General features: G+C 41.4%; 1 long non-coding RNA gene across 3 annotated transcripts; it reads right to left on the reverse strand.

The window, feature by feature from the left end:
* Window positions 1-14,480: 14,480 nt before the first annotated feature.
* Window positions 14,481-52,138, reverse strand: LOC149469726 (uncharacterized). 3 transcript variants are annotated; one of them, XR_016311516.1, is made up of 4 exons: window positions 52,030-52,138; window positions 27,607-27,705; window positions 19,696-19,777; window positions 14,481-14,772 (listed from the first exon to the last, which is right to left on the reverse strand). It is a non-coding gene; the product is annotated as an uncharacterized LOC149469726 (long non-coding RNA). The 3 variants fall into 3 exon arrangements; XR_016311517.1 differs by lacking the exon at window positions 52,030-52,138 and adding an exon at window positions 29,057-29,127; XR_016311518.1 differs by lacking the exon at window positions 19,696-19,777.
* Between the last annotated feature and the right edge of the window lie 19,951 nt (window positions 52,139-72,089).

Raw genomic sequence — 72,089 nt, forward strand, 5'->3', positions numbered from 1 at the left:
GCAACAATAGTAAACCATGGGAATGCATACTGACAGTCACAAGATCACCAGTAGGAATTTGTTTTAGTGTTACAAACATGAAAAGAAAAATGAAGATAAATAATAAAAAAACGGGGGGGGGGGGAGAAAGAGGGCGGAAGAAGTAAGGTTGGGAGGAGAGTTGGGCATCCCGTAGGGAGAGGCCCCTCCTCCTCGGGCCCTGCCTGTTGGGGCAGAGAAAGTATAGAGAATTCCCACCAATTAAAAACGTAGTTCTCCAGTCACACGTTACTTGAAAAGCACTTTAAGAGGAAAAATAGGGATAGAGGGCCCCCCGAGTTCAACCGTGCTTGAAGAATAGATGGAAGTGGTGGACAAAACCAGGAAGATAGGGGAAAAAGAAAGAGCAAAAGTAGGAGAATAGAATGAGAAGAAATAACTAGAAAAGCAGAGAAAAGAAATCCAGATCTCCACTCAGTCCTTACCTCCAGTTACCACCAGAGTACCTCCTATTCAGGAGTGTGAAGATATTGAATTCAAGGGTTCCAGACCCTTTCAACCCGGACAGCAGTGTCACGAAGCGTGCTGTCCAATTTTTCATTAATCATGATCCAGGTAAGTGAACACTTCATAACTGCCAACTCAACCACACATTTCTTCCAGACAGTGGCAATTGCAATTTTAGCCGCTAGAAAAATAAAGTAAATTAGAGCCTGCGTATGTCGGGGTATCCCCTCCACAGGGTCATTAAATAGAGCTGTTTTGGGGTCCCTGACAACATTTACCATGGTCACAGAGTATATTAAGTTATGTGCTCTGATCCAGAATCTCCAAACCTTACTACATGAGCACCATGTGTGAAACATGGAGCCCACTTGCTCACAACCTCTAAAACAAAGGACTGAAGTGTCTGAGTACTACTTGGAAAACTTTTTAAAAAAAATTAAAATATAAAAAAAACAAGATAAAAAAAAACAAAACCAGCTTTTGTTGCAATGTTCACTTAATCTAGAGATTACCCCTGCAGTACTTTTCATCTGCCACTAGATGTCCTCAGTATGATGACCAGCATCTTTCAAGCCACTTCATCTGCTCCCAGGTTGTCCTGGACCCAGGTGAAATTCAGGTACTTACACTGCTTATATTAAAAAAAAATACACTTGATGTATTAACCGCTTCCTGTCCACTCTATAGTAGAAGTACTGCTACAGGGCGGCAGGGGTGCACAAAATCACGCATATATATGTGATTTTGCACTTCTGGGTAGGGGGCACGCGCCCTACCCACGCCACCATTTGCGGCCTTGGCTGTCAATCACCAGGTCCCAGCTGGTGATTACTCACCGGATTGCTGAGCATCTCCGACGGGGGGAGAAGTGTTTGTAAACAATACAGTTCTCTCCCCTGTCAGCTCCTGCACACTGCTTTACATGGCTGTGCATAGCACAGCCATGCAAAGCAGTGTGCTTACAGTGATGCACACACATAGCACATAATGTAAAATGGTACACAGCACACAGTTAACCCTTTGATCGCCACACATGTTAACCCCTTCCTGCCCAGTGCCATTAGTACAGTGTCAGTGCTTTTTATCAGCACGGATCACTGTATTGGTGTCACTGGGGATATCAGTGACACCAAGTCAGTTCCCCCCAGTGTCAGAATGCCTGCTGCGGTCCTGCAGTCCTGCTATAAGTCGCTGATCACCGCCTAGTTACTAGTAAAGAAAAATGTAAAATCCCAGTATATATACCGCCATTTGCAAACGCTATAACTTTCACGTAATCCAATTAATTTACATGTATTAGGATTTTTTTTTAGCAAAGACATAGAGCAGAATACATTTTGACCTAAATTTATGACAAAATTTTATTTTTGTAATAATTTTTACTGGGCATGTTTAACAGCAAAAAGTCAAAAATATTGTTTTTTTTCAAAATTGTTGGACTTTTTTTTTTATAGCGCAAAAAATAAAAACTGCACAGGCAATCAAATACCATCAAAAGAAAGCTCTATTCGTGGGGAAGAAAAGGACATAAATTTAATTTGGGTGCAGCATTGCATGACTGCACAATTGTCAGTTAAAATAATGCAGCGTCGTATTGAAAAAAAAAGGCCTGGTCAGGAAGGGGGGTAAATCCTCTGGAGGGCAAGTGGTTAATGATTATAGCACTGCATTCACTTTTATTTTCTATATTTCCCTAAAGTTCAGCTTTAAGGTAACTTTGTTGCCAGCAAAAAAAAAAAATGAAAGGAGCAGCCTGCAGAAGAACCAGCACTGTGAATAGTGATGGTCATTTTTGTCCCTTTGCAGAGCTACCAACATTAGCGAGTGTATCAGATGCCTGCATCCCTTGCTGCAATCTGTATAAAGGACCTTTTTGCATGTTGGTTCCCTACATTTAGAAAGGTTCCTGAAGCAGAATGCATAAAAGAATAGGATACATCAAGAGATCCCAATACCAGATGAACTGGGTCCAGGGCATCCAGGAGTGGACAGTTCCCAAAAGGAAGAATGACACAAAAGTCGATTTAAATACATACATTCATAATTGAATGGATTGTTACTTTAAAGAGAACCAGTCATAAAGGACATTTGTAATAATCAGAATCTTGACTCTTGATTGGTATAACAGTGCAGATTTACCTCTCAGATTTTGATAATTTCCTGTGTTACCTGTAAGAGGAAAGAAATGACCTGATTCGCTCATCCATTCTAGACAGAAATCTCTCCCTTGCCAGCGGTCCTATTCAGGCACCTGCAATATTTACAGCTGTCTGAATACCGCAACATTGATGCATCTGATTGGATGCAGTCTCTGTACAGCCGACAGTTTTCCAGGCAGCTCCATCTATGATGGTGCTAACAGGGCCACCCACAGCTCACATTTTGACCAATTCAGCAAAAATCAGCTGAAATTAGAGTTGTGTATGGCCAGCTTGAGTATCAGTCTGTAAGGCCCTCATAGAGATTGTTCCATCTTCTGGCTGAACTTGCTGCTGATAATATAAACTCTTATAACAAAGGGGCTGTCAGAATAACATGCAAGAAAACTAAAGGCTTTGTTCATTCACTTTGCTACCATCTTTGAGCAGTTTCTTTTGTCAGTACTTTGTTCAGCCATGAGATTCTCTGTAGAAACTTCACAAGCTGACACTTCTGCACTGACAGGGAAAAAGCTAATTATAATAAATAAATTATTGAAAATCAATGCAGTATTGTGAACATTTAAGAGTGCATTTCAGATTATGGCAAATGTCCATTCTTGGCTGGATCTGTGTATATTTACATGATTGTGATAAGCATCTTTAAATTACAGATATATCATCTCAATATGATGCACTATGGACCCCTCCACCATTTGATACCCTATAAATAGGATATAACTCCAAATGATAACAAAATAATGGTATAGTACTAGCAGTGCTAGAAAACACCTCCCCCTAGTCACCAATATTACTAATGTAACTTCCCTCTCCACTAAACATCCAACTCAACAAAGTGCATTAATCAGTAAGGTGCATGAATCCAACAATAAGGATCTCTGTACAACTTCCCTCTCTGCAAACCATCCAACTTAATAAAGTGCATTAATCAATAAATTGCATAAATCCAACAATAAAACTATAAAAGTATTTGTGCAACAAAGTGCTGTGCAAAAGTATCTCATGCCAATAAAAAGTGCTCCAGTAAAGTGAAAAGTAGTTTCCAATTATTTCCTTTGATCAATCATGCTCCCCTCCTGTATACCACTCCTTGACCCCTTATAGATTATAAGTGGGTCACTAGCGCTTTAAGATATATCTCTAGTCCAGAAGCTCCTCCAGAGACAGTGGTAGCGGAACAATAGTACCATAGTAACATTGTACTACTTTGGGGAAGTGATCAGGTTTTTTTTTTGGTTTCTTTTTTTACACAATTTGATTGCTTATAGCAAAGAATTTCTTTGCTATAAGCAAGCATTTAACTTAATGAAATCGATTCATTCAGATTTTTTTTTGTTGTGATTGGCCAAGGCTAATCACATGACACAGATGGGCTGTGATTGGCCCAGCCTATGCATGTGATCACTGTGACCATTCACAGCTAGACACACTTGTATACAATGAATGGCATGAAAAGAAGCCATCCATTGTATACAACTGTCATGTGTCCTGCTGTGATTGGTCACAGCAGGTCACATGGTACTGGCAAGGTACAAGTTACACAGCCGGTGACGAATTTCGCCACAGAGCGGCCCTGCGGGCACGCGCAATGCGTGATCCGGGAAGGACATCATATGATGCCCTACTGAAGGGACGAGAGGCTCGCCCAGCTGTCATATTACTATAGGCCAGACTAGCTGCTATGTTTTTGAGCATGTTTTTTTTTTTTCGTTCTCATTATGATCTACTTAACCTAGCACCTATCTAGGAGGCTTCTACATGAGTATTCATTGTCTGCGATCTGCGTAACTGGGGGTGCATTTCTTTTGCCCACATACCTTGTGCTAAAAGGTGTCCCTCTTTTCCATCTCAGGAAGTTGGAAGTTACTGTATGTTACACAGTGATTTTTGGCAATGTCATACAGGTACACAATCACTTTTGGCAGGAAAGGTTTGTCAGTAGCCAGATAAGTGGGAGGAAACTGGGAAACCTGCAAGAAATCGTGGCACATGTGGAGAACTCTATGCAACCTATGTCTCAGGTGGACGTTGAAGTCACGGCTCCATCACTGCATAGCAGGCGCACTAATCACTAAGCCACCATGCTTGTGTCTACCTGATAACTGTTTATGTTGTTGACTACTGATGTGACCTTTCTTTGTACTTAAAGCTAAAAAGAGATAAGTGTTTTGCAATTCAAAATGTATTTCCTATCTTGCCCAGAACAGGCTCATTCTGCCTGCATGAGATTAAGATAAAATTAAGCCTGTAAATGGTAGCCTATATTCTAGGTAAGCTTTTACAATGTACAGACACTTTGTACTAAGGCAACAGAAAGTCAAGCTGGAAAATATATACGTAGAAGTTTAAAAGTATCAGTATACAGAGAGACCACAATGGTCAAAAAAGTCTAAGATACTTTACTACTAAACAGATATCCCTAAAGCCTAATACATGGAATGAGAAAATCAGATGAAAATAACCGAATTCAGAGCAATCGTTCAATAATGTATTCTTTAGTACACAGAATCCGACAGCCGATCATGACAGTTCAGACAAACATTTCCAAAGGAACATGATTAAAAAATGTTTTCATTAGATAACACAACAAATGATTTTTTGATTTCTGTGTAATTAGCGTAGTATGGGTACATAGAAAAATGGAGTGACCAAGACTGCACATGATCCAAAACAAAAGAACGACTCGGAAGAAGAAAAGGACAACGAAAACAAATGTCATCTAAAACAAAAAATTTTCTCAAACACAGAAAAAAAAAATCATAGTTTGCATATTATTTGACTTAATAAAAATTGATACCTCCTCAGGACTACGAATGTGTATCAGTCTAGGTGTGGCTAGAAGAGGGGTCAAACATACATTACATCACTGACGATTCCAAGCTGATGTGTAGGTATTTATGAAGGGAAGTAGAGTTCTGTTGTATGAGAATTTTCTTACCTATGATATGATTAGCATGAAAAAAATGGACTCGCGCTCATCTGATTTTCTCATCGTATACTAGTCAAAAGCTAGTAACTTGTGATACGGAAGACCACAGCTCACTACAAAACCATCACGGCTTATTTACCAAAATGGATTGTTTTTTTAAATACCCTGTTTTTGAAAATATGAACAAGGAAAAGCAAAATATCATTAGAAGATGGCAGGGATCTCCCAAAATGAGATCTTATTGTGATGGTAACCAATGTTCCAACTCAACCATTGTGATGGACAAGAAGTTCTAGGGGCAACAGAATTTGCTTCACAGCTTAGTAAATGTGGTTAAATTTCACTTTGCAAAGAACACCCAATCATGTGCAAGGGAAATGAGAAAACAGCATTTTGTTTGATGATGGAAGTCAGAAAAGCTTCACATCATTCACAAGACTTTTGGGTAAATTCACTTGCAAAGTGCAACTTTCCTTGCAAAGTGAACAGTCTATTTGCTTTTATTCCATAAAAGTTTATTTAGAAGTGACAACATGTTACAGGAAAATATAAAGAAATGCACACGCAGCATCAATCAGGTCATAGACACAGCTTAAACCAAAATACAGGAAGAAACAACATGGTAGAGTGCGACACTATGGATAACATAAGCATGGCAAATTACGGCAGAGATATGCCTGTAGTACTCAAGATTCAAAAATGTACAATATAGAAGGTGATAACAGCTTACTTCCACCAAGTGAATATTGGCGTACTGGCCTAAGCATGGAGGAAATGAACCTTCAGAGCCTAAACCAAAAGCAGTACACTATCATGAGGCTAAGTGAGCATTGTAGTATAAGAGAAGACGTCGTGAGTACCATTGACTATCCTAGAGGAGAGAAGCTAACCATATACCAAGTAATCCTGGATAAAATGAAGATTAAGCCTGATCGAAGACTAAGAGGTTGTCGAGAAAGAAAAGAAAAAAGGGGAATAGAAAGAAAGAAAAGGATAAGAAAAGGAAAAGAATGGGAGTCATAGTAGAGAGAGAGAAGAGAAAGAGGGGGAGAGAAAAAAAAAAAAAAAAAAAAAAAAAAAGGGGGGGGGTGGGGGGGTAGAGTAAGGGGGGAGGGAGAAGGGGGAATAAGAGGCAAAAAAAAAAAAAAAAAAAAAAAAAGGGGGGGGAAGCAAGGGAAGCGAAGGGTCCGGGCTGCGACGGTCTATTTGCTTTTAATGAATCAACCCATCAAGTTCATTCTTGCGAAGATGCACTGTTATTAATACACTTTGTTGCAGCTACCTGTCATCAAATGTTACTGGAAAAGTATTGGCTTAGTGACACCAGCTGAAGGCAAAATGAAATCATTCTTCACATTGGTCAGTGTAGCCTTGCAGCACTCACAGTATTTATGTTGCCTAGAGCTGGCCATTAACAGTTACATTTTTGTTGTTGAGCCTGTGGGCTGAATGACAATAAATATTAAAGATTCTTCCATCCATGCTATACAGCTGGGATGGATGAATCTCCCTTTGTGGAAATTGTAATCAAAATACCACAGCTGCCTGGATGAAGCCACTGTTCGTCTGACAATTTTCCCCTCTGGCTACCTTTGGGGTAAATATTGGTTGGGGGTGGAGACAGGATGACCCATATAAGCACATTTCAGCTGATTTGCATAGTGTAAGGACAGCTTCTTGTACAGCTCAAGTGTTTCTTTGATTTACTTGACAGTTTACAATAAACAAGATATTCACTTACTAAACCCAGGACCCTACATTCACTATATCTGGTCTCCCACAGTACACACAATATGGAAGTGCAATTATTTTAATTTTTATTATTTAATTTTTTTGTAAATATAAGCTGCTAAATACCTTTTATCATCAGCAGTTAGAGCAGTCTTGTGACTTCTATCAGTGTCCAGCAGAGCACTGGTTAAAGCTTGTCGGAGGAGTTTTCATTATCCCCTGATTGTTGTATTAGGCTGCAGGACCCCTGACCCTCTGTGCGGACAGCGCTAATTGGCCCTGTGCTGATCACATGCACTCTGCCAAGAAAAAAAGAAAACCTAACTTGCAATACACGCCAAACTGAGCATGTGCAGCTTGCCTCCAAGGCTCTGTTCTATCAGGAGATGGATTAGGGACAGTAGAAGAAGGGGAGGATCAGAGAAGACAGGATCAAACATCCTTTTTACACAATGCAGAGGATTAACCCCTTAGATTCCACAGTAAGTACAGGTGAAACTCGAAAAATTTGAATATCGTGCAAAAGTTCATTTATTTCAGTAATGCAACTTAAAAGGTGAAACTAATATATGAGATAGACTCATTACATGCAAAGCAAGATAGTTCAAGCCGTGATTTGTCATAATTGTGATGATTATGGCTTACAGCTCATGAAAACCTCAAATCCACAATCTCAGAAAATTAGAATATTGTGAAAAGGTGCAATATTCTCGGCTCAAAGTGTCCCACTCTAATCAGCTAATTAAGCCATAACACCTGCAAAGGGTTCCTGAGCCTTTAAATGGTCTCTCAGTCTGGTTCAGTAGGAATCACAAACATGGGAAAGACTGCTGACCTGACAGTTGTGCAGAAAACCATCAGTGACACCCTCCATAAGGAGGGAAAGCCTCAAAAGGTAATTGCAAAAGAAGTTGGATGTTCCCAAAGTGCTGTATCAAAGCACATTAATAGAAAGTTATGGGGAAGGGAAAAGTGTGGAAGAAAAAGGTGCACAAGCAGAAGGGATGACTGCAGCCTGGAGAGGATTGTCAGGAAAAGGCCATTCAAAAGTGTTGGGGACTGTCACAAGGAGTGGACTGAGGCTGGAGTCAGTGCATCAAGAGCCACCACAGACAGACGGATCCTGGACATGGGCTTCAAATGTCGTATTCCTCTTGTCAAGCCGCTCCTGAACAACAAACAATGTCAGAAGCGTCTTACCTGGGCTAAAGAAAAACAGACCTGGTTTGTTGCTCAGTGGTCCAAAGTCCTCTTTTCTGATGAGAGCAACTTTTGCATCTCATTTGGAAACCAAGGACCCAGAGTATGAAGGAAGAATGGAGAGGCACACACTGCAAGATGCTTGAAGTCCAGTGTGAAGTTTCCACAGTCTGTGTTGATTTGGGGAGCCATGTCATCTGCTGGTGTTGGTCCACTGGGCTTCATTAAGTCCAGGGTCAACGTAGCCATCTACCAGGAGATTTTGGAGCACTTCATGCTTCCTTCCACAGACGAGCTTTATGGGGATGCTGACTTCATTTTCCAGCAGGACTTGGCACCTGCCCACACTGCCAAAAGCACCAAAACCTGGTTTAATGACCATGGGATTACTGTGCTTGATTGGCCAGCAAACTCGTCTGACCTGAACTCCATAGAGAATCTATGGGGCATTGCCAAGAGAAAGATGAGAGACATGAGACCAAACAATGCAGAAGACCTGAAGGCCGCTATTAAAGCATCCTGGTTTTCCATAACACCTCAGCAGTGCCACAGGCTGATAGCTTCCATGCCACGCCGCATTGAGGCAGTAATTGTTGCAAAAGGGGCCCAAACCAAATACTGAGTACATATGCATTCAGACGTCCGATATTGTTCTATGTACAATCCTTGTTTTATTGATTGCATGTAATATTCTCATTTTTTTAAATTGTGGATTTGGGGCTTTCATTAATTGTAAGCCATAATCATTATTATTATTATTATACAGTATTTATAAAGTGCCAATGGTTCGCTCAGCGCTGTACATTACAAAGGGGGACAGAACATGTGACAGAACAATACCAATACAATGCAAAACATGAGGGGATCAAGGGCCCTTCTCTTTCGAGCTTACAATCTAGGAATCACAATTATGACAAATCACGGCTTGAACTATCTTGCTTTGCATGTAATGAGTCTATCTCATATATTAGTTTCACCTTTTAAGTTGCATCACTGAAATAAATGAACTTTTGCACGATATTCTAATTTTTCGAGTTTCACCTGTATAACAAGCATTCTTTACTGCATATACAGACTGATTTTACTGTTGTGGGTTTAGTAACACTTTAATCAGCCATAGATGAATCGAATCTTGGCTGGTTCAGCAGGGAGTGGCGGAGATTTATTTAATCTATGGGCAGGCTGATTGTACCCAAGTCAATCCATCATGGTACAATCAGCCACTAGCAGTAATCATTGTGTTCTGCCAGCCAGGAAGATTTCCCACACCTTCCCTGCGGGCAGAGCACAATAGCTCCATGGGAGGCAGTCCCTCATCAACACTGAATGTGTTGATTGGGGAATCAAGCGATTTTGTTTCCTTCAACCCAGGGAGGAAAGAAAATTGATTCATCTATGGCTTGCCTTACACCAGCAGTGTGATTATCTACTAAGCGCTCTGTATATTTCTGGTTGTGACGGGCCACATGTGCACCTGGGAGCTGTTCTGTGGCTGTGGTTTGGACTGACTTGGGACGGTATTATCTGTTTGCTTCTTGGAAATATTCCCAGTAAAGAGTTGCTAATCATGTTGGGGGCTTTACAAATGAATAGAACAAATGAATAAAAACAGATATTGAAGGATTGGAATCCAGCTGCAGTGTTGTAGCCAGAAGCCGGACACAGAAGCAGGCCAACAACTAGATGCCATAGGCAGCATCCTCTCCAATCCTTCCACTGCTAATACATCAGTTCCATGCTTACTACGTGCCTTGCTATGGCAGGAGTCACTGATCTGCTCAGAACAATGGTGCAATCAACTGCTGCAATGAGATATTTGTACAGTTAAATGACTTCCAATATTCCAAGTTGATTTGAATTAGTACTGGATTAATTTTTGAACAATTAGTTGTATTTTACATGTATTAGCACGCCTGCCATTAATTACATTGTATGCTTCCTCATTCATTACTCAATTATTCTACAGAATCAGTCAAATAACACACTGTATTATACCACCGACGTAAAGGCTGACTCCATCAATACATCCGTTTTGAGTGGGGGTTGGTAACCAGTTTTGATTCATGTACTGGCTTCATTTAAAGTATCTTTAAGAAACCCTTTATAGGGGGCTATTCTTTGAAACCACTAAATCAGACAGATATAATAAATTATACTGGAATGGCGGACTGTGATTTTAAAGACTATTTATTGTGACTAAATAGACAGATACAGTATATTGTGACTAATTAGACAGGGTCACTTTAAATATGAAAAACTGCATATAAATATTTCAAATTTACTACCTAAAGAAGGAGCTTCAGAATTTGCTGGCCGTAGGTTTAATGCAGTGTTTTACTTTTGATTCTGTGCTGTTTGATCCCCTGCCATTCAGCTCATTGATCGATCGACTTTTGAACAACCAGGGTGCTCATACATGGATCAAAATTCAGCCAGTCCATGCTGAACCAGCCAAATTTCAATCCCCATATGGCCAACTTAAAAGGGACATACCCCCTCCTCTGTCTGCTCATATGATTCCTGTGTGGAATTAAGAAGAGTAAACCTGAGCAGGTTCTGTTGGGATTTCTTATTAGAAACCCCCCCATGCTCTGCAAAACAACTTATGGAAGCAAAATGTACTAAATGTTTATTTATTTGTAAAATAAAGATTTTTAAGCAAGTAATGAGAAAATGACTATTTACAACTTCTGATAATAGTTTTAAAGGGAATCTATAGACTTTCTAAAAATTTTATTTATAAACTATTTGTACAGTACATGCCAGATCGTTAGTTATTTCAGGGCCTAAAGAATATGTAAACCCAACATTTCATATTCCTGATGTGCCTGAAGTTATAAAAATGTAACTTTAAACACATATATATATATCTATATATATATCTATATATATATATATATATATAGATATATGTGTATGTGTTTAAAGTTACATTTTTATAACTTCAGGCACATCAGGAATATGAAATGTTGGGTTTACATATTCTTTAGGCCCTGAAATAACTAACGATCTGGCATGTACTGTTACCTTTAACTCTTTCAATGTCAGACCCGTTTTTGCATGTTTTTGCACACATTTAAAAACTAATTTTAGGCCCGAAGATTACACAAAACCCCCAAACATTATCTGAAATCAGACACCCTAGAGAATAAAATAGCGGTGGATCCAATTTTTTATGTCATGTGATATTACCTGAAAGGTAAAAAAACACACAAAAATTAATTTGAGGGCAGACAAGCGCAAGAAATGACCCAAATGTTTGGAAACATGTCAAGCACAACATTGTGCTGAGTAAATAGATACTCAACATACCAAACCTTAAACTTGTGTGCACCTATGAAATGGTGACAAATGCCAATATCCTATATTTTCTATAGGTGACACTTCAAAAGCCCCCTATAGGTCATCAGTGTAGGGTTACAGAGGAGGTCTTGTGCTAAAATGAATGCTCTCACTCCGGCATGCGCAGCAATATGTAACATGTGCATCGCAAACAACGTTTTCATGAGTAGGTGCCCTGATGTGTGCATTTAAGTTTGTACGTGCATATATGTGGGGGTGAGGGGGACTCAACATTTTTCGGGGGGGGGGGAAGTAAGGTGCTTGGGTGTAACTTTTTTTACTTAACTTTTTTTTTCTTCAAGTAGGGGACACACATGTGATTTTTAGGTGATAGGTTTTTAGGTGATAGGTTCTCTTTATTGAGACATGCACCAATACTGGGGGCTGTGGAAGTGATTTGGCACAGTTGCCCAACTGCTTCCACCTGACAGGCAGGAGTCTGCCTGTTGGTTTTATACACAATCCCCGTGGCTGCAGCCACTGGATTGTGTATAAAACCCCCAGCTGTACGACGTATGGACCTGGTGGCAAAAGGGTTAAAGAGTATGTAAACCCAAAATTTCATATTCCTGATGTATACCTGCTGTACCATGTACTTGTATGAAAACATACCCTGTTCTCTTTGTACTGCCTCCTGTGTGAAATCCCTGAAGTTCCTGCCAGTCTCTCTGCTTTCCTATTATAACTGACCACACTAGGCATGATAGCACAGCATTGTCAGTTCTCTAACTATGCTGGGAATTCAGCCAGCTCTGTTCCAATAATCAGACTTGTCCTGACCTCCCTCCTCCCCCCCCCCGCACAGCCTTTCACTGGGAAGATCAGTGTTCTGCCCCCCCCAGCTGTTATGCAGCTGAGAACAGAGGGAATATGATCACTTATAATAAAGGGGGAAAAGGGTAATTATATATTTTTTTATATCTATACACACGTTTTGCCTTACATCTCTATTTTAAAATGAATAGGTTGTTTTACAAGTTGATGGTTCACATACACTTTAAGTTGGCTGTACACAAGTTTGAAAATGTTCTGTTATTTTGGAACATTCTTTCAGTTTTCTAATGGTTAGATGGCAAAAATCAATGTTTGTTTTTCGACTTTTGAAGGAGTAGGATGAAAACAATTCTTAAATAAATGAAATTCTAATAAACTGTGAAAGTGGTTTTCATCTAGGAAAAATCATACATATTATGACAAAATAATTTTTACTATGTCTGGGATTCCATTCAAATAGCTTATCTGGGCAAAAAGGGACTTTCAAAAATTAACTCAATGATGGCATAAAATAATGTTCTGATGAACAATTTAATGCAATTTCCCTATGAAAATTTGAACAAAAATCTAACCATTAATGGCCAGCTTTAGAGTTAGGAAGGACTAGTGATTTTATCACGACGTTGTCTAACAGGGCTATTAACTGCATGCTTGGGACCCAAAAAGTCAATAAAAAGAAAGTATGTAAAGTATGTAAATTCACATATGAAATATAATCATGATAACAAAGTTAAGTATGTGATACACACACTACATTACTGAGTAGGTCACAAAACACACAGTCTTAAATTCCCATATTCTGGGTTTATAAAGTGGAATTCAAGCCAAACACTAACTCTTCTTAAAAATGTTCCCTGCCCCCTCCTACCTATCCTGCCTATCCCTTAAAAAAGATCTGTATACTTACCTATTTTTAGTCCAGTCCAGTCCTATGATCCTGCAGCTCTGGCTTCCTGTGTCAGGGAGCGCTCTACAACTGCTGGGAATTCTGGCAGCCATGATATCCCCCATAGGCTCCCATAACCCAGCCATTGTCAGCACTAGTTAGTGTTAAGCTAGAACTTCACTTTGAGTCTAAAAATCAGGCAGATAAATGATACATAATAAAACCAGCTTTGTATTGATCAATATATTATCAAATGTATTTTTTAAATGCAATGAGTTTAATTACTTTAATTTGGCTTGGAATAATAGGAAAGAAGGAGCACACGATGTCCAAAAGAATGCACTTTTGCTGGTAGATTAAGAGGCATTTATTGAGAATAACATGTTTCGGGAGGAAAGACTCTCCTTTCTTCAGGACAGTTGCTGCACAAAGACAATTATATTTTTTCCAGGTTTCAGAAGAAAAACTGAGAGAGTGACCGCTGTCATTCCAGGGGCAGTAATCGGCTTGGTATCGTCCTCCTGAAGTCCCTGTACTGCAGAGCTCAAACTAGAAGAGGGAGAAGGTGATAGCTGGACAGAGAGATGAGCTTATCAGCTTGCTGCTTCTCCTTTCGTTATCCAATCACAGGGTGCTGCTGGGGCACAGGGTGGTGGTGGGGAGTATCCATAAACTATGACAAAGAAAAATTAGGTCTCGTTCCCTGCCACACAGCACTTTGCAGTGTGGCACCTTTGATATTGAGACTTGATGATGTTACTAAACAAGTCACAGCATCATAAAACAGGAAATAATCAGTGCGCATGACCGCATGATAACAAAAAGAGACCGCAGTTATAATGAGTTGAGCAGTTACAAAATGATTATGCCTTTGACAGTTATGCTGCAAATATACATTGTAGTTGTATGGATTCAAGGGCTGATGCTATACATAAACAGCAAAGACACTTACACCAGTGAAATGAAAACACACTTCCAGACCAAGTCATTTATTGATTGTCACATACACATGTGCAGCAAAATATGGAGAACAGATGTTCAAGTCATACTCTGTCTGTCCTGGGCTGTGCCACATGCTGCTTTCACAGCGTGACTCCTGCATAACTCCGCACAGCAGACAGGAAGAGGAGACAAGATGTTGGGAGAGGAAGTGGTCTTAGCTGGACAGTCAGAGATCTGAACCTTTACCTGTAGAAATCATAATAGACGGTCTTCACGCCCACATACTGGCACTTTACCTTCCGTTCCCTTGTCTTGTTTGTCTGCTGGAAGTAAAAAATAAACCCTATGTAAACTCCAAGTTGATCTGATCATAGTTTACGCAGGTTTTAGAATCCTCCCAACTGTAAAGTATTATTATTATACAGTGTTTATATGGCGCCAAAACGTTTGCTCAGCGCTGTACGTTATAGTGGGGGACAGAACATGAGACAATACAGTAACAATACAATACATGAGGGGTTCGAGGGTCCTGCTCCTTGGAGCTTACAATCTAGGAGGGAGGGGATAGTGGTACAGGAGGAAATGGCTGTGGGGGATGGAGTGGTAGGAGGAGTGGAGGAGATCGGCTGTTAGGTGAGAGAGGGGTAGGCTTCCCTGAAGAGATGGGTTTTCAGGGTGCGTCTAAAGGTGAGAAGGGTAGATGACAGTCTGATGGATTGGGGTAGTGAGCTCCAGAGGATAGGGGAAGACCTGGAGAAGTCCCGGAGTCGGGCATGGGAGGAGGAGTCCAGGGAACTGGAGAGTAGGAGGTCTTGTGAGGAGCGAAGAGTGTGGTGGTATTTAGATATCAGGTCGGTGAGTTAGTTTGGGGCAGTATTATGAATAGCTTTGTACATCAATGTTAGTAGTTTGAATTTTATGCGCTGGGCAATCGGAAGCCAGTGGAGGGATTGGCAGAGGGGGGTGGCGGATACGGAGCGGTTGGTAAGGTGGATGAGTCTGGCCGCTGAGTTCAGGATAGACTGAAGCGGGGAGAGTCTGTGATGAGGTAAGCCGGTGAGGAGGGAGTTGCAGTAGTCGAGTCATAAGATAATAAGGGAATGAATGAGTTGTTTAGTAGTGTCTGGGGTTAGGAACGAACGTATTTTGGAGATGTTGTGGAGGTGGAGTCTGCATGAATTTGCCAGCGATTGGACATGGGGCTGGAAGGATAGGTTGGAGTCTAGAGTGACACCTAGAACGTTGGCTTGCGGGGTGGGACTGATGGCGTTATTGGTCGTGATGGAGAGGTTGGGGGGGGGGGCACGGGCTGGGGGGAAAACTAGGAGCTCGGTTTTGGAAAGGTTTAATTTGAGGACGTGGGGTGACATCCAGTCTGATATGTCGTTCAGTAGGCAGGTGATTTGGGCGGAGACTGAAGGGGTGAGGCGAGAGGTAGATTTGCGTGTCATCAGCATAGAGGTGGTAGTTGAAGTCGTGGGAGTGTATCAGTTGGCCAAGGGAGGAGGTGTAGATGGAGAAGAGAAGGGGCTCGAGGACAGAGCCTTGGGGGACCTCAACAGAGAGGGGGAGAGAGGGGGAGGTGGCAGCGTTATAGGTAACACTGAAGGAGCACTGGGATAGATAGGAGGAGAGCCAGGACAGAGCGGAGTCTCTGATGCCAAGGGAGTATAGTTTTTTAAGGAGGAGGGGGTGGTCAACTGTGTTGAAGGCCGCGGAGAGGTCGAGGGTTAGGAGGACTGAATAGTGGCCATTAGCTTTGGCTGTTAGCAGGTCATTGGTGAGTTTGAGTAGGGCGGTTTCGGTGGAGTGTAGGGGACGGAAGCCAGACTGTAGGGGATCAAGGAAGTTGTTGTCAGTGAGGTGGGAGCTTAGGTGATTATAGACTAAGCGCTTAAGGAGTTTGGATGTAAATGGCAGCAGGGAGATGGGTCTAAGGTTGTTCAGGTCAGTGGGGTCCAGTGAGGGTTTTTTGAGTATGGGGGTGATGTGCACGTGGTTTAGGGGGGAGGGGAATGCGTCATTAGAGAGGGAGAGATTTAAGATGTGGGTGAGGGAGCGTAGGATGGAGGAGGAGGGTGACCGTAGGAGTTGTGTGGTGACAGGGTCAAGGGGGCAGGTGGTGAGGTGGGCTTCGGAGAAGACCTTAGTGACCTCTTCAGTGGTAGCAAGGTCGAAGGAGTGGAGTGTTGGGGGGGTTTTAGTGTGCGGGATGTTAGGTGGGGGGGGGTCTGGGCAGTTGCGAGGTTAGAGGAGGGGAGTGTTGAGGTGGTTATCATGGGAGGGAGGCTAGGTGGGGTGGAGGTCTGAGCATTGGTGATGTCCCTACGGATTGCGTTGATCTTGTTTTGGAAGTGGTTAGCAATCTCGTGGGCGGTGAGTGAGGTACTGGGTGGAGGTGGGGGGGAGAGAGTAGGGAGTTAAAAGTGGAGAAGAGCTGGCGAGGACTGGAGGAGAGGGTATTGATGAGGGTTACAAAGTAGGCTTGTTTGGCAGCGTGGAGGGAGGAGGTGTAGGTGAGGAAGGCAGATTTGTATAGGGTGAACGCTTGTTGGCATCTGGTTTTGCGCCATAATCGCTCCAGCACATGACTGCGTCGTTTAAGATTCTTGGTGTGGTCATTCTGCCAGCGTTGAAGCGGTTGGGGTCTAATGCTATGTGTGGTTAGGGGTGCTAAGGAGTCTAGGGACAGCGAGTTGTTATAAGCAGTAGTCGCCAGGTCAGGGCAGGACAGTGGAAGGATACTGTCATAAAGTCCGTCAGCCGCAGAGTGGAGAGGGGCTGGGTTCAGGTTGCGGAGGTTACGGCTGGTGATGGTTTGACGTTTGGGGGGGAGGTGTTTGAGGACTGGGAGATGGAGAATGTAATGAGGTTGTGGTCAGAGAGAGGGAAAGGGGTGTTGTGAGGTTGTGGGTGGTGCAGAGATGAGAGAAAACAAGGTCCAGGGTGTTCCCGTCGGAGTGGGTGGAGGACTGTGTACACTGTGTGAGTGCAAAAGAAAAGGTTAGGTGGAGGAGTTGGGATGTAGCCGGGTTATTGACGTTGATAGGGATATTGAAGTCTCCAAGGATGATGGTGGGGAGCTCTGAGGAGAGGAAGAATGGTAGCCATGCGGAGAAGTCGTCGAGGAAGCGGGATACAGGTCCAGGAGGCCGATAGATTACTGCAATCCTCAGAGGGGTAGGAGAGAATAGCCAGATGCAGTGGGCCTCAAAGGAAGAGAAGGATAGAGAGGGGAGGGTTTGGGAGGACCTGGAAGGTGTTCAGCGGTGACAAGAGCATGCCAACCGCACCACCTCTACGACCGCTCGGTCTGGGTAAATGGGTCCAGACGAGACCTCCATAGGAGAGGGCTGCAGGGGAGGTAGAGTCAGTGGCCTGGATCCAGGTTTCTGTGACCGCTAGGAGGTTGAGGGAGTGGGAGACAAAGAGGTCATGGATGGCGGTGAGCTTGTTGCAAACCAATCGGCTTTCAGGAGTGCACACGAGAATGGAGGGGTGGTTGTGGGGAGCAGGGGGACAGGTATTAGGTTGAGGGGGTTTGTGGAGGTGGTGAGGGGCCAGGATTCGGGGAGATGTCCCCGGCGGTTAGGAGAAGAAGAAGGGTGAGAAAGGTGGCATGGGAGCGGGATGTGCAAGAGCGTGTGAGTCTGCTAGTGGTGGCGTGTGGGTCAGTGGGAGAGTGGAGTATTAGGAGGAGGTGGTGAGAGCCGTAGTGGGGAGATGGAAGCAGTGAGGTTGCGATGTATAGTTGTTTTGGAAGAGTAGGGGGGTAGAGAGAGGAAAGTACAAATCCACTTTAAATCTGGCCATACGTGGCTCCGTTTTTTTAATTCAGCCAGTGGGCTCCTATAGAATGCACACTCTTTGCCTTCCCGTTGGAGGGAGGCTTGTCATATGCGCTATGCATTCCCTCTTCTCCTTTATGTCCTCCCGCGCTGTGTAAGTGTGCCCTGAATCATGGGACATATAGTCTCTAAAGAAGGCAGGGAAGTGCTGTACATGGATGCATGTGTTACAGGATTATTGGTGATCTGAGTGCGAGGTATGACAAAGATGCTGCCTGCAGTAGCTGTATCAAGAGAAGAACAAAAAACACACTTTGCTCACTAGCTCATTCTGAGTTTACCCACTTCAAGTCCGGACACTTTTATCCCCTTCCTGTCCAGGCCAATTTTTAGCTTTCAGTTATCACGCTTTGAATGACAGTTGCGCGGTCATGCAACACTCTACCCATATGAATTTTTTAGCATTTTTCTGAGACAGATAAAGCTTTATTTTTGGTGGTATTTATTCACCACTTTTTTTTTTTTGCTATGTAAATGAAAAAGTCCAAAAATTTTGAAAAAAAAGTGTTTTTCTTATAAAATTTTGCCAATAAATAATATTTCATCATAAATCTTGGCCAAAATTTATTCTGTTATCTTTTTAGTAAAAAAAAATAACCCCAATTAGTTTATAACCACAAATTATAATTTTTAAACTTTCTTTTACATTTTTTTTTTTTTTTTTATATTATTATTTGTGGATTTTTTTGGTTTTTTTTTACATACTGTCACCCTAGCAGTACAGGGTCACCATGGTGACCCTGTACTACCTGTGGGGGGTGATGAAGATTTTTTTTTTTTTTTTTACACATTTTTTTTTACACACTCATAAGGCTGTAAAAGCAATCATTTCTCCTTCTCTCTGGCTGCATTCTTGCAGCCATTGACAACTTCTGTGTGAGCTGTGATTGGTCACAGCTTGTCACATGGTACAAGGCTGTTGTGAATAGCCTTGTACCATGTGACCTCTGTGATCATTCACAGATTTCACACGTAGTAAGCAATGATGTCAGAAGTGACATCTTGCTTACTACTCTGCATGTGATCACTGATTGGCCAATCAGTGATCACAGGATCGGGACCTCGCACAGAGGTCTCGTGTGACAATTTGTGTTCCACTGTGTCCGGAGGTCACAGGGGGCACCGGATCGCGGTGCTGTGCGCTCCCAGGGAGCGTGTACAAGCAGGGGGCAGGGAGGCCGTTTATAAACGGCCACCCGCCCCTGCACGGCCACCCTCCGGCAGTTTATATACAACGGCCGGACGGGAGGTGGTTAATGTGACAAACAGAACAGTGGGTGCAGGTCACATGGAGAAGTGCATCAATTTGTGTTACAGTTACCATTACTAACATGTAGCATGCTTAAAGAGAACAAACACAAAACTGAACAAAGATAGCATAAACCAAGTGTGACTAACCTGTATCAAGAGGAGAACAGAAAACAAATGTTGCTCACTTGCTCTTGCCGAGTTTAATGCGAGCTTGCTGGTTGTTAGTCTCCTAAAGTCACACTACAAATCATTAAAGCTCACTCTAGCGATAGCCTAGTAATTGCATTACTGGGAGGTTTATTCATTTACTTGCTACACATGTACTATCCATAAACTGTGAAACCAAACTGGGGCCCTATGCATGATGTTGCACCCAAGAGTCAATCAAAGGTATGTTTTAATTGTATATATTAACTTAATATCTACTTATTTATCTTACTAATCTACGTCTACTTGTGTGCCATCTTTTACATAAGCCTTTAGTGAAACTTTAAAGCTGAACTGCAGGCAATTTCATTTAAATATACTCTTCAAAAGCCAAAATGGATATACAATCCACTTTGTGTGCACCAAATCACCTTACAAACCCAGACATTACCTTTTAAAAGTAGTGAGGACAATATCACTGTACTGTACATATCCTGTGTAGGATCGCCAGGTGAAAATAGAAGAAAGGAAGCATAAAAAAGAAAACTAATGCAGCCACCACATCCAAGGATTTGCGAGCTGCAATATGATAAATATTTGCTTATGGGTTTAAAACTGCTTTAAGTGATACATATATCAGAAAACAGTATGTAGGTAAATGGAGACAATGCCCAGATTTAGATGCCTGTTAAAATCCATGTTAAACCAGATAACAAAATAATATTAGTTAAAGTTATTAGATAAAGTTAAAGCAGCACATGGAATTGAAAGCAAAGTATATGTGAAGTCATCAGCCATGCAACTCCCATGAGTGTGTTTTGGCTTCTGTAAGGATTTCCTTTTTAAATGGGCTGAGTGGCGGAACAGGACAATGGCCATTATGTACATGAGTACATTTAAGAACCCCCATGATGACATGGCCTGCAGAATCCAGCACCATTAATAATCAGCCCATCACTTCCTTTGTCTTGGCTGCCCTACACTTCTATTAGAATTTTATGAGTCGTTCGAGTTCTACTTGACCAAGAAGGTAACACAAGAGGATAATGTACAGTGCTAACATCACTGAATGGGAATGAAGTACAGATTCACTGCTGTTTTACCTCTAACATACAAAATGAAATGGAAAGAAATGGCATAAACCTGGCTGGCAAATGAATAAATTATTCAATTAAACACATAAAACATCTCTAGTTCTCCCCCCGAGGTCTTATTTTTGTAAATTATTAACACACATTAGTTCTCGGTTGCTGATCAATTATCTTTTAATGTTTCATGCATGTCGTATACGTGCATTTGCTTTCACATATAAACAAAATGATGTTTGTGTTAAGTAATACTGTATTATACACCAAAATAAATTCATGTGTGTGTATATATATATATATATATACTGCCAAAAGCATTTGGACACCCCTCCAAATTATTGGATTTAGGTGTTCCAATCATCTCCATGGACACAGGTGTATAAAATCAAGCACTTAGGCATGCAGACTGCTTCTACAAACATTTGTGAAAGAATTGTGATAGGGGCCACCTGTGCAATAAGTCCATCTGTGACATTTCCTTGCTACTAAATATTCCACGCTCAACTGTTAGGGGTATTATAACAAAGTGGAAGCAACTGGGAACAACACCAACTCAGCCTCGAAATTGTACACCACGTAAAATGACAGAGTGGGGTCAGCACATGCTGAAGCGCACAGTGCACAGAAGTTGCCAACTGTCTGCAAAGTCAATAGCTAAAGAGCTCCAAACTACAAGTGGCCTTCAGATTTACACAACAACAGTGCATAGAGAGCTTCATGGAATGGGTTTCCATGGCTGAGCAGCTGCATCCAAGCCTTACATCACCAAGTGTAATGCAAAGCGTCGGATGCAGTGGTGTAAAGAATGCCGCCACTGGACTCTAGAGCAGTGGAGACGTGTTCTCTGGAGTGACACATCACTCTCTCTGGCAATCCAATGGACGTGTCTGGGTTTGGCAGTACTTGCCTAACTGCATTGTACCCAATGTAAAAGTTGGTGGAGGAGGGATTATGCTGTGTGGTTGTCTTTCAAGGTTTGGGCTTGGCTCCTTAGTTCCAGTGAAGGGAACTCTTAAGGCATCAGAATACCAAGACATTTTGGACAATTTCATGCTCCCAACTTTGTGGGAACAGTTTGGGGATGGCCCCTTCCTGTTCCAATATGGCTGTGCACCAGTGCACAAAGCAATGTCCATAAAGACATGGATGGGCGAGTTTGGGGTGGAGGAACTTGACTGGCCTGCACAGAATCCTGACCTCAACCCGATAGAACACCTTTGGGATGAATTACAGCGGAGACTACGAGCCAGGCCTTCTTGTCGTCCGACATCAGTGCCTGACCTCACAAATGCTCTTCTGGAAGAATGGTCAAACATTCCCATAGACACACTCCTAAACCTTGTGGACAGCCTTCCCAGAACAGTTGAAGCTGTTATAGCTGCAAAGGGTGGGCCAACTCAATATTGAACCCAACTGACTAAGACTGGGATACCATTAGATTTCATGTGCGTGTAAAGGCAGGCGGCCCAATACTTTTGGCAATGAAGTGTGTGTATGTGTGTATATGTATATATATATATATATCACAGTTATAAACATGGAAGAAAACAATGTTGTTATTTATTGATCTCACTGTTTCTTAACACAGTATTTAGAGTATACCATAGTATAGTTGTTACTTTATAAATTGCTAATATTAATTTTACTGCAATGTATGCATTAGTATGATACCCAAAAAGGATGGGGGTGTGGGTGGTCAAAGTCAGCTAGAATTTTACTTTAAAATATATGTACACCCAAACTCTAAAATCTATAAAAGCTTTAACATGTTAAAGTAATTTTAAAAGTAGCATTTTAAAGGAATTTTAACCACATCCCGCCTAGTCCTGGTGCCCACTTAACTGGGCTATTACACCTAGCAACCAGGAAGTTTTGCCTTTGTTGTCACAGTGATCACATGATCAGGAGCCAGTCCCACCAGCTTCCAATCATTATTAGAGACCAGTAGCTATAGCTCAGTCACTATGCTGGGAGCACAAAGAGAGTGCACTTTTAGCACAGAAACCTCTGCTGTCCATTGATGCACATGTGCGGCATGTGGACACTACATCCCACCTTCTTTGCTACTACACATATGCGTTATGCAGGCGGCAAAAGGATAAAGGCAACAGTCAGTCTTGATAAATCTGAAGCTTTCATTACTCAACATGTCATGAAGATCCATGTTCAGGTCTCTCTATTATAGAGAAACAATGTTCTGCCATTTTCTCCCATTTGTTCTCCTGTGTTGTCACCTTGTCACATGCTCTTACAATGGAGGCTGCAACTAGCTGTGCCAACACACATTGCCCAGGGACATTTTGTCATTGTCACTGTGCATACATTTAGACAAGAAGTTAATGAAAAGAGGCTGTAGAAGATATAAAGTACTGACCTGTAACAAAAGATGAAAAAAAGTGATAACCGCATTTACTAAAAGAAAAACATGGCAGTTGTGTATGATATATACGGGTTGATTTTCTAAAACTGGAGTGCAAAATCTAGTGAAGCTGTGCATGGTAACCAATCAGCTTCCAACTTCAGCTTGTTCAATGAAGCTTTAACAATAAAACCTAGAACCTCGAGCTGTTGTTACTTTTTTATTTATTTCATCTATTTATTTATTTCATTAAATATTGGAACATGTTTTAAGCACCTGAATGTTTTAAATGCTTTTATCAGGACTATAAAAAATATGTTTCATGGTATGTTATCTTTTTGCATTGACTTATATTTTCCAAATCTTTAACAAGACTCTTTTTTCACCAACAGTAACATACAGACAATGTATACAATAATAATTTACCCAGATGCTATCATAGATCCGTCTTAAATTTTCCCCTCTACCGATACTGAAGAAGTGGCTAGGGGCAATAGTAATAAAGTGGAGAGAAGAATACTACAGCAGAATTTACAGGGATAAATATATTGAAAGGGAAATTGAAGGCTCCCCAGGGTTTAGAGCCTCTAAGGCAGAAGCAGCAAACAAAGGTTATTTCCATCTCATAGAGTCCGTGAGAAGGTGTAAAAAACTGCTATCCTTCTATAAATGGTTGGCATCAATTATATTGAATGTTGCTGGTAGTTAGTCTTCAGAAGAAACAAAGATAAATATGACCGTTAGATGTAATGAGGAAAGGTATGCTCTAGGTGTTGTTTAGGAACAAGAGAACATGTTTTAGAATCAAATTGAATATGGTGTAGCGCTACTCCAGTAGGGGCCGCAGGTTATAGCTGATCCTTCCCAAATAGTACAGAGGCTGCCTACCACCACAAATCCATAGACATAAGCTCCAATAACTCAGTCTAGGGAATGTCTTTTAAGATTTATTGCTTGAAGAACTTTAAAAAGGGAAGGGGTTAGGGCATAGGATACTCCAAAACGATCTTTAAATAATAATTAGAGAACAATCTTCTCTTTAGATAATTGTGACATTAAACAGTCTAAGGTCTCACAGCTGAAGTCCAGGAGGCAAGTCTCTTTGGCATCTGGTTACCTTGTACCATAGCACAATTATTGGTAGCTGATGCAATTTCTAGAACATTGTAGAGTCACAGGGATCAATTTAAGGTCTTTACTCACAAATCTCCAGGACAGCTGCCACCTTCCAGCTTCCTTCAGAAATGGTCCAGTGAGGAAGACAGTTCTCCAGGCCAAATGCCTTGTGGTAAGGTCCTACACCCAGCTTCTAACAGGATCCATCCAGGCCTTCAGCCGTGGCACCACTGAGGCCTCCAGAACAGCTATGAAGTCCATAGACTGCCTAAGGGCAGCAACCACTCAGGGTTTGGAATCCTTATGGGAGAGATAACTCAGCTATCCAGTGCTTTAGACTGTTTATCACCTTTTAGACATTTATTTTCAAGGACTGGCTGGAGCATGATAAATATTCAGGTTGGTTATTTGAATCTCCCTCCCTAAACTCTGGAAGCTTCTTCTGAAGACATGGGAGAAAAATCAAATTCCCATCCTGTATAGCTATGAACAGATGAAGACAAACAATTAATGCTCCCTTGATTACAGAAGGAGCCAAAAGCTAAATTTGCCTATCATCCTGCATTTGGAGGGTGCTACAATGGTAAACTATACACACTGGCAGATCAAAATTTTATAGAGTTTCTCACATTAGAGTGTAAGGGGGCAAAAATAGCATAACCAACCACTTGGATTGAGGAGCAGGATAATAAGGTGTCAATATATTACTCCCAATAATGGCTGAGCCTCCAGAGGAAATACTGACCTCTTTAGAGCCATGGCTTAGGCATTCCCCACCATTTGCAAGGCAGCATGAAGGTGTCAGCAACTTAGCATGTAGCTTAGTCTTTCAAGGTAATAAAAACAGGGTGATCCCTAATTCTTCACTTTTCTTCCAAATATTTAATTATAGCAAATCACAAGAGTCTTCAGTCCACATTCCAAACAAGATGCTTTCTGAATGATGTTTGCTTGTTCTCACTTTGCTTGCAGGGGTTTTCCTTCAGGTTCTTTGATTTCCTCCCACACTCCACAGACAGGCTGGTATATTAATTGGCTCCTGTCTAAATTGGCCATAGTATGTATGTATGTAAATTATTGTCCTTAAACAGTAAGCTCCTTGAGGGCAGGGACTGATGTGAATGTTCAATATGTAAAGCACTGTGTAAATTGTTGGTGCTATTTAAATACCTATAATAAAAATAGATCTGTATGTGGAGAATCACACAATTTACTAATTTAAGCAAGCATATTATATGATTTTTATGCATACTAGACAAATCTGCATGTATGTATTCAGAAGACTCAATGCATTTACAATTAGGAAATTTACCCCTTCACCAAGTTTTCAAGTACATTTTCTCATCAGTGCTAGTTATTGCCACATGGGATGTGTGTTGTGGCTATGTTCCTGCTTTCAGAAAATTGGTATTTATTGAGACAGGTGGGATGGGCTCTAGGGGTGATCTAAAGTACCAGCCAGTACAACAGATCATATATGCCAGCACTTTAAGGTTCTGAGCTTCCACCCAAATTTCATTCCATTTCATGACCATTGGTGGTCATGATCTTCTATCCAATAATTGGTGGTCCTGATCTTCCATTCAAGTAAAGGTTTATACTTCTGTTTTAATATTAATTTTAAGGTTTACATTTGACTCTAGCCCATGTTTACTTCAAATACCTGATATGAGTCTAGATGCAGTTTTCCTTTTTTTAACATGATTGCATATCTTAAAGCGGAGTTCCACCCAAAAGTGGAAGCTCCGCTTATCTGCCCCCTCAGCCCCTCCTTCCCCACTGACACATTTGGCACCTTTTGGGGGGCAGGGGGAGCAGGTACCTGATTTTAACAGGTACCCTCTCCCATTTCTGACACAGTTTCGCCACACCAAATTAAGCCCGGAAGTTTGCCCCCCCCTTCTTTTCCCTCTCAGCCATCTGGGACACTTCACAGGTCCCAGAAGACTGTGACCTATTCACAAAGGGCAATGCACTTCGCACATGCATGGCAGGAGTCTGGCTGTGAAGCTGCAAGGCATCACGGCCTGTTTCCCTTAGTCAAGATGACATCGCCAGCACCCGAAAACCAACTGAAGAATTGGCTCGGGGTGAGGACACCGCTGGATCCCTGAACAGGTAAGTGTCCTAATATTAAAAGTCAGCAGCTACAGTATGAGTGTATATGGCAAACTCCACTTTAAAAAATAAATAAACCCACTCACTGAAGTATAATAAATCACTAAAATCTACTAAAATATGTTAACATTATTTAAAAAAATTGTTTTAAATAATTTTAAATTGGAATTTTTTCTTAAAAGAACACCTGGTGTCTCCCAAGTGTTCTCCTGCATTGTCACCCTGCCACATGCACCCTTGATGGAGCCTACAGGTAGCTGTGCTGAAACACATTGTATAGGCATGGCCCACCATTGTCAGGTAGGAATGAGCTTGGGTTCAGTCTGGAACTTGGAAGGAAGGTGTCAGTGCCAGCCCAATCAGCTGCAGCTGGGGCATTCCCCACCCCGCAGTTGCATATGCACAAAGGGGTGGAGATACTCGGGACATCATTGAACTAATACATTTACATGGATATTCTGTATGGAGCAATGATGTGTAGCCAGCAGCTGCTTTGAGCTGCAAGAAAAGATTAAAAAAGGGAAAACAGTTACTGGCCTCTGACCTTTTTGACCCATGCTTATTCTCTGAAACAATACAGTCATTTTTCTGAGAACTTTTTAAACACCCTATTTTTAAACTATTTCTGTGATTACAATTCAGCATCGCCATACAAGGTGAGGAATAGTTGGATCTTTATCTTTTCAGCTTGAAAGCCAAGAGTCCCTAGACATGAATACCTGATGTGCATGAGTTATAGTCTTCTTCCTTCGAGAGCAAAATCTTTATGTGGCTTAATTTTAGCATTAAAGAAGCATATGTTTCCTGCATTCCTGATACATATGTATACTGTATGCTGGAAATAAGTCTAATACAAAGTTAAATAAAAAAATAAAAAAAATCTAGGCCAAAATACATTACATTACATTATAGACCCAATGTAGATAGGACAATACAGTAACATTTTGAAGAGGGTTTAAGATACGATATATTAGTAAATGTATATGGTATTCCAAGTACATTTGTTGATTTGCTTTTTTCTGATAGTCAACTATAGCTGCTTTCTGATTGAAATTCAGAAGTCCAGCAAAATAATCACATATTTAGGGCATGTAGGGAAGGGGGCGCCACAGACTTATTACCCTACCTATCATGCCCTAAAATACAAGTGCACTTTAAATCAAAGTTCTTTAATCCTTTTTACCCCTTTGCCCTGAACTTACCCACTTTCCCCCATAGATGTATACTTACTGAGATCTGACTGCCGTGGCCTCCGTTGTGTGCCATGGCTCTCTCTCCTGACCATGCGCATTACAACCCCATAGACTTCTATGAGGCTTGTCTTTTTGACTGCAAAACAAAATTTTTTGGATTATCATTTAACAAAGAAGTGATTTCCTTCATTATTAGAAAAAAAAGGCCTTGATTAGTTGCTTGATTTTGATTCATGCCCAATCTGTTCAATAAATTAAATGAAAATGGTTTTATTTATTATAGTTGTGAGGTCTGGCCTGGGGCTAAAGTGTTCAAACTTCTGTTTCACTTACAGCACTTATTGAGTCTTGGTGTGCTGGTATCCAAAGTACAGAACCTGTGAGGGGCAGTGACTTACTTTGTTAAAGCGGTAGTAAAGCGCAGGATAGGAAAGAAAAAAAAAATGTCCCCTGCAAGGTGCATTGCATACTAGCACATTATGTAAAACGTACGTTAAAACTAAGCCCTACAGCAGCGAGCTGTCACTGCTGTAGAGGCTTCCATCTTCACCCATCTTCCTTCCAGGTTCACAAGCTCCGGCTGTCTGACAGGCTGGGCCACAATGACATCACACATGCACGAACGCGGGGGTCCTGGGCCACGTCACGCAGTTCTGAAGGAATGGCACGGATATGCCATTCCTTCTGAGCATATGCGCCAGCTTAAAAAAAATAACTGCAAGTTTAGGAGATATTCATTTTACCTACAGGTAAGCTTTATTATACGCTTACCTGTATGTAAAATAAAAAAAAATGAGTTTACTACCACTTTAAGCTGGCCATATATGGATTGAAATTCATCTGGTTTAGCAGAGGCAGCCCTAATTTCAATCCATGTATGGGCAGGGAGGTTGTACAGAGGTTGACCAATCAACTTCTGTACAACTGCCCTATTGCATTTTCCCTGCATGATTAGCGCTGCAGGCTATAGCCTGCAACACTGATCAGTGAATTCTATCCGCGCGGAAGTCTCCCTGCTGTCAGAATACAATAGCTCAGCAGGCAGGATTCCTTCATCTACCGCAAATGTGTGGTCACTTTTTTTTAATTCAACCTGCTGGTTCTTACAACCCAAGGCACTGTTTATCATTTTTTCACTTATTAAAAGGTCAGAGATTACATCTCATTCATTCATTTGCACCTGCCGTATGGTGACCAATGGTGACTTCTCTTATTAAAAGGTCAGAGATTACATCTCAATCATTCATTTGCACCTGCAGTATGGTGACCAATGGTGACTTCAGTGAGCTGTGGTGTGTTGCAAAAAAATGCAGCATGTCAACATTTCTATTCAATGCACTGCAATCCACCTCAGGGCAGCATTGTGGTGTTAGTTCACCTTTACCAAGAAACTGCCTATACAGGTAAAGGGCACCTGAAGATAAAACAACTGTGCAGCTTTGACCAAAGTTGAATAGTGCTCTTGTAGGTGAAGGCCATTTACATACCTCCCTAAGTTTGGCCAGGAAACTCCCAGAAATGACATCATCCCTTCCTGCCTTGTTTCCTGGTTGTTGTCTAAAAAAAAAGATATTTAAATTGCTTTTTTTTAACAGGTGAGTCCTATTTTTAGACATCTGTGCAATAACGATGAATTTCATTTGATCTTTAATTGTTTTATCTCATGTGTATTTATTTTTATATACAATAGTATATTGATAGATATGGACAATGTAGCATCTGATAATATTAATTACAAAATGAACCTATCACACACTATCACTTATCACCTAAAATTTCTTTACTTTCATTTCTATGCCTGTGTACATGTATGTGTGTAGTTATGTACATTTACATTTACAATATATTGGTTTTTGCCCTGATGAAGGGGGAGTTTTCACTGACAGCTGAAATGAGTTGGTTATTTTTTAGTATAAAATAAATTAATTTGGACTCTTTTATCTGGTGCGCCTTCCATTAGTGCATGTTCTATTTTTTGTAACCTGTTTGGGTAGCCATAGGAGGGTAGCCCTGTCTGTTGTGAGCAGCCAAACCTGAGCCAGTGAGCTCTTCAAATGTTTTTGTCCTTTCCCTGCTTTGTATGATCTCACATCAATGTGCCACAGGCTCTTGGGTGCTTCCTACAGTGGATATAAAAAGTCTACACACTCCTGTTAAAATGTCAGCTTTCTGTGATGTAAAAAAATGAGACAAAGATAAATCACTTCAGAACTTTTTCCACCTTTAGCTTGGTTTGACATTGATATGATGTGGAATTCGCAGTGGTTTCTGTGCGAATTCCGCACCGCATCACAATCGCACCCCATTTATGCGAATTGCTAAGGGTGTGTATGTTAAGTTAACAACACCCCGAAATTGGTCCGCAGAACGCACTGCGATGTGCAGCATCGGATCGCATGGATGTGAATACCCATGTGATCCAATTCTAGTGCAGACCAAAAAAAGGGTCCTGCACCTTTTTGGTGCAGATACGGTGCAATTTGAGCCATACAAAAGGTATGGCTCAAATAACACCACACAGAAATTGCATGTGATTTGCACAGGAAAGTGGTGCGGTTCCTGTGCGAATCATATGTGATATGCAGCACCACACAAGTGTGAACCCAGGCCTAATGTGACCTATAAACTATACAATTCAATTGAAAAACAAACTGAAATCTTTTAGGGGGGGGGGGAAGTGAGCATTAAAAAATAAATTAATGTGGCTGCACAAGTGTGCACACCCTCTTATAACTGGGGAAGTAGCTGTGTTCAGAATTACGCAATCACATTCACAATCATGTTAAATAGGAGTCAGTACACACCGGCCATCATTTAAAGTACCTCTGATTAACCCCAAATAAAGTTCAGCTGTTCTAGTAGGTCTTTCCTGACATTTTCTTAGTCGCATCCTATAGTAAAAGCCATGGTCCGCAGACAGCTTCCAAAGCATCAGAGGGATCTCATTGTTAAAAGATATCAGTTAGAAGAAGGGTACAAAAGAATTTCCAAGGCATTAGATATACCATGGAACATAGTAAAGACAGTCATCATCAAGTGGAGAAAATATGGCACAACAGTGACATTACCAAGAACTGGACGTCCCTCCAAAATTGATGAAAAGACGAGAAGAAAACTGGTCTGGGAGGCTGCCAAGAGGCCTACAGCAACATTAAAGGAGCTGCAGGAATATCTGGCAAGTACTAGCTGTGTGGTACATGTGACAACAATCTCCCGTGCTCTTCATATATCTGGGCTATGGGGTAGATTTGCAAGACGGAAGCCTTTTCTTACGAAGAAAAACATCCAATAAATTTTGCAAAAACACATCTGAAGTCTCCCAAAAGCATGTGGAAAAATGTATTATGGTCTGATGAAACCAAGGTTGAACTTTTTGGCCATAATTCTAAAAGATATGTTTGGCGCAAAAACAACACTGCACATCAAAGGAACACCATACCCACAGTGAAGCATGGTGGTGGCAGCATCATGCTTTGGGGCTGTTTTTCTTTAGCTGGAGCTGGGGCCTTAGTCAAGGTAGAGGGAATTATGAACAGTTCCAAATACCACTCAATATTGGCACAAAACCTTCAGGCTTCTGCTAGAAAGCTGAAAATGAAGAGGAACTTCATCTTTCAGCAAGACAACGGCCCAAAGCATACATCCAAATCAACAAAGGAATGGCTTCACCAAAAGAAGATTCAAGTTTTGGAATGGCCCAGCCAGAGCCCAGACCTGAATCTGATAATCTGTGGGGTGATCTGAAGAGGGCTGTGCACAGGAGATGCCCTCGCAATCTGACAGATTTGGAGTGTTTTTGCAAGGAAGAGTGGGAAATATTGCCAAGTCAAGATGTACCATGCTGATAGACTCATACCCAAAAAGACTGAGTGCTGGAATCAAATCAAAAGGTGCTTCAACAAAGTATTAGTTTAAGGGTGTGCACACTTATGCAACCATATTATTTTAGTTGTTTTTTTTTATACTTCCCTCCACCTAAAAGATTTCAGTTTGTTGTTCAACTGAGTTGTACAGTTTATAGGTCACATTAAAGGTGGAAAAAGTTCTGAAATTATTTATCTTTGTCTCATTTTTTACATCACAGAAACCTGACATTTTAACATAGGTGTGTAGACTTTTTATATCCACTGTACTTCATAGGGGGATACAGCAGCAGTATGCAGGGGAGCAGAGGGGCCCCCAAGGATGGAGCTTCCTGGAAGAGGGTTATTCCAATCCTGTGTGTTTCTTTTTCTGGTTTCATTACAATATGTAAGGGTGTAACCTGGTGTTTTTAAATTAGAAACTGTAAAAGGCCTCCACTCAGTTGTGGCTATAAATGCGGTCTTTAGGCCCTCTTCAGTTGGGCACCACTAATCTAAGCCCAAGTCCATGTGGCCTTCCCATAGATCCAGGAGATTTATTCACCAAGCTGTAAAAAAGTAATGAAAACAATAACATAAAATGTATCTTTACTTTTAATTTGTCATGCTTAAATGAAGAATAAATTGAGCTCACTAGTATTCAGTGGAATGTCACCATTAAATAAAAACTTTTCCGTGGAATGCACTTCCTGTACATTTTGCTCACCAGCACTAATTTGCATTACAAACGCACAGCAGGAAAGGCTACATTATCGAATCAATAGGATTTATAGGATACATGGGAATTTATATGCAAATGTGTGTGCATGTGACCTCACCTCTATTGTGAGCCTGTTAATACACTCTGCATAGCCGTTATTCTTTATTTTATGTAATAAATTATTCATTTGAAATTAGATATGTTTTAATGCAGGCTGATGTCATGTTGAGGTAATCCTTAACGATATTCTATCTTGAATTTTACACACAATAAAACTGTACACATAATTGCACTTTTTGTTTCTTCTTATATTATTGAGAAAATCTTCAAGGGAAAAGGTAGTGCGTATGCTTCCTGCTATGTTAGACTTCTGACGCAAAAAGAAAAACAATGTAAAAATATATTGGCAGGCAGACACAATATTCATGGCCTACCTATAATTCATTTTTTGTGAAGCCACATCTAAAGGTATCCACAGAAGTGAAATGGCCATCCTCCAGCCTAGCCTTTTTTTCTGAGTGCCTTCAGATCCGTCCAGAGGGAGAGTTATTTAGACAGGTTGGACAACCTGGCCAAGTTTCTAATCTTTTCCTCTGGCATTAGCCTTATTTATTACAGGTACTTATATAGTGCTGTCAATTTATGCAGCACTTTATATACACTCACCAGCCACTTTATTAGGTACACCTGTTCGATTTATTGGTAACACAAATTGCTAATCAGACAATCACATGGCAGCAACTAATGCATTTAGGCATCTAGACGTAGTGAAAAATATTTGCTGAGCATCAGAATGGGGAAGAAAGGGGAGTTAAGTGACTTTGAACTTGGCAAGGCTGTTAGTGCCAGACAGGCTGGTCTGGGTATTTCAAAAACTGCTGATCTGCTGGGATTTTCACACACAACCATCTCTAGGGTTTACAAAGAATGGTGCGAAAAAGAGAAAATATCCAGTGAGCGGCAGATGTGTGGACAAAAACGCCTTGTTGATGTCAGAGGTCAGAGGAGAATACGCAGACTGGTTCAAGATGATAGAAAGGCAACAGTAACTCATGTCAATATGGACCAAAATCTCTTAAGTATATTTCCAACATCTTGTTGAATCTATGCCATGAAGAATTAAGGCAGTTCTGAAGGCAAAAGGGGTCCAACCCGATACTAGCAAGGTGTACCTAATAAAGTAGCCAGTGAGTGTATTTTATACATTCATATCAGTCTCTGCCCTCAAGGAGCTTACAATCTAAAGCAGGCCATACGCGGAGCTAATTTCTTTCCTGCAACCACAGGTGAGTATTGACAGGGGAATCCCTCCCGCCGGGCTGGTGGGGGGGAGCTGTCCCCGCTGGGAAAAGTTAGTGATTATCACTAGCAGCTATAAAAGCTGCTAAGGATAATGGTATGTAATGTATGTATGTAAAATCTGGCAGGGCTGTTGTACCCAAGTTGATGGATCAATCAACTTGGGTACATTCAGCCTGCCCATGGATGGTTTGAATCTCACCAGTTCCTGCTGAACCAGCCAAGATTTAAACCGTCTATGGCCAGCCTAAGGTCCCTAACATACATACACATACTAGGGCCAATTAACCTACCAGCATGTCTTTGGAGTGTGGGAGGAAACCCACACAGGCACAGAGAGAACATGCAAACTGCAGGCAGGTAGTGTCCTGGCTGGGATTTGAACCAACGACCCTATTGTAGCCAGGCAGATGTACTAACAACTTAGCCACTGTGCTGCCCCTTCAACTTCAGGTGCTCACCAACAAGGCTGGACTGGATGATCGCATTTTCACGTCTGTGGATACCTCTTTAGAGAATGAAGAAACCCAATGACGCATTGTAATGTAAAGGGAAAGGTATGCCGGGTGCTTGAATGCAGACAGAGTTCCAGTATTTAGCACCCAACTGCTTCTCTGAAGGAGGAGGAGCCATAACACGCCGTGAAGTCATGCCGTCAGAGCAACGCGGAGCTCTGGCGGCCATCTTAGCATTCCAGACGGTTAGTTGTGCACTAATAACTGTCTGCAACGTTTTATGCCTAACCTCAATAAAACCTTATTTTATTACCAAATACTACACTATGGGAGTATCTTTGTTACCCCCTGGGGGAGCACTCTAATTTACAGACCTACTCCTGGATACACCGGAGGGACCCGGACCAGATCTCTTACCATCCAACATCAGGGGGACCCCTAAGTGGAGAGGATCATCAGCCTCATATACAGCTGAGGGAGGACCACCCAGTACCGGATGACATCTGGATCATTTATACACAAAGGCGCATAATTTATGCGGGTCTGGTGAGTGCGCATTGCTTTACCACTTACGTGCACGGATACCAAGATCAAGTCACCTGATCACCTGAGCACCCATTCTCTTCCATCTATTTGCAGGAGGACTTTTTTATATTGATCATACATTGATTGAATATATGTCATTATCTACAAACGCTTAGCGCTGCACTTTATTTATATGTTTATTACGGTCTTTTAGGGGTTATTGGTACCTCATTTGTGCATAGCAGCTTTACAATATTTAGTACTAAGGCGCTTCTTCCCAGTCTCTTTTATGCTTCTCTGAATTGTTTGTACTGGCTGGGGCTAGAGCTTTATGGGTAGCAAAAGAAGGCCCTGACCTAGAACAAACATATGCTATGCAACCTACACAACAACATGGAGGGTCCACACGTATTGGAGGTGCCTTGACGTGCCAGTGTGGTTTCCACAATCATTTTTTCATTTGTGTTTTTTTTTTTTTGCTGGCTAGCTTGAAAGTGTGCTGGGAGCCCCTTTACTATTTTTATATTGCCCTACCCTTGTGCACCTTTCCCTTTTTGGATAGCTGCCATATTTTTTATTTCTACCAGAACAAAGCTGGTGCTTCCCAGAGAAAAGAGCAGATGAAGACATTGTCAGGGTACCGCTCTCCTCCTTGCCATGGCTTCCCACTTCTAAACGTCCATCTGCCCTTAGCCCGACGCTGACGCTCTCACTCTGTCTCTGGGATTCTATCAAATTTTCCGCTGGCCTTATTTCTGCTCACCTGCCGCTGTTACGACTATTGCATAACCCGTTATTCCCTCCAGGTCGGGACAATCCCAGGCAGTTTGCCTGGTGGCAAATGCATGGTTTTTACGATGTACATTCACTTCTATCTCCCACTCGAATACTTTCCTTTGAAACTCTGCGCTCTTCTTATAATATTCCTTTGCGGGAACACTTTGGATATCTTCAACTTCGTCACTTTGTCAATACACTAATACGCACGCATTCGGGACCGTATCGTCTGTCTCCCTTTGAAAGCCAGTGCAGACATAGACCCTATGCTCCGGGTTTGATTTCCCTGATTTACTCCTCCATCATTTTGTATAGAACCCCTCCGGGTCGCTCCTATCATCAGCGCTGGCAGTCTGAATTAGGGGGGACTTTGAACCAACAGGATTGGCGGACCATGACCCAAGCATTATCTAAATGCTCTAGGAATGTCATTATTCTTGAGAATGCCTACAAAATTCTGTATCGATGGTATTATACACCTGCTCGTTTAGCTAGTTTCATCCCTACATATTCCCCGGTTTGCTTTCGTGGATGCCAACAATTGGGTACCATGGCTCATATCTGGTGGACTTGCCCTAAAGTAAGCAGATTATGGGTGTATGCCCTCCTTCGCACTATGCTTCACACAGACATTAAGTGTAACCCGTACGAAGCGCTTCTATTTAAACCAATGGAGGGCCTTCTCCGTTCTGAATGGCAGCTGGCATCATACTTATTTATGGCTACTTATTTATGGCTACTAAGTTGACAATTGCGAGGGCTTGGAAGACTCCTCTTCTCAGCTTTGAGGCTGTCAAAAATCGGATGAACTTCATAATGGTTAATGAAAAATTGACGGCCATATTATTGGATACCCATACAAAATATCCCTGGCTGGATATAGCCCAACCATCGAGATTCGACCAGTCCCTTCTGTCGATATGAGGTTGGATTCTGCTGCAATCTCCCCGGAGCCCTACTCCCCCCCCCCTTTTTTTTTCTTTTTGTTTTTTTTATCTCTTCTTCTCTCTCCTCTTGGTCTGTGTCTTTATTATACTCTTGTCCAATATTTTTTGATGTAGCAATTTTCACTCTCAGAATCTACACTATCACTGACCATCAAAGACTGTGAATCGTACCCCTTCTACCGGGTATTTCTGTTATAAGTTATAGCTGATGTTTTGAGTTTTTTTTTTCCAATGTACACGTTACATTATTTCTCAATCATACAGTACAATTTTCTATGTATTGGTCAAGGATTCTATGTTCCGAATGTTTGTTTCTCATTGCTCAATCTACAATAAAATTCTTTGTAAAAGAAGACATTGTCAGGGGAAGCACTGCATTGTCTATGAAAGGTTATAAAAACCAGTAAGTGTTAGAGCTTGTTCACACTTCTCCCAAACACCCCTATAGCGTTTGACAAGTGTTAGGCATTTGGGGAGTGTTTTTAATGCTCCTGAAATGCTCCCCAAATGCCCTATGCACATTTTTTAGGCATTTTCCAAGCGGTAAAACCACACCACAAATGCCTAGAATGAAGTTAATGGTATTAACGCCTTGCAAACGCCCTGCAAATGCCTGCCAAGCTTTTGAGGAGCATCACCATAGACTTGAATGGGAGGCGGTGAAAGGCTTCAACGCCTCCTGACCAGGGGTGGACTGACCATTTGAAAACTTAGGCATTGCCTGAGGGCCCGGGGTCAGTAGGGGGCCCCATGAGATGTCCCTGGTACCTTTTTCATAGGCTTTTTTGAGTTTGGGCAAGGACACAGGGGCCTCATGATCCCCTATTGCCCGGGGGCCCCATGAGTTGTCAGTCGGCCCCTGCTCCTAGTACTCCACATGAGGTGTCAATTTTGCCGCGACGCTAATGCTTCAGTGTGAACAGCACTGTTTGCTGTCATGTGTATAATTTTCATAGGCGTTTGAGGAGCGTTAAACACGCCCTTCAAATGCCTGCAAAACGCCTGCTTACAAAGCTAGTGTGAATTTAGCCAAATGCTTACACATGACTTAGTATATATGCATTGAACGTAAAGAAATATATCTGATGCAGACTGGAGAAAAATACATAAAGCAACAACCATAGGCTGACCGTATGATGCTGTCACAACAGATACTGCATCTAAACTTCCATACCACAATGTCTGGTCTTTATTTTATCACCAATATGAATAGGGGTGCTCCATTGTAAAACCCTCACCTTGTAAAACAATCCATTCAGTTTAAAATAGAAATGCAAGGTAAAACATTTGTGCATATGCTATATATATAAAAAAAATGTTAAATACCTTTTTTCCCCTTTTTTATAAGTGATCACATACCTTCTGTTCTCAGCTGCACAAGAGCTGGAAGAGGGAAAAGAACAGTACACTGATCTTCCCAGTGAATGGCTGTGCAGGGGGGGAGTGTCAGGATAAGACTGATCATTGGAGGAGAGCAGACTGAACACGCTGTGTTCTCATGCCTAGTGTGGTGAGGGTATTGTGTATTTACCAAATTATTTATTTATTTATTACAGGTACTTATATAGCACCGTCAATTTACACAGTGCTTTACATATATATTGTACATTCACATCAGTCCCTAACCCTCAAGGGGTGTACAATCTAAGGTCCCTAACTCACATTCATACATACACATACTAGGGACAATTTAGACAGGAGCCAATTAACCTACCAGCATGTCTTTGGAGTGTGGGAGGAAACCAGAGTACCCAGAAGAAACCCACGCAGGCACAGGGAGAATATGCAAACTCCAGTCAGGTATTATCATGGTTGTGTAAGAATATTACAGGCTTTGCAGGTACTACTAAAAGCAGTACTCACAAAGCCAGTTATAAAGCATTTCCCACAAAGCCAGACATAAAGTAGTACTCTGTTATAACTGGCTTTGTGAGAAATGCTTTATCTCTGGCTTTGTAGCACTCACAAAACCAGTTATAAAGCATTTCTTACAAAACCATTTATAAAGCATTTTTCACAAAGCCAGTTATAAAGCATGTCTCGTAAAGCCAGTCATAAGAGAGTAATGTTTTATATCTGGGTTTGTAAGAAATGAATTATGTTTAGTTTTGTGAGCAATACTTTAAACCTGGCTTTGTGAGGAATGCTTTAAAACTGGCCTTGTGATCAAAGATTAATGACTGGTTTTGTGAGTACCCTTTTATATCTTGCTTTGTGAGTAATGCCTAATGACTGGCTTTGTGAATATTGCAAAGCAGATTATAAAGCATAAATCCAATTTTAAAGGGGTACTCACAAAGCCAGTAATTAATTTTTGATCACAAAGCCAGTTATAAAGCATTCCTCACAAAGCCAGTTGTAAAGGAGTATTGCTTTATATCTGGCTTTGTGAGCAATGCTTCATACCTGGCTTTGTGAGCACCCCTTTATAACTGGATTTGTGAGTAATGCTTCATAACTGAGTTTGTGTGCAATGCTTAATAACTGGCTTTGTGAGTACCCCTTTCTAATTGAAATGGTGAGTAATGCTTTATAACTGGCATTGCAGTGCTCACAAAGCCAAGTATAAAGAATTTCTCACAAAGCCAGTTATAAAGTAATACTAGGAGTGGACTGTCCATTTTAGCACTTGGGCACTGCCCAAGGGCCCGGGGTCAGTGGGGGGCCCCATGAAATGCCCCTGGTACTTTTTTTATAGGCTTTTTTGGATGTGCTTTGAATGTGGACAAGGACACAGGGGCCCCATGATCCACTATTGCCCGGGGGCCCCATGAGTTGTCAGTCCGCCCCTGAGTAGTACTGCTTTATACCTTGCTCTGTGAACAATGCTTTGTACCTGGCTATGTGAGCAATGCTTTATATCTGGCGCTGTGCGCAACACTTTGTACCTGGCTTTGTGAGCAGTGCTTTATATCTGGCTTTGCAATACTCACAAAGCCAGGTATTAGGCAATACTCCTTTATACCCCTGAGGTAGATGTAGATACACTATATTGCCAAAACTATTGGGACACCCCTCCAAATCATTGGATTCAGGTGTTCCAATCCCCTCCATGGCCACACGTGTATAAAATCAAGCACCTAGGCATGCAGACTGCTTCTACAAACATTTGTGAAAGAATGGGTCGCTCTCAGGAGCTCATTGAATTCAAGCGTGGTATCGTGATAGGTTGTCACCTGTGCAATAAGTCCATCCATGACATTTCCTTGCTACTAAATATTCCAAGGTCAACTGTTAGTGGTATTATAACAAAGTGGAAGCAACTGGGAACAACAGCAACTCAGCCAAGAAGTGGTAGGCCACGTAAAATGACAGAGTGGGGTCAGCGCATGCTGAAGTGCACAGTGTGCAGAAGTCGCCAACTGTCTGCAGAGTCAATAGCTAAAGATCTTCAAACCTTGTGTGGCCTTAAAATTAGCACTATAACAGTGCATAGAGAGCTTCATGGAATGGGTCTCCATGGCCGAGCAGCTGCATTTAAGCCTTACATCACCAAGTGCAATGCAAAACGTCGGATGCCGTGGACTCTGAAACAGTGGAGATTTGCTCTCTGGAATGATGAATTATGCTTCTCTGTCTGGCAATCTGATGGATGTGTCTGGGTTTGGTGGTTGTCAGAATAACGATACTAACCTGACTGCATTATGCCAAGTGTAACGTTTGGTGGAGGGTGGATTATGGTGTGGGGTTGTTTTTCAGGGGTTGGGATTGGCTCCTAATTTCCAGCAAGAGGGACTCTTAAGGCGTCAGCATACCAAGACATTTTGGACAATTTCATGCTCTCAACTTTGTGGGAACAGTTTGGGGATGGCCCCTTCCGGTTCCAACATGACTGCGCACCAGTGCACAAAGCAAGGTCCATAAAGACATGGATGAGCGAGTTTGGGGTGGAGGAACTTGACTGGCCTGGATGGAGTCCTGACCTCAACCCAATAGAATACCTTTGGGATGAATTATAGCGGAGACTGCAAGCCAGACCTTCTAGTCCGACATCAGTGCCTGACCTCACAAATGCGCTTCTGGAAGAATGGTCAAACATTCCCATAGACACACTCCTAAACCTTGTGGACAGCCTTCCCAGAAGAGTTGAAGCTGTTATAGCTGCAAAGGGCGGGGCCAACTCAATATTGAACCCTACGGACTAAGACTGGGATGTCATTAAAGTACATGTGCGTGTAAAGGCAGCCGTCCCAATACTTTTGGCAATATAGTGTATGTTTACATTATTAGCTGGCATTATGTACAAGATGTTGGAATAGACAAACTTATAACATATGCAATTCGGTTTACTCATGAACTGCGAGGATTTCCAGTGAACAAGGTCAATTGATGTGAAAAAAAACCTGGCGGTGCTAAACACCCGTGGCAGCACTTCCAGATCGATTGTAATGAGGCACTAATTAATTAATTATCTAAATTAACAGAGCAATGAGCACGGATGCATAACCTTTAAGCTCGTAAATCCAAGTGCCAGCCACAGACCAGGATTGTGAGTGAGGAAACTTGAATCTCTTTACAGAAGTGATTCCGATTCCTTTGACTTTTGTGCTGTGACACAAGCTAGCTGTCGACTTGCAATTCTCACACTCGGGGAATAAGGGGACACTGTATTCAGCTAAACTCAAGACAATGCTATATTCAGGAAGCTTCCTACACACGCAACCAGCAGCTGCAAACAGACCAGATTTCACATTGAATAATTTTCAGTACAGGTGTTTTTTTCACACAGACTCGCAGCCGGCAAATTTATGCCAGACCTGGCTCCAAATTGAGAGCAAATTGGCAAACAGAAAAATCAACTCCATTGTGTAGTTAACAAATTTGCTAAATGACATATTAAGCGTTTTGTTGTCATGGAAAGATTAAGTAAATTAATGTGTAATGTGTCAAGGTTTGCTCTGTGGAAAAAAAGCTGTAGCTCTGGAAATGTATGGTAAGCAGTACAAAATGGAAAGGGCATATAAAAAGGACAAATATATATAAAAAAAGGAAAATAAAAAAAAAATAATTTTCAACTTCTCCTAAAGAACAAAAAAAAACTATTAAAAGGAAAACTTGAATGGTTTTAATAAATGTGATTTTTTTTTTAAAGGTTTTAAACAGATGCTGTTAACTGTTTTTACAATAAATATATACATTCTTTCTTTTACAAATAAATATTCAGTATATGATAAAGGATTAGTGGAGCACTGTTGGTTAGCTAAAGAGGGTGTACAGCACTGTAATTCTCCTTCAGCCATGGTGTGTTTGAATCTTCAGTTAGTTTAGTGAATGAGGTTATCAGGACAGCATCAGAAGACGATAGAATAAAGGTCATCTCTTGTCGGTTACATGTGCATGCAAGTTTGTACAAACACACTAATTGAAATCAGTACAACTTCACCTCATTCATTAAACCTTTTGTTCTAAAAAGTGAATTTATATTTAACTTAAAGAATGAGGTGAAGGTGTGCTGTGGAGGAGCCAGGAACGCCGTGACGTCACGCCGCCGGAGCATCGTGGAGCTCCGGCGGCCATCTTTAACATTGGACGGTCAGTCCACACATTTCTCCTATACACTGCTGTGTATCACCAATTGTTTTTACCTAAAAATAAACCATTTGATTTACCTACTACACTATGGATATGTCTCTGTCTTGACTCCCTTGGGGAGTATCAATTTACAGCTACTCATCTCTCTGCTGGGAAAGGAACGTATGTAAGCATTAAGGAGCAGTCCACAGGCTACCTTCCAAGGGATTACACAGGAATATCCAGGAGTTCTGGAGGGAGGCTATCATATTGCAGATCCTATCCTGACCAGCTGATGACTCCAAGGGAAATTTATACTTATAAACGCCCATTTAACTGTGCGTTCTGGTGAGTGTGCATTTCTTCAGCACTATTTCGCACAGTACCTGATCATCAGGAGGATATGAAAAAGAGGAGAGCACTTGAAGTCACCTTGATATTATCATATGAACTGTTTTATTCATTTATTCATTTATACGTATACTTATCTGTATCCATACATTCATTTAATTATAGTGTTCCTCTTCTGTAGCGCTGCATCTTCTGATTTATATATTGTTTTTGGGGTTTATGGTTACCTGGTGCTCAGCTGCTACTTTACATTTATAGGTGCGCTCGTATACATTTTCTTTATTTTCTGAAAACATGACTGTTCATTTTACTGCAGTTTTTCAAACTGATTTTAGAGTGGCAAGGTCAACCTTTATTATAACTACCTTGTGCAATCTCAGTGTTGTCATAAGAGAAGCTGCAGTGTCTGCATCCCTTTAGAAGTGGATGAGCCTTAGAAGGCATCCCAGCAAAAATGGAACTACTATTGCAAGGGCTGCTTGGAATGTGACTATGTCAGTGCAGGCATCTTCAAAAAGCAGTAATTTAATTACACAGACAGGAAATAAGATTTCTGGGGTCATTTTGTTATACGACAGTGTACAGAATGCCTCTAGCTTGGCTTATTAGAAGAAAGCAACATTTGCATTTTTCACTATCTATGAAAATTACAGCATTGAAACAGAAAGGTCATTTTAATAACATCAAATGGCAATACAGACTTGCAGCAATTATATATATATATATATATATATATATATATATTTACAAAACAAAATAATTATAGACAGCCATAAAGACTAGTACATTTGTTAATAAAATAACAAAGGTTGCTGAGGGTAATACCTTAAGGGGAATATTGTTTCCTTTGTTTTTTATAAGACAGGTAAATAAGAAATATTAATTATAAAAGTATGTAGTTTCTGTTGTTAAAAAAAATATATAGTTCAAGATAAATGAGTCAGGAAGATGCTTTCCTATGAGAAAGCTCACGCCAAGGTTTCAATCAGATAGACTGCTGCAGTGCTGGCTCTTTAGCTAACCCTACAGTGCTCTACCTATCCTTTTTATGTGTTATATATTTATTAGTAAACAAGGATAATGTGTGTGTATATACTGTGTAACAAACAAGATACACCTGTGCTCAAATCCCAATAGCTAATACATGCATTTATTCATCAGGTGCCAAAGGCACCTGTAACCACATATCAACACCAGAAATTCTGAAGGGCCCTCTGCACACTGCTATATACCCTTCCCAGCAGACTTTACAATAAAGAATAGGGACATTTGGTTCACAGATATCGCAATACATGTCTAAGCTGGCCAACTGCGTCAAAGTAATCCCTCTATGGCCAGACCTACTCTGTCTACACAAATGCTACTGTGGACACAATGCCAGATATACTGTGTAAAACGCAGAAATAAAACAACAGTTTAAACACTTGCCCTCCTGAGGAGTGATGGGCACAAAAGCCCCAGCTATTTGGGACCCTCCTGCTACTGTCAATCACAGCCAGTGAGCCAATGAGGAGAGGGTGTGGGGCCTAGCTGTGGTTCTGTGTGTGAATGGACATGCAAGCTGCTTGCTGTGGGGGCACTCGGCAGGAGGGAGGGGACAGGAGCGCCAGTGGAGGACCCGCGAAGAGGAGGATCCGGGCTGCTCTGTGCAAAACCACTGCACAGCACACAGCAGGTAAGCATGACATGTTTGGTTTTCTTTGTTTGTTTTGTTCTTTTTTTTAATTGCTTTTAACCACTTGCCCTCCAGAGGATTTCCTCCCTTTCCTGACCAGGCCATTTTTTTCTTTACTTTAACTGACAGTTGAGCGGTCATGCAATGCTGCACCCAAATGAAATTTACATCCTTTTTTTCCCACGAATTGAGCTTTCTTTCAGTGGTATTTGATTGCCTTTGTGTTCTTTATTATTTGCGCTATAGGAAAAAAAAAGACAGACAATTTTGAGAAAAAAAACAACGTTTTTGACTTTTTGCTATTAAACATGTCCAGTAAAAAAATTTTAAAAATACATTTTCGTCATAAATTTAGGCCAAAATGTATTCTGCTACATGTCTTTGCTAAAAAAAATCTCAATACGTGTAAATTAATTGGTTTACATGAAAGTTATAGCATTTACAAATAGAGGTATAGATACTGGAATTTTGTTATTTTTATTAGTAATGGCGGCGATCAGTGACTTATAGTGGGACTGTGGGACTGCAGCGGGCATTCTGACACTGGGTGGAACTGACTTGGTGTCACTGACATCCCAATACAGTGATCAGTGCTAAAAAAAAAGCACTGACACTGTATTAATGGCACTGGGAAAGAATGGGTTAACATGAAGGGCGATCAAAGGGTTAACTGTGTGCTGTTTTACTTGTGTCTGTGTACTTCAATGTAAGCGCACTGCAGTGTGCACAAGCTGAAAGGGAGGAGAACTGTTTTGTTTACAAACAGTTCTCCTCCCCATCGGAGATGCTTGGCAATCACCGGGCACCGATGAGTAATCACCGGCCGGGACCCGGTTTATTGACAGCCGCAGCCTTCTACCCGGAAATGCAAAATCACATATATATACGTGATTTGTGCATCTGTGCCGCCCTGTAGCAGTATTTCTATAGGGCAGTCGGGAAGCGGTTAAAAACTAGACAGCAGTATCTTTCATAATCATACCCTTCCTACATTAAAATGGAACTTCACTCTCTCAGTCAACATTGACTATTTTAATACTTATGCTGTTAGCATTAGAAAAAAGATAGGGAAAATATATTATATTTACTTGTTTTACATTTTTTTTTTCTTCAGTTACTTCCTAGGTTTCCATGCCTAGGCAATTGAGGTCATACATCCCAGGAGTCTTTAGGAGGGGAGGACGAGGTTTTCTCAGCTAAGCACACCCTCCTGCCTGCATGGCTGAGCTAAGGGCAGATGGATTCCAGCAAGTAAATGCTACAAGAATCATCTGCCCTCAAGATGACAACAGCCGGAAATGCAAGGGGGTGTTTCTCAAAGTGATTTCTCAGCAAAATAAAGTATGGAGACATGGATGGCTGTAGGAGTTTGCTTTGAATATTAAAAAATGAACCAAATAGCGTTTTTGGTTTGTGGTGCTCAGATGCAATGTAGTTCTGCTTTAACTGCATTAACCTTCTTAGCAGAGAGGATCAAATGTATGCAGGGAAGCCGCACGGGCCCCCTGAAGGATGGGGCTGGGTCACAATTGCAACCCCTGTACTTACACCCTTGGTGGAGAGGATCCTGTGTCTAGTTAACGACAGAGACAATTCACAGGCACAGCTGTAAGAAGACACTGCTATTATAGAACTATGTACAGCAAATGTTAAGCCCACTCTCTACCCAATAGGATTACACAGAAGAGGATCCTGACTGCTAGAAATGCTGGGAGGAATAGAGGATTGTGGAAAGTGTAGTTCTTTACAGACTGCGATGGCTTGGTCGACTGAGCAAAGAAACTACAGATCCCATATTCATTGGAGCTCTGAAAAGAGGAATGAAAGCAGTTGTTTATTTTCCTGGGCAGAGGAGAAGGTGTGTGGAGGATATTCAGAGTGACAGGGTGTGCAGCAGGCTGCCAGGAGATGGCTCACCACTACACTTGGAAGATGCGCAATGGCAGACAATCTGGAACACCAGAGAGCACCATGGATGCTGATGGAGCCCGCTGCCTGAATGAAGGACGTCATGGACACTGACCAGTTGTGTTGTCAACAGGAAACAAAAAAAGATCACATGCTACCACAGGAGTCAGTGGGAGGCTGCTGGCCAACCTGCTCTATATATCGTATTGACAACAAGGAACAGTGTTGCCTACAAGTATCACAGTGCCTTTATCAGTGCTTAGTGGAACATTATCCTGAGTGTGAGTTGGGCCCCAATGAGCTGGCCAGCAAAAGAGACAATAAAATGCTGACTGCTATGGTAGTATAACTCTCTCTAGTTAGGATTGCTACAGTAATTGGTTTAGGAGGGTTTCTCTCTCTGCCAATTGTTTGTTTTTTCCCACGGTATATTTTTTGCCACTGTTTATTCATTTGCAGTAAATTGCTGCAATAAATATTCCCCATCCCCAGCCAGGTGCAGTAAATTGCTGCAATAAATATTCCCCAGAGTGCATGGTGCTATTTGCAGAGTCATGAGCACAGAAACAGGGTAAGTGATACATAGAGCAGAGAAGGTACAGCAAACAGCTGTGTGCCAATCTTCTCTCTTTTTTCTGAACCTGAAAGTACTCTGCTCTGAGCACCTCCAGGCTCTCAGCTGTCAGATTCTGGCTGCTGGCTTCTCAAATGTAAACAAATTGAGTAAAGTCAGTACAAGATTTGTTTGGAAGCAAGCAGAGGTTCTAACCTGCCCGATGCCTTCATAAAGTTGCCCAGTCACTGCACGATGCTATCAGAAAAGGGTCTTGAAAGCTTCATTGTAGTATAAAAGTAAAGTAAATCTAAATACATAGATGTAATAAAAAATAAAGGTGGATAAAATATGTAACCAAAAAAAATGTAAGGAACCCCCTCTTACATAAACACGAGTATTAAAATTAGTTTTAGTGTATTTTTTTACTAAAAATATAAGTTTGAGAAACAGTTGTACAAATATTGCACGGTATAGCAATTTGCAACAACCATCTTTTTATTCTACATCTTTCTATTCTTATCTCAGCTTTTAGCAAAGATATACTGTTTTGAAGCTTTTTTCAGGCCTAAATTGCACAATTTTGCATTTTTTTTAGGGGGGGGGGACGTAACGTTAGGAGGGTTATGCCAAAATATATTTGTTAAGATAATATACCAGTACAATATACCAGTATCCATTCTTTCCAGGGCTTTTTAAAAATATATATGGCTTTGAATCCTTAAAATGGAATTCCAGGCTATAACTCTATATCTATTCTAACTACCCTGTGAAAGTAAGATGCTCATACTCACCTGTTCTGAGGGAGCTCCAGTCTGGTCATGTGATTGGCTCCCAGTAGCAGCTTCAGGGGAGAGGAGGGATAGCCAACAACAGATGCCCCAACAGATGCCCCATATTAAACCTATGGGTGACCTCACCACCCACGCATTCCATCCATTTTGGTAATCTTTCCTCTCTCCTGAAGCTGGCCACTGGGGTAGTTAGTATAGGATTTAGAAGGGGGTGGGAGCAGGTGTAAGCATGGCACTTCTGGGTATAGGGGGCATGTGACCCATCTTCCAGCAAAGCGATAATGCTGTGGCTCGGTGATTGGCCGCTGAGATACCCAACACTGTCACATGGAGATGCGGACAGAGTTTTTAGCTGCTTGTCATCTCCAAGTTGCTCTGTTGACTCACAGTCACCAAATGGAGCAACAGGGAAGCATAAGAAAACTAAGTATGTGCAGCTAGGGAGACCAACAGTAAAGGGAACTTCTGTCTTCTTGCAATAAACAAGTTCACATGTTAATACATGTTATTCATTTTTAATGGCATCCAAACGTATATAGAAAATATACATGCCACCCCCCCCCCCTTCTTTATTACTTTATAAAAAAAAGTGTGTTGACACATGTGAAAATGTGCCGTCTGTGTGTATGGCCCGTAATGTATGTTATACACTATGATAATATTGGACAACTGATTGTCCTTTTTTTTTGCATGCTAGTCTCATATCAAAAGCAAATAGGTTACTAGAGTTACAGAAATGCTCGTAAGACAGAATAAAACTTCCTGTGACGATGTAATGTATTGTATTGAATTTGTATTTTAATTGTAATGTATTCTTTTGTTTCTGAGCATGCACGGTCTTGGTTACTCAATTTTTTAAGGACGAATACAGTTCTAATTAAACGAAAATTGTTTGTTCTGTTATCCTATGAGAAAAATTTTAGTGCTTGTCCCTTTGAATAATTTTGCATAAACTGTTCTGATCGACGCTCGAAAGCTGTGTACTAGCAATCAGAATATTGGACAATCACTCCAAAAATATTTTGTTTGTCCAATTTTCTCATTGTGTGTACTAGACTCGGAAATGAAAGAGTACATTACAATACATTCATTACATGATCGCAGGAAGTTGTATTCTGTCTTGCGAGAATTTTTGTAAGCTATTTGTTTTTGATATGAGGCTAGCATGCAAAAAAAAAGGGACGATCATTCGTTCAATATTCTCATTCTGTATACCTGGCATAAGTGTCTGCAACTGCAGGACCGTATTATCATTTGTATTTTAGTTATTATCTTTCCCATCCGTTACGGTCACATCAGGTCCAGCGATGACTGCACAATTGTATACAGCCTCTTTTGCAATAAAGTAGAAATAATTAATCCAAAAGGATAGAATGCAGCCAAATCAATTAAAACAATAATCTGTGACTTAAAATGCAATATTTTCAAGTATGAGTTCAAAGTAATTGGCTTGTATTAAATATTCTTTCTTATATTCTGATATTGTTTCATAGTCTGGCAATTTGCATATGCCAGTTCACAAGAGAACCCATTATGCCATCACTAGTGGTGTAGTAAAATGAATAAAGAACTTGTGTAATTACTTTTCAGCTCTCACCCCCCCAGCATAGTGACAGGGGCCATTTATCTATTTAAGTTACTTGGATGCCTGCTGGGCCTGGCTAATCCTTCTCTCTACTGGCTAGGATGAGGACAGGAAAGAGGAAAAAGAAAACATTCAGTATTGTTTGCTGAGTTTCTACCTCGACTAAAGGTGCACAGTCAGTGGTATCCCGTGCAAGCAGAGCATGCTGGGAGCTGCAGTTCTAAAGGCTTAAGATCTGTATGTGCGAAACAAGGGATCCATTGGTCTACTTTCCGTTAAATTTCAGAAATAACAATTTTCTTTATCTATTGTGTCTTGGTAAACCAGACCTGACTGAGATGACATGGGTCCTATTTGACTGTAGGACTAAAGAGGTATTCCGCTATACCCATTTAAAGTGGCCTTTGGCTGAGACCCTCAATTTTCTGGAACACTGCCAGTTTTTCATAGTAAAGGTATTTCTGAACTCCATGTTTTTATTAGAGGTAAGGCTTTTCTAAGAGCTTATTACATAGATATTAGAATTTAGGTTTACTTTAAAGTGAAATTCCAGAGAAACCGCTAAATACACAGTTGAAAAACATTAATGTATGCTGTTTTTCTAACCAAGAGATCTGGAATTCTTTGCAGCCAATATTGTGATTTATTTTCCACCCTACACACCTAGACAGATGACACAAGTAATTCTCAATTAAGCCTTTCATTTTCTGGCTACAGCAGATTAGCTTTCTATGCCACATCTTCACCTCCAGCATCCAGAAAGGAAGTCGCAAACACACACTATGGCCAAAAATTTGTGGACACCAGACCATCACACCATATGACCAAAAGATGATTTATTGAGTTCAGGTGTTTCCAGTGAAAGGTATTGTTAATGCTACAACATACAAAGACTTTTTTGTATAATTATATACCAACAACCTTGTGATAACAGCTTGAGGAAGGTTTCTCTATCAGCGTGACTTTGCTCTTCATGCAAAGCCAGCTCCATAAAGACACAGCAGGGTTGATTTACTAAAACCTGTAGAGTGCAAAATCTGGTGCAGCCTTGCAAAGAAACTAATCAGCTTCCATGTCTTTTTGTCAAAGCTTAACTGAACAAGCTGAAGTACCTTGCACATCTGCACCAGTTTTGCACTCTCCAGTTTTAGTAAATCAACCTCGGTTTGACTTGTGTGGAGGAATGTGAGTGGCCTGCAGAGAACTTCAACATCAACAACCCTACTGAACACCTTTGTGATGAACTGGAATACAGCAAGCCAGGTATTCTTTTGGCCCTATATCAATACCTAACCTCACATACTATATGTCTTTTTGGCAAAAAAAAGGGGAGAGGGCTGCCCCATACCCATATTATTGTCCATGATTATGCAATGTGTTGTCTAACACGTTTCTTTGTTCTCCAGTAGGTAGGTAAGTTCAGGCGTGGTCAGTATGCGGGAAAAGGGTCAGTCCAGGCAGAAGGCAGAAATGTGGTTTAAAAAACAGGGAAAGGGTTGGCATGCAGGACATCAGATGCAGGCAAATGGCAGCTAGTCAGGCACAGGAGAAACATCTTCATCATACCTTCACTAATATCATTGTGAAGTATGGTAGCAACGGAAGCAGTCTTTTATGCAGAGGCCAGGTTGTGAGGGACATTGAGGACAACAGTCTCGCATGTAACACTTTATTCCATATTCATTGTGTACACAACATTTTTGGGGGTATTCAGTCTGTTTGGGTAGAAGGCAGAAGATCAGTGAAGTGTCTCTCAAGCAGCCTACTTACTGCATCAGATCAAAGGCTTTCAGGCGCAGGACCTTCCTGGTAAATTAGGGCTATGACAGAATTGTTCTTGATATTTTAGGAAGGAGCCAGATCTTCCTGCAAACTTATAGATGACAGACTGAAATCAGAAAATGTACACTTTCCCTGTACCAGTAAACAGTTCTTATGGTAGCCAGGTAGGGCATCATCATCTGATAATTGAAATCTATACCTCCCATATACAGATTATATCCATGTAGGCAAATAAGTTTTTGGGTCAGAGCAGACCTTGCCTGAGTTTGTACTAAGTTTGAGGTAAATTAAAATTTTAAAAAATTATTTGAGTGTAAAATGTCCTATTTCTAACTAATTTCGTGGAGGGGTTCTAAATGGGGGGATGATAGGTGCTACTGAAGTAGAGGGTAACCACAAAGGATTTGAAAGTGCCTCTGGGACACCAGTATTGTGGCTAACACCCCATTACCTGTGCTTGCCACTTCACCAGGATGTACTGCACTGCTGATACTTGCCTGCTACAATTCAGGACAATGTTGTTGGCTTACACTGGCTCTAGTGGGGCTGTACTGGTGTGGTGGTGATCAGAACACTGTTCTGGTGCCATTGCATTGCTAGGGATCAGGAACATTGTTGCTGGCTTACACTGCTGTGGTGGCACTGCATGGCTAGGGATCAGGAACATTGTTGCTGGCTTACACAGCTCTGGTGGCACTGCATGGCTAGGGATCAGGAACATTGTTGCTGGCTTACACTGCTCTGGTGGCACTGCATGGCTAGGGATCAGGAACATTGTTGCTGGCTTACACTGCTCTGGTGGCACTGCATGGCTAGGGATCAGGAACATTGTTGCTGGCTTACACTGCTCTGGTGGCACTGCATGGCTAGGGATCAGGAACATTGTTGCTGGCTTACACTGCTCTGGTGGCACTGCATGGCTAGGGATCAGGAGCACTGTTGCTGGCTTACACTGCTCTGGTGACACTGCATGGTTAGGGATCAGGAGCACTGTTGCTGGCTGCACTGATTTGCTGACACTGTGAACGGTGTGGCTGGCAATCAGAAACACTAGTATGATGACACTGTTCTGGTGTGGCTACCAATCAGAAACACTAGTCTGATGACACTGTTCTGGTGTGGTTAACAATCAGGGACACTGTGGCTGGCTTACACAGGTGAGTGGCGACATTGTGACTGGTGTGGCTAGTGATCAGGCACACTGTGGCTAAAATATAATGCTGACAATCACAGTAGAGAACACTCTATTTCCTCTCACGGCCATTCAGTGTGAGAGAAAACAGAGTGGTAGCTGCAAAAAGCAGCCTTTGTTTTACATTTGACGTCATTTCATTGGTCCTAGCCTTGTCATCTGCCATGTCCAATGGACACAGCAATCCCAGAACATAATCATGCATGTGCTAGATAGGCATGCACAAGGCAAGGGAAGGCAATGGTTTTCTTTTCTTTTTTTTGCTATCTGTGCCTTTCCGTCCTGAACACAGCCGCTCCCCCCATTTCTTCTATGGGCACTGAAAGGGCAGGAAGTGAAAGAAAATGTTCCCAAAGGAGTTGCAGATAGCAATAAAAAAACAACAGAATTAGTAACTCTTCCCCACTCTCTCCAAAGCTAAGAAAAACATGACTGCTGAGGAACATAGGCTTGAATCCCAACTGATAATACCTTACAGTGTTCCTAAACCCACAACAGTAAAATCAGTCTGTATATGCAGTTAAGCATGTTTGTTATACTCACTGTGGAACCTAAGGGGTTAATCCTCTGCATTGTGTAAAAAGGCTGTTTGTTCCTGATTTCTCTGTTCTTCCCCTTTTTCAACTTATCTCCAGACTGAACCGTAGGCATTTTGCACATGCTCAGTTTGATGTGTATTGCTAGAGAGGTTTTTTTTTTCCTGAGAGAGTGCATGTGATCAGCACAGGGCCAATCAGCGCTATCCACACAGAGGTCAGGGATTCTGCCTCCTAGAGCAGAAAGAAAACTCCTCCTACAAGCTTTAGCTAGTGGTGGGCTGGACACTGATAGAAGTCACAAGACTGTTCTAACTGCTGATGAGAAAATGTATTTAGCAGTTTGTATTTACTGCAATAATTGGACTTGTGTGTTGTGTGTACTGTGGGAGACCAGATATAGTGGATGCAGGGTCCGAGGAGACCAGATATAATGAATGCAGGGTACGGGGAGACCAGATATAGTGGATGCAGGGTCCGGGGAGACCAGATATAGTGAATGCAGGGTCCAGGGAGACCAGATATAGTGGATGCAGGGTCCGGGGAGACCAGATATAATGAATGCAGGGTCCGGGGAGACCAGATATAGTGGATGCAGGGTCCGGGGAGACCAGATATAGTGGATGCAGGGTCCGGGGAGACCAGATATAATGAATGCAGGGTCCGGGGAGACCAGATATAGTGGATGCAGGGTCTGGGGAGACCAGATATAGTGAATGCAGGGTCCGGGGAGACCAGATATAGTGGATACAGGGTCCGGGGAGACCAGATATAGTGGATGCAGGGTCCGGGGAGACCAGATATAGTGAATGCAGGGTCCGGGGAGACCAGATATAGTGGATACAGGGTCCGGGGAGACCAGATATAGTGGATGCAGGGTCCGGGGAGACCAGATATAATGAATGCAGGGTCCTAGGTTTAGTAACAATTTAACCTTGCCCATATGAGAATATAACGTAGTATAATTTAGTTGGAAAAGGCCACAGCTTTGTTCACATTCAAACACAGACCATTTTCAAATAAAACCATTGTAACCAGTGCCAGTCACAGTTGTACCGGGAGCACATTTTAACATTAGGCTAAACAAGGAGGCCTGTCCTTACCATAAGTGCTGGACAGACATTAGACCAATTCCAACTTCCAATCAAGGACATAGCCCATTACGGCAACTTTTATTGCTGGCAAGGTCCAAAGACCACTGAAGAAGCTGTGAAACACCAAGAATACAGCGGGAGGGTGGGCAACTCTCCCAACCGCAGGTCTTCAACTGTCAAGATTTTACCGCAAAACATCCTTATACGTGAGTTCAGGTCCCACCCCCCTCACCTCATACCATCTGACCAATATTCTTTGTCAATTTACATATCGTGTGTAACCAGGCCCAACTCCCAGCCATGCCCCCCATCAGTCAAGGCTCCCTTTCCCAATAAGTTCAAGGAGCCCTCATTTGTTGCTGAAGTTATCCTTTAAAAGGTCCTCATTATTCATGACACAGTCCTGGAAATAGCAACTCTAAGACACAATAGATTTGGTAAATTGCTAACATTACCCAGAAAGCACTGCAGTCCAGGCAATTTACCATCATCTGAAGTTTATGGATTTAGCTGTAGCCGGATTTTCTAATGACCATACACAATTTTAGCAATACAATAAGGACCCTACAATAGGTAGTGACCTGGCTACAGATTCACCATGCTCACCTACTGGTGTTCAGGGCACCAGATTCTCAGCAAGGTGATTTTAGGCAGTGATGTGACCTGATGCACTATAGTTATACCTATATGAAAAATAGAAGGCCCAGGCCGATAGGCCTGATATGCTTTTCAATACTTACATTTTATCTGCAGTGTCCGCTTTCCCACCACCCTATAGCAGAAATACTGCTACAGGGCGGCAGGGGTGCGAAAAATCACGTATATATATATGTGATTTTGCATTTCTGGGTAGGGGGCGCGCGAGCCACACGTGCGACCTTACCTGTCAATCACCAGGTCCCGGCCGGTAATTCCCTGCCGGCAATAGCAGTGTATCACCAACGGGGAAAAGACCTGTATGTAAACAATACAGATGTCACCAATGTCAGCTCCTGCACATTGCTTTGTATGCCTCTGCATAGCATAGCCATACAAAACAATGTGCTTACACAGTAAATCACATACACAGCACACAGTTAACCCTTTGATCGCCCCAGATGTTAACCCCTACCTGCCCAGTGTCATTAGTACACAGTGTCAGTGCTTTTTATTAGCAGTGATCACTGGGGATGTCAATGACAGTTAGTCAGTTCCCCCCCAGTGTCAGAATGCCCGCCACAGTCCTGCAGTCCCGCTATAAGTCACTGATCACCGCCATTACTAGTATAAAAAACATTCCAGTATCTATAATGCCATTTGCAAATGCTATAATTTTCATGTAGAGGAATTAATTTACACATATTGGAATTTCTTTTAACAAAGACATGTAATAGAATACATTTTGGCCTAAATTTATGACGAAATTTGATTTTTAAAATTTTTCTACTGGACATGTTTAATAGCAAAAAGTCAAAAATATTGTTTTTTGTCTCAAAATTGTTGGCCTTTTTTTTTATAGTGCAAAAAATAAAAACCGCACAGGTGATCAAATACCACAGAAAGAAAGCTCTATATGTGCGGGGAAAAAGGACATAACTTTAATTTGGGTGCAGCGTTGCATGACTGCGCAATTGTCACTTAAAGTAATGCAGCCCCCGTATCGCAAAAAAGGAAGAGGGGGTAAATCTTCTGGAGGGCAAGTGGTTAATGACAGACAAATCAAGGAAATTTTGTAGTGACCTCAGATGTCTATGGTTCAAAATTCACTAAATAGGATCAATTGCACAAAAATTGCAAAAGTCTTTATAAATTACCACCAGGCCATCCTCATCCTAATAAATGATGTATTTTGTCTTTTCTGGTCAGGAAGGGGGGTAAATCCTCAGGAGGGCAAGTGGTTAAAGTTGAACTAAACATCTTTTTGTAAAAAGTGTTGACATGTACACTTTTCATGACAGAAGAGACCAGAGACCGTGTCTCCCTGTCTGTCAGCATTTTTTTCCCAGAAATGTAAGCAGTGCCGATTATATGCAATTCGGAATAGTTCTGTGCCAGGACATATTACCTCTAGAGCAGAGGTTTAGTCATTCAGACCCAGACAATGTAGGAGCCAATGACTCTGAACATGGAGGAAGACTGGGAGAAGATGGAAGTGTTGGCGATGGAGGGGAGTGCGGACATGAAGAGGATAGACATGATCTTTTTAATAGGCAAGTCTGCCATAATGTGCAAATATGTTGTGCATACTTACACATTATGGCAGAAAGCTCTTGGGAGCCAACATTTTGCATTTGTTCATGCCATTTAGTTCCACTTTAAACAACATAGTTTCAAGTTTAAGGTTCTCTTTAAATGTGATCCTTGCTCTTAGCATCCCAAAATATTTTCGTCACTGGTCTTTCATTGGCTTGCACCTGGGAATTAAAAAGAACCCTCCACTGTTCATTTTTTAGCTACGAATTAGAATCTAGTTTTATAGCGCTTTAGTGTTTAAAAGAAGGAAGCAAGAACTATGTTAGCGTTTATATTCATCCTCCTCATCACAATGACTATTCATGAGCTGGCAGATGCAGTGAGGGCCAGAGAGCACATGACTGCTAGCCTGTCTCTGCAAGCATTGACTCTGTTCCAGTTCTTATACAAGATCCAGTCAAAGGCATATTTGTTAGATTGCTTGTATGACCCTAGGAAAACTATGTTCAATGGCTGAGGAGACACTAGAGAAATAACACCAAAATACCACAGCACAATACCAAACTCACTCAGAAAGGCCATGTAATAGAGACTGTTCCAACATACTCGCAACACTTCATATAAGTGGTAGAAATGATGCTCCTTATTATGATATGAACAATGGTAATTAAATAATGACGTCCTCCAGTCAAATGCTTACATTTAGGCTACTTTCACACTGATCTGCCGCAAGAACACAGCACAAACGCATAGGCGTTTTTGTGGCACTTTTGAAATGCTTTTTTTAACCATTTCCTGACTGCCCTATAGCAGAAATACTGCTACAGGGTGGAAGCAGGAGCGTATTTACCGCAAGGCAAACAAGGCATTTGCCTAGGGTGGCATCTTTCAAGGGGGCAGCAGTATTTTTCAGGGGGGCAGCGGTGCCCCCCTAAAGAACGGATGTAAGAAGAGACACACGCAGCATATGGACCAGGTGGGATCTGAGAGAGGTTGCGGACTGCTTGATGGTGTATGTAGAGCCTGACTCTTGTTCCTGGGGATGTCCAGAGCTGTGAAGTGTCTTCTCTCTCACCAGGGTGGAGGGGGGTTGCCAGTGTATGGGGGGCGGTGGTAGTGGAATGCTCTCTCGGGTTGGGGTGGGGGCTGGGGTGTTGTTGGTCAATATCAGGGTCTTTCCGTGTGGGGGGGGGGCGATGTTTGTGTTGCCTAGGGCAGCACGAAACCTAAATACACAACTGGGTGGAAGGGGTGCACAAACTTGTGTATATATACGTGATTATGCATTTCTGGGTAAGGGACGAGCGCCCTACCTGCACCGCCATTTGTGGCTGTTGCTGTCAATGATTACTCGCCGGCGCCCGGTGATTGCCGAGCATCTCCGATGGGGAGGAGAACTGTTAGTAAACAAAACAGTTCTCCCTGTCAGCTCATACACACTACTTTGCATGGCTGTGCACAGCATCTATAGTGAAACACACAGATACAAGTAAAACAGCACACAGTACACAGTTAACCCTTTGATCACCCCTTATGTTAACCCCTTCCTGCCCAGTGTCATTAGTACAGTGGGCAGACTGACAACTTATGGGGCCCCCGGGCAATAGGGGATCATGGGGCCCCTGTGTCCTTGCCTACACTCAAAGCACACCCAAAAAACGCCTATAAAAGGTACCAGGGGCATCTCATGGGGCCCCCTACTTACCCCGGGCCCTCGGGCAGTGCCCGAATGCCCGAATGGTCAGTTCGCCCCTGGTACAGTGTCAGTGCTTTTTTTAGTACTGATCACTGTATTGGTGTCACTGGGGATGTCCCCGCAGTGTCAGAATGCCCGCCGCAGTCCCGCAGTCCTGCTATAAGTCACCGATCGCCGCCATTAAAAGTAAAAATAATAAAAAATCCCAGTATATATACCGCCGTATGTAAACGCAATAACGTTCACGTAAACCAATTCATTTACACGTATTGGGATTTTTGTAGCAGAATACATTTTAGCCTAAATTTACGACGAAATTTGATTTTTTGAATTTTTTTACTGGATATGTTTAATAGAAAAAAGTCAAAAATATAGTTTTTTTCTCAAAATTGTCGGTCTTTTTTTTTTATAGCGCAAAAAACAAAAAATGCACAGGCGATCAAATACCACCAAAACAAAACTCAATTTGTGGGAAAAAAAGGATGTAAATTTCATTTGCGTGCAGCGTTGCATGACCTCACAATTGTCAGTTAAAGTAACGCAGTGCCGTAACACAAAAAATGGCCCCAGGAAGGGGGGTAAATCCTCAGGAGTGCAAGTGGTTAAAGGACACGTGACTTAAAAACTGCACCAAACATGCTTCTCAGAGGTGTTATTGAGGCACTTTTGAGGCGCTTTTCAGGCTTTTTATAGGCATTTTTCATTGATTTCAATGGGAAGAGGTGTTTTTGGGGCGTTTTTTTAAACTCAGCAAACATGCTCCAAAGATGCTGCAAGCAGGAGTTTTTACACGGTACCGGAAGCGCAAGGCCCCAGTGTGAAAACATACATAGACATAAGGAAGCATTTTTCTTGAGCTTTTCATGCGCTTTTTTTAACACAAAGCACTTCAAAAACTCCTCAGTGTGAAAGTAGCCTTACTAATGAACAATATAAAAGCTCATTTTCATAGGAAGACTATGGTCTTTATAACACTGAACTGCATTTGAACCACATTATATGGCGGCTTGTTTACCTGTGAAAAGATTTGTAATTCTGTCCAATCAGTTCTGAGATTCACACTGCCCTATCATACAGCACAGCCAGGTCAGTACATTTCTCTACTGCAGAAAAGAAATATGATTTAGTTACCTCTCCACCCCCAGCCTGGAAATGGACAGTGAAAAAGCAGCAGCAGACTAGTAAAGTCGACACCCTGCTCTCTCCTCCTATCAGCAAGTTCCTTGACAGGATATGTGCATACAGAAGACCCTGATTATTATTAGACATTATTATACAGGATTTATATAGTGCCAGCAGTTTGTGCAGATTAGCTCCTAATGCTGCCCATTGCTGTCATAACCTGTGCTGGAAATTACAGAAGGCTCAAGACAAATTCAGGTACTTACCGTATATACTCGAGTATAAGCCGAGTTTTTCAGCACATTTTTTGTGCTGAAAAACGGCCCCCTCGGCTTATACTCGAGTCAACGTCTGCAGATGACATGCCGTCCCTGTCATCTGGACACACCCCCGGGATCAATCCTCGCCGGTGATTGGCCGCCGGAACTGTAGCTCAGGAGAGGCACACAGGCGCCCAATCACCGGCGAGGAGGTGGAGCATGGAGAGGAGGAGCCGAGCTGCACCGCGAAGATCGAGCGAGTGAAGAGGAGGAGAGCGGCCGGAGAAGGAAGACAGCTGACCGGTAAGTGTGTACCATGGGAGAGGGAGGGAGCGAGCGAGCCCAGGCTGGAGCAGGGGTCACCAACGATGGGGCACTATTCCTCCCCCCACTGACACCAACGATGGGGCACTATTCCTCCCCCCAATGACACCAACGATGGGGCACTATTCCTCCCCCCACTGACACCAACGATGGGGCACTATTCCTCCCCCCACTGACACCAACAATGGGGCACTATTCCTCCCCCCTCGGCTTATACTTGAGTCAATAGTTTTTCCCAGTTTTTTGTGGTAAAATTAGGTACCTCGGCTTAGATTCGGGTCGGCTTATACTCGAGTATATACGGTACTCAAGTTGCATTTAAAAATACAGTTAAAGTGTATGTTCACCTTTTCAGAAAAAAGTAAAAGCTGAACTAAAGCCCTTGATGCCCCCCCCCCCCTCCTGGTTCCCGCTGCACTTACCTCCATGGGTGATGAGCTGTCAGTGCCCAGACAACCAGTGTAGGAGTCCAAGGATCTGAAATCTCTGCTCTTCTTTCTCTTCTTTCTGTAGGGCTTCCTGGATGGATTAGAGTGATTCTGATTGGTCAGCACCAACACGTGACCCTACAGAAAGAAGGTGAGTTTTTTTTTTCTTAAACCTGTTAACAGGGCCCTGATTCTCAAAGGAAAGAAAGCGTAAAAAAGAAGACTAATGCAGACATTACATCTAAGAACTGGTAAGCTGCAATATAATAAATGTTTACTTTTGAGTTTGCCACCACTTTACCACCTCTGGGGTTTGGTATTTGGCCTTGAAAAAGTATTCATACTCATTTTGTCATGTTACAGCCAAAAACGCAAATGTATTTTATTGGGATTTGATGTGATAGACCAACACAAAGTGGCACATAATTGTGAAGTGGAAGGAAAATGATAAATGGTTTTCAAAGTTTGTTACAAATAAATACAGGTATGTGAAAAGTGTGGCGTGCATTTGTATTCAGCCCCCCGGAGTCAAAACATTGTAGACCCACCTTTCGCTGCAATTACAGCTGCAAGTCTTTTTGGGGATGTCTCTACCAGCTTTGCACATCTAGAGAGGGACATTTCTGCCCATTCTTCTTTGCAAAATATCTCAAGTTCTGTCAGATTGGATGGAGAGCATCTGTGAACAGCAATTTTCAAGTCTTGCCAAAGATTCTCAATTGGATTTAGGTCTGGACTTTGACTGGGTCATTCTAACATGAATATGCTTTGATCTAAACCATTCCATTGTAGCTCTGGCTGTATGTTTAGGGTTGTTGTCCTGCTGGAAGGTGAACCTCCACCCCAGTCTCAAGTCTTTTGCAGACTCTAACAGGTTTTCTTCTAAGATTGCCCTGTATTTGGCTCCATCCATCTTCCCATCAACTCTGACCAGCTTCCCTGTCCCTGCTGAAGAATAGCATCCCCACAACATGATGTTGCTGCCAAGTTTCACAGTGTGGATGGTGTGTTCAGAATGATGTGCAGTGTTAGTTTTCTGTCACACATAGCGTTTTGCTTTTAGGCCAAAAAGTCTTACCTGACCAGAGCCCCTTCTTCCACATGTTCGCTGTGTCCCCCACATGGCTTCTTGCAAACTGCAAACGGGACTTCTTATGGCTTTCTTTCAACAATGGCTTTCTTATTGCCACTCTTCCATAACGGCCAGATTTGTGGAGTGCACGACTAATAGTTGTACTGTGGACAGATTCTCCCACCTGAGCTGTGGATCTCTGCAGCTCCTCCAGAGTTACCGTGATGGATTAAACAATGCTCTGTGGGATGTTCAAAGCTTGGCATTATTTTTTATACCCTAACCCTGCTTTAAACATATCCACAACTTTATCCCTGACCTGTCTGGTGTGTTCCTTGGCCTTCATGATGCTGTTTGTTCGCTAATGTTCTCTAACAAACCTCTGAGTTCAAAGAACAGCTGTATTTATACTGAAATTAAATTACACACAGGTGGACTCTATTTACTAATTAGGTGACTTCTGAAGGCAATTGGTTTGGCTAGATTTTAGTTAGGGGTATCAGAGTAAAGGGGGCTGAATACAAATGCACCTGTTAGAGTCTGCAAAAAACTGGGGTGGAGGTTCACATTCCAGAAGGGCAACAACCCATCTTTATGTATTAGAATGGCCCAGTCAAAGTCCAAACCTAAATCCAACTGAGAATCTGTGACAAGACTTGAAAATTGCTGTTCACAGATGCTCTCCATCCAATCTGACAGCTTGAGCTATTTTGCAAAGATGAATGGGTAAAAATGTCCCTCTCTAGATGTGCAAAGCTGGTAGAGACATCCCCAAAAAGACTTGCACACCCCACTTTTCAGATATTTATTTGTAAATAAATTTAAATGTGAAAACCATTTATCATTTTCCTTCCACTTCACAATTATGTGCCGCTTTGTGTTGGTCTACCACATAAAATCCCAATAAAATACATTTACATTTTTGGCTGTAACATGACAAAATGTGGAAAATTTCAAGGGGTATCAATACTTTTTCAAGGCACTGTAGCTGGTTAATATAAGTGCACAATATTACTGCATTTTTTAAATTACAATTGAACCAAAGACCCCAACACTGTAAGATGATATTGATCTGCCAAACAATTTCCTTTCTTGTACATGCTGAACAAGGAAAACCACAAAGTGCCTCATACTTATTTATTAGAGTGCAAGTAAAATTTTTGCATACCTCCATTATTTATCTTAAAGTGGTAGTAAAGTTATAAAAAAAACTTTGCCCCTGCAAGTAAGGAGAATAATGTGCTAGTATGCATCACATACTAACACATTATGAAAGACTTACCATAAAGTGAGGCCCTCCAGCACTGCTGGTACCGCTGACAGGGCTTCTATCTTCACCTGTCTTCCTTCCAGGTTCACGAGCACTGGTCTTTTGAATGGTCAAGCCGTAATGACGTCACTCCCGCTTGGCACGGTGCCCTGAAGGGATGGCATGCTCAGTATGCTGTTCCTTCTAAGTGCAGTGCACATGCACCAGTGACATCGCCGGTTGCAGAAATAGTGAATACCTCCTAAACGGTTTAGGCGATATTCCTTTCACCTACAGTGAAGTTTTATTATAAACTTACATGTAGGTACAAGTCACCAAGCAGTGTTTACTACCGCTTTAATGTTTCATGGGACTATTGAATAGGGTGAAGTCCTTATAGTCAGATTCCCTAACTGATCTGGCACACTTCTATTTATAAATTATATATGTTTTAAGTTGGAAACATCCTTTAAAAAAATCATACTTTCTAATTTAAAGAAAAGGCTTGACCATGCCACATCTACTAAGGAGTTCAGAGAGTAGATCTTGCTTTTCTGCCTCAGTTCCATTCTGCTCACTCCCATTTACTGCTAAACCTTTCAATAGTCCCGATTTTTCATTTTAGGTCATGGAGATTAAGTCATTTGAGGTGATCTACTGAATCTATGCAAGAGAAGGTCAAAAGGGCCTGCAAGATTCAGGCATGGCCTCCTATGAGGTCCCCTAGGATACATTTAAAACTGTCAAAGAAAATACAATTATCTACAGAGTGCCAAACTCAAAAAGTTATCTTTTAGATTTAGAACTGGCTTTACATTTACATTGAAAAAATAAGGACTCCCTAAACCCCTCTGAAACTTTCCACCTGAAAAGGGCAGAAGAACAAATCCTTTTTTCCCTGAAGTCCACAGATTGTATCCAAAAAAGTTATTATGCCAATGAGAAAGGGAACTTAGGCAACAAACTCTATTAATAGGGTGTTAATATGTTATCATACTAACATACTGTATAGGCCAGAATGGGAGATTATATTAGTGAGAATTTGCAAAACATTTTGAACTCCATCACATTTCTAGAAATGAAATGAAAAGAAGAGGGTGCACCAGCCTACTCCTTAATCTCAAGGATTTTAATAGGAATTATAATAAAATAAACTCACAAACATGTAGATAAAAAAAATTACTAATTGAGCTACTCATCCATAGCTGACCAGTCACAGACTCAGCATGATTCAGAATATGGGGGGACCTCATTGGGGTTTTAAATGTCTGACACGTTTCGAAGGAAAGCCTTCTTCTTCAAAGCCACATTTTTAGACACTGAGGACAGCCAGGGCAATTATTACCAAACTTGGAAAAACTAAATGGAATCAACCACTCTGACTACAAGACTCTTGGCCTAGACTGCCTGTCACTGGAATGACAGAGTGGGGAAAAGTTGGGACTTTTGTCAAGTTTTTTTCTTGTGGGATGTGTTCCCACTGGGGAGAATTCTATTTATTTTCTGTAGGGACTGCAACATACAGTAACACTTTGCCAGGCTGTCTATTTCTTCCTGTTCTAACCATTCTCTTCATTACTTATCCTGCTGTCACAAGTCAAGAATTAAGGTAAGTGTTCTCCAACAGGTGGCAAAGGCACCTCGTCCAAAATTTAACACCAAAAAAACTGGCTGGAGTTGGGTTTTACGTGAACCTAATTAACCGCTTCCCCATCACCCTATAGTAGAACTACTGCTACAGAGCGACAGGGCTGTGCAAAATCACATATATATATATATATATATATATAAATATATATATGTGTGATTTGCATTTCCGGGTAGAGAGCTGCCCTTCAGCTGCTCGGCGTGTCAATCACCGGGTCCCGGACGGAGATTCCCCGCCGGAACACACAACAATCACCGTGCAAAGCTGACAGGGGAGAGACCTATGTGTAAATAACACAGGTCTCTCTCCTGCCTGCAAGGACATTCTGTTTTGTATTTCTGTGCACAGCAGAGAAATACAAAACAGCATGTCTCCAAGGTAAAACACACGCATCACACAGTTAACCCTTTGATTTCCCAAAAGTTAACCCCTTTCTGCCCAGTGCCATTAGTACAGTGTCAGTGCTTTTTATTAGCGCTGATCACTGTATTGGTGTCACTGGGCATGTCAGTGGCAGTTAGTTAGTTCCCACCCAGTATCACAATGCCTGCTGCAGTCCTGCAATAAGTTGCTGATCACCGCTATTACTAGTATTAAAAAAAGAAAAATGCCAGTATACTTACCGCCATTTGTAGCCACTATAGCTTTCACGTAAATTAATTAATTTGCACGTATTGGGATTTTGTAGCAAAGACATGTAGCAGAATACATTTGGGCCAAAATTTATGACAAAATTTTATTTATTTTTTTTACATTTTTAATTGGACATGTTTAATAGCAAAAAGTCAAAAATACTGTTTTTGTTTTTTAAATTGTCAGTCTTTTTTTGTTTACAGCGCAAAAAATTAAAAAACTCACAGGTGATCAAATACCAAAGAAAGAAAGCTCTATTTGTGAGAAAAAAGGACATAAATTTAATTTACGCACAGTGTTGCATTACCGCGCAATTGTCAGTTAAAATAACGAAGCGCCGTATCGCATAAAATAGCCTGGTCAGGAAGGGGGTAAATCCTTTGGAGGGCAAGTGGTTAATGACAAACAAATCAAGGAAATTTTGTAGTGACCTCAGATGTTCGAAATTCACTAAATAGTAACAATTGTACAAAAATTGCAAAAGTCTTTATAAATTACCACCAGGCCATCCTCATCCTAGTAAATGATGTATTTTGTCTTCCAGCCCAGAATAGCCCAAGTTCTTTGAGGTCCACCAAGTAAATAAGATATCAGGCTTCACCAGTCTGCTGCTTTTTGGAAACTCAGCTAAAATGTTTCCATCTCACTTAGATATGTGCAGAACAAAAAAATATGCTTTGTTTTGGATCAATTCATTAAGTTACTAATTTCATTTTGTTGCATTTGTGATGAAATGTGTTTAGTTTTGTTTATTTGTTTTCGACCAGATTCAGATTTTTCCAATGGATTTGAAAATATCGAATTGATCAGAATTCATTGTGATGTCACTTTGGAAGATGGTTATATTCTTCCTATTTTTTCTATTCTTTTTTAATCTATTCTTTTATTTTCTATCTTAATCTGTTTTATTCTTTTTGGAATTCGAATTTTGGAAGATGGCTATATTCTTTCTATTTTATTATTTTCTATGCTATTTTGTAATGTTTTATTCTATTCTACCTCTTTATTTTCTGCTCTATTTTATTATTTTCTGTTTTTTTTTACTCTATTCTTTTCTATTCTATTCTATTTTTGAAATTCAACTTTCGGAAGATGGCTACATGCGTTCTATTTTTTTCTGTTCTATTCTATTCTGTTTTATTCTATTCTTTTTGAAATTTTAATTTTAAACGACAACTATATTCTAACACTAATAAACATAGTCTTTGAGGAAATCAGCAATATGTTTATATATTAAATTTGTTTTCAAATTTGATTTGAGTTAGATTCAAATTTCGGTTTGTTATTTTGGATTTCTTTAAATGCATTATTATTTATTTCTGGTACTTGTATAGTGCTGTCAATTTATGCAGTGCTTTACATACATATTGTACATTCACATCAGTCCCTAACACTCAAGGGGTGTACAATCTAAAGTCCCTAACTTACATTAATACATACATATTAGAGCCACCTTATACAGGATCCAATGAACCTACCAGCATGTCTTTGGAGTGTGGGAGGAAACCCACAAAGGCACAGGGAGAACATGAAAACTCCAGGCAGGTGATGCTGTGGCTATGATTTGAACCAACCCTAGTACTGCTAGGTGGAAGAGCAAACCATCTAGCCACTGTGCTGCCCACGTTACTATTGTAATTTGGAAATTTGGATACAGCCAGGGGTGGACTGACCATTTGGAAACTCGGGCACTGCCCGAGGGCCCGGGGTCAGTAGGGGGTCCCATGAGATGCCCCTGGTACCTTTTTCATAGGCTTTGAGTTTGGGCAAGGACACAGGGGCCCCATGATACCCTATTGCCCGGGGGCCCCATGAGTTGTCAGTCCGCCCCTGGATACAGCCAAATCTCTGAAAAATGAACATTTCATCCGAATTTCGATAAGGAATGAAACAAACTCCATCCCATCTATACTGTAGATTATTTTCTGTTGGCAAGGGACAGGGCAAAAAGACTGACTGCCTGTCTAAGTTGGAAGTACACTAAAGATGAACTACGTCTACATTTTTACTTCTGGAAATGAATCCTGCTCGAATGGAAAGACTAGCAAGCTCTGTCAATACTAATGGAGATCAAACTAATGAATGATGCAGTTCCAAATACAAATTTAGTGTTTGAAGGAAGGGCCTGTCCAGCCAAGTTTCTTAACATACTCAAACCATGGTTGGACTAATCATGCAATAAGATGCTTTAAAGTATATGTCTGGGCTAAAAAGCAAAAATATTTAGTACATCTCCACATAAAATAAAAATAAAATAAATATGCAGAGAAATGCAAGAAATCCAGTGAGCTCCTGCCTTCTTTTTCTGACCCGAAAACTCTGTCTTTGTTGCACTGAAATTCCAAACAGTGTTGTCAGGTGTCTCCAGCTGGACTACAGAACTCCACCACTCCTCATCTCCGTAAGATAAAGAGGATGTGTTCTCTAGTCTGGTAGGAGAGAACTCAGGCAGAGGTGACAACACTGCTTGGGATTTCAGTGCAGCATTTTCACCCTACTAGATTTCTGGCAAGATCAAAGGGTATTATTCTGTACTTGGAGCATTTTTAAAGAGACAAAGCACAGGGAACTGTGGGTGTAATGCAGAGATGTACTGCATATGTATTTTTTTCCATTTTGCTCAGACATTCACTTTAGATATTTATTTATTTATGGAACTTCTATAGCGGTGTCAATTTAGGCAGCGCTTTACACTTCTATTGTACATTCACATCAGTCCCTGACCCTCAAGGGGCACACAGTCTAAGGTTGTGTAATGGGTTATAAGTAAAATTGGAATCCTAATGAGAGAAGGAAGGAAAGACCTTATGGTGAGGTTCAGAAAGTGAATGCATAAGTGTAGGCTGTTGAAAGACATTGCTTGTTTTAAAGTTTATCAAAGGGCAAAACTTTTTTTAGTTTTGGATAAGGTGTAGAGGGTTTAGAACACCTATCATTTTTTTATTGCTGTCTGCGTCCCCATTAGGGAGATTCTCCCTCTCTATTTGTCCTGTTTATCATTGTCAGTGAGAATGAAGGAAGATCCCAAATTTTGGGTTGAACAGGAATAGAGGGGAAATCTTCCAATAGGGACAATAGTTCTTGTGACCTTGATGACAATCAGGGATTCCTTTCCTTTACGTTGGAGGGATTTCCTCTAATTTCCTGTTTTGGCTGTGGGACAGGAAGTAAAGGAAAATCTCCTCATTGGGATACAGAAGGCAAAAAATGAAAGAGGTTATAACTCTCCTTTACACTATCCAAAAAAAAAAAAGTTTTGCCTTTTGGTTCTCTTTTCAGTTGTGATTATGTTTTTTATTTTAAATATTTGAAAGAATAAACATCTTTAACAAAGGACCTGATGTGTTTTAAATGTGCAATTATTTCAAAATCTGTCCAAAACTGGGTTCTTTCAAATTAGACAAATGGTGTACACATGTTACCTTCAGTAGAAACTGAGCATCAGAAGACTAATGCAGGCCATAGATGGGTCGAAAACCAGCCGCTTAAAAAAAAAAAAAAAAAAGAAAACGGTCGTTCAATTTTTTTTACAGTTACCACCAACTGTAAAAAAAATTGGACGATTTTCATCCCGTCTACGGCCGGCATTTAATTACTTCTGTCCCTGCAGAGAGCTCCGCTATTATATTTGACATTAAAAAGTATTGCCGTGGCAACATTGTATCTATTTGTATCCATTTCGGATACAGATGGTTTTATTCGGATACAAATAGATACATTGTTGCAACCGCAATACTTTTTCATGTCAAATATAATAGCGACTGGAATTCTTCTTTTTCTTCTTCTTCTTTTTCTTCTTCTCCTTCTTCTTCCTCTTTTTCTTCCTCTTTTTCTTCTTCTTTTTCTGCTTCTTTTTCTTCTTCTTTTTCCTCTTCTTTTTCTTCTTCTTCTTTTTCTCTTCTCCTTCTTTTTCTGCTTCTTCTTTTTCTTCTTCTTCTTGCAGGTCACGGCTCATGCGCAGATTTTTTTATCAGTAAAAAGATCGGTCGATTTGCCCATCATTGCCACGAAAATCGGCCGATCAGCAACATCGGCCGATTTTTTTCCAACTTTACCGATTAAAAAAATGTGCCGAAATCCAGAAAAACGGCCGACCAGTTAACTCATTAATGGTGTGAAAATACATTTTCGACCCATCTATCTGCCTTAGACAGTTGCAAAATTTTTTCTATAATAGTTGAGATTGACCTTGAGCCCTTGTGCCTCCTGTTGGCCCTTTAATATGATTGGTAGATCTATTCAAAAATAAGCAAGGGAGGCAGTAGTGCAATCAAGGTATTTTATAAGAAAAGTCAGGATTTTTTTACAGTTTATTCTGTATATTTTCAGCCTCTATCTCAAAGTCTATGGATTATTTTGGCTTTTCCCATAGTCTTTCTTTTGCCTTTTTTATCATATGCTCAGTTTACATTCTCCAGACTGGTGACAGATTTGCATTAGTAAGAACTGCCAGTGATTACCTATAAGTGGCAATCATATTCATAACTAGCGAACAGAAAAATGAAAAATGAATCCATTTGGTTGCTATGGGGTACTTAATAAAGAGATGATGGTAAATGAGACCCTTCGGGGTTGATTTACTTTGCAATGGGAATTTTCCTTTAGTTTAGTCATACCTTCCAACTTTAGAACTAGAGAATGAGGGACACTTTAGTGAGATGCGACCTGCAGCAATAAATGGGTGTGGCCAAACATTTTGCAGTGGTGCATGGTTAAACAAAACTCAGGCTTCCATATATATATAGATATATATATATATACATATATATATACACTTATATAACTTATTGCTATTTTAAAAAAATGAAACTCTTCAATTACATATGGTTTTGTGGACACAGAATATAGACAGAAAGCTAACGTTTTGTCCGAGCTGACCTTAAAGAAGGACTTCATTAAAATAGTTGGAGACTGCTTAGTAACCAGCAACTGTTGAGACAATGAACACTTTGGTGAGAAGTATGTAATGTATAATATAGCGTAGCAGACTGTAGGGCATAGACCAGGGATCAGGGGTGTGCAAAGCACAGAGTGCAGGAGTCAGGATTACATAAGGCACAGAGTGCTGCAGTCAGTGTCGGGTTTAGGAATCCATAACTCAGAGTACAAGAGTCCAGGGTGTGTAATGCAGTGGGGTTGATTTACTAAAACTGGAGCGTGCAAAATTACATAGAAACCAATCAGCTTCCAGGTTTTATCATGAAAGCTTAATTGAACAAGCTGAAGTTAGAAGCTGATTGGCTACCATGCACAGCTGCACCAGATTTTTCACTCTCCGTTTTTAGTAAATCAACCCAATGTGTTCAAGGATTGGAACTAAGTAACACACAGAGTGCTGTAGTCAATGTCAGATTTAGGTACACATGGTACTCAGAGAGCAGGGTTCAAGAGTGTGTAATGCAGAGAATGCAGAGGACAGGAATGTGTAATGTACAGAATTCAGAGGACAGGAGTATGTAATGCACAGAATGCAGGGGGCAGGAGTGTGTAATGCACAGAATGCAGAGGACAGGAGTATGTAATGTACAGAATGCAGGGGACAGGAGTGTGCTATGTACAGAATGCAGTGGACAGGAGTATGTAATGTACAGAATGCAGGGGACAGGAGTGTGTAATGCACAGAATGCAGTGGACAGGAGTATGTAATGTACAGAATGCAGTGGACAGGAGTATGTAATGTACAGAATGCAGTGGACAGGAGTATGTAATGCACAGAATGTAGAGGGCAGGAGTGTGTAATGCACAGAATGCAGAGGATAGGAGTGTGTAATGCACAGAATGCAGAAGATAGGAGTGTGTAATGTACAGAATGCAGGGGACAGGAGTGTGTAATGTACAGAATGCAGGGAATAGGAGTGTATAATGCATAGAATGCAGAGGACAGGAGTGTGTATATCACAGAATGCAGAGAACAGGAGTGTGTAATGCACAGAATGCAGGGGACATGAGTGTGTAATGCACAGAATGTAGAGGGCAGGAGTGTGCAATGCACAGAATGCAGAGGATAGGAGTGTGTAATGCTGAGATCAGCACGTTTGATGTAGAGGGACATCCATCCATCTCAGCTTCTTCTTCTGTCATGTGTACATAATAATGTCAGAGCTGATGATGAGCCTAGAGGAGGCTTTCATCAGACCTGAAGTGAATTATTGTTACAGGCAGCCAGTGGGGAGAGATGCCAGCTGCCATAGAGGGGGTGATCATGGCATCTGGGACCCCGGGCAACACGTTAGAGATGCGGGGCAGGGGCTGTGGGTGCGTTGCAATAGCGTGCTCCTGCCGAGCAAATTAGTGGAGCCAAATGCCTGAATTTATTTCAGCACTGGGCTCTAGGCCTGGATTAGTGGGATATCAGGATTTTGTTGAAATCCTTGGACAGTCCTGCTGAATCCAGGACTGTTGGAAGGTACGAAACCATGTGCATGCAAATACTGTTTTTTCTAATTTTATTTGAAAGTGATTGGATATTCTTTGCAAAATGAATTTTCACCACATTCATTAAAACTAAGGGAAAATTCCCTTGCAAAGTCAAAATTGATTTGCAAAGCAAATTGCCTATTTGCATTTAGCAAATCAACTCTATTGCTTCCGAATCCTAGTGCATTTTTCCAGATTTTAGCTAAAGAAATAATTCTGTCCAAAGAAAAGCTCAAATCCCAAATATCTTTACCTGAAACTTTAATTCCAGAATTTCTAAACAAATCACCCCCAGCCATAGTACTGGGCAAAAGAGGAAAACTGACATCACAGCCAGCAGAGTTAACATAGGTGGTTTTGGGGATAACCTGATTCATCATAGATCAAACAAAGAAGCCATGACGTACTGAAACCACAAGAAAACAGATGTTCACTCCATGTGCCTACAACAGCACTGAAAAAAGAGTTCAGAAAACAAACTACTCCTCTTAAAATGAGGTAACAAAAACAGTCAAGTTGTTAAAACAAGAAACTGTTTGTCTTCTAAACATAGAATGGTCAGAGCAGTGGATACAAATATTTATCCTATTTAAAGGGAAATGTGGGTAAATTATGTGCTGCTGATCTAACATTTTTATTTTTTGCATCCTTTTTGTAGTATATTTTATTCCTTACAGGGTTGTAAGCACTAGAGGGCGCATTTGGGTTTATGAATACCAATGCAATCAGTATTCTTGCTGAATAACTGATGGAAGAAGGTCAAATACAGAACCATCATGAGAATTTACCATCTTCTTGAATATGTGTAACCTATAGTGGAAAAATGTGACTCTATGATTCTCCCATGGTGCTCAATGGACATTTATGTAATGACTGTTGACTATAAGAGAGATGAGAATTGCTAGGCACAACCATGGTGATCTGTGCTTTACAATAGGAAATAAATGTAGGACTGCAGGATATAGTATAGTGCCTTGATTTGGCATTCCACATCCACATATATTTGCAAAGTAGGTAACGTATACCTCTGACATTAAATTGGATGCATATATGTGCCATTAGGACAGTTGGCCTGTAATGCCCACCTGCCACATCTATGTGAGCGACCATTCTGTTCTGAGATTGTACTTATTGAGCGCTCCAACAGTGACCCAGCCGTTGTAGAGAGTTCCCATTCTTTGCTTACAATTGGGAGCTCACAATCACATGACCAATGTTTCAGCCAATCACTGCAGTCCCATTATCAAGAAGCCCACCTCCTCCTCTTTCAGGCCCCATTCACACTAGGCGTAGCGAGAATGCACATGTGTTTCTGCGCATCGCACATAGGTAAGCCCATTCACTTGAATGGGCTGCCCTATGCGTGACAAATGTGCAAAATTAGTTCAAGTACCTTTTTGGCATTTAACCAAGCACATTTTGCTGGGGTTTTTTTTGCGCATTTGGTTGAGCAACAAATGTGTGACAAAACTACTCCCCCACCACCTACCACTGTTTTACTGCGGGTAGGGGGTGTGCGCACATCTTGCTGCCCCATCTATGCTGTCTTTCTTTACAGCACAAGCCGATCAGCAGGTCAAAGATTTATGGCTGGAAACTGCTGATCAGCTGAATGAATGACAGAACAGAGCTCTGTGTTAAAAAACAACACAGGGCTCTGTACAGACAGCAGTGACGTGTCTGTTTATTTTCTCCCTGTAAAGCAGGGAGTAAAAACAGGCACATCACATAGTAAAAGCAGCACATATTGCACACAGTACATATTGTTAGGCACACAGTTAACCCTTTTATTACCCCTAGATGTTAATCTCTTCCCAGTGAGTGTCATTAGTACAGTTACAGTGTCTAGTATTAACAGTGATCACTGTATTAGTGTCAGTGGTGATGTTAGTGTCATTTAGTCAGCTTCCACAAAGTGTCAGTTAACCACACTTGCCCTCCAGAGGATATTC

This window comes from Staurois parvus, unplaced genomic scaffold (genome assembly GCF_062004578.1).
Source record: "Staurois parvus isolate SC_StPar_1 unplaced genomic scaffold, SC_StPar_1.0 ptg000061l, whole genome shotgun sequence".
Taxonomy (NCBI): domain Eukaryota; kingdom Metazoa; phylum Chordata; class Amphibia; order Anura; family Ranidae; genus Staurois; species Staurois parvus.